This window comes from Ambystoma mexicanum, chromosome 8 (genome assembly GCF_040938575.1).
Source record: "Ambystoma mexicanum isolate Mex_15411 chromosome 8, UKY_AmexF1_1, whole genome shotgun sequence".
Taxonomy (NCBI): Eukaryota; Metazoa; Chordata; class Amphibia; order Caudata; family Ambystomatidae; genus Ambystoma; species Ambystoma mexicanum.
The window spans coordinates 1,523,720,398-1,523,792,486 of record NC_090929.1 but is presented as its reverse complement, the minus strand read 5'-3'; positions in this window follow the sequence as shown (position 1 = coordinate 1,523,792,486).

Genomic DNA, 72,089 nt, shown 5'->3' with positions numbered 1-72,089 from the left:
TGACTGACTGGACTGGCCCGCTCAGCCTAGTTTGTCTGGCTCGCAAGAATATTCTTCTGCAAAGGAGAAGAGGAATTAACCACCCGTGGAATTGAGTGTCAACCCACCTTCCCCACTCCCGTTGTCTTCCCACTGATCACTCTTGATGTCCCCTCCTTAGTCTCACCTGATGGTTTGGAAGGATGAGCTCTCCATCCTGCGTCGACTGCAGGGGCGCGTTGATGACCAGTTACTTCACTGGCGTAGAGGAATTGGTGAGTTCCAGTATTGACTCTAAAGTCCAATTGTTTATGAGAGTTCAAACGTCTGCTCTTCACTCTGTCCGATTCCTTGCAGGTTGCCGATTAATCCACTCGAAGATTTCCAAATGGCACTCGGTAAGATTCAGGTAAGTCTATTGTGTTTTTCCCCTTAGGGGCCGGGGTACGGCAATGAAGCAGAGCTGACTGTGCCGACCCGAGGTGAGGTGAGACCCCCGTGGTAAATCAGGTAAGTTTTGTGGGGGGTAACTGGTATTGTTCTTGCTTTCTCCCCTTAGGGGCCGGGGTACGGCGATGAAGCAGAGTTGACTGCGCCGACCCGAAATGGGGCGAGTACCTCCCATGGTAAATCAGGTAAGTCCTTGGGGGTAGCTTGTATGGCCTTAGAGAGTCCCCTTGCTCACCTTGCTGTCTTTGTCTCCTTAGGTGTCGGAGGGCGGCCGTGAGATGCAGAGAGCGTGATGGAATGCTGAAGTACCACCAAGCAGGTGAGTTCAGCGCGGCGCCGTAGGAATGCGAAGCGATGCTTCAAAGACTTCTGTCTTTCAGTTCTGTGGCGAAATGGATCAGGATTCAGGTAAGGATTAAAGTTAAAACTCCTGTTCTAACCTTTATCCTTTTTGTCTTCTTGTTTCAGGAGTCCCAGGACTGAAGCGGGTGTGGCTGAAGACTGGAGCTGCTGAAAACACGGTGAGCGTTACGCTGCAGCAAGCAGAATAACGCGAAGCACCTGTGGCTGTCCAGGCATGGTTTAAATAGCCTTGGAAGAAGATCCAGGTAAGTATTCTTCCACAGCCCCACCCAAGTAACAAAATAGTCCCTTAAGTAAAATAGTCCCTCCTAAGCCTCATTTGGCTTGAGTCTTCATGCAGCATGGTCTGCCTCAGGTGAGTATGCAGCATGCTCTGCTTCAGGTAAGTTATCAATAATGAGCCTGGCGCCCATGGCGCCAGGACTGAATTTATCTTTATGAGCCTGGCGTCATAGGCGCCAGGACTGTACCCAAACAGCCCCTAACTGGGGCTTTTGGGCATGCTCCAAGTGGCATGATGCCTGCTTCCGGGGCTGCTGGGCCTGGTCTGGTCTTCCGGGGGCAGGCATCATGACACCTCAGCACTAGCCTAATTGGTGAAGTGAACCAATTATTACATAGTTTTTTTGAAAATATAAATGTTTTGGATGAATAAAAACATTCGATAAAAGCTTAAGTTTGCTCTAAATCAATATAAGGATATAAGAAAATTGTTTAACCCAAGGTGGGTATAAAGGGTGTGCAGCCCACACCGAAGGCTAATTAGCCTAGGTCTTTCCTTTTTTCCAGTTAACTTTAGTGCCCTACACGGTGGCACTTAATAGTGGTCTGCACCCTACTAATTATTAGTAAATCAATGCCAAAAACACAATTCCATAGAAGAAAAGAATACAAACAAGCTGTACACTCTCGTCAATTCATTTGTATGGCAAAGCTTACCATTTCTGCACAGTAGTCCAATTCCTGCCTTATTCCTGAGACACTGTAAGTGTTGTCAGGATTATTTGTTGCATTTCTCTGAAGGACGAGCATTTGCAAACACAAATGGTCTGAGTCGTTCAAGTTAATGTTTTAAACAATTGGTGGCAATTGGAACAGAAGATTGATTGCTACATTTGCACAGCAATTTGCACAAGTTGTGTTGGAAAATGTAAATGGACCGGAGAGTTCTGTCTCTGTGTCATTTGCTGGACCTCCAATAGTTTTTTTAGAACACATTTTTATCTTTGTTTCTGCTGTTGGATATGCACTTGCATTTGCACTAGATAGTTTTGTGGTTGTGCTACTTGATGGAGTAGCAGTTGTTTTTAGTTTCTTTGGTGGTACTGGTGGGAGATCTCTTATAAGTTCGGTTTGCATTACTTTTCTTTTAAAAAGTTTAAGTTTACCTTTTTGAAGAACAGGGTACATATCAAAATGGGGTGTGTAGAGTGCATGTAGCCTGTTGTACTCTACGATGCAAGGAAGGTCAGCCCTGACTTTGTTTGCATCAAAATTGACTAGAAATAGCCCTTTGACTTTATGTAGACATGACAGTGCTGCTTAACGCATAACTTCTTTAAAGACTGCTGCCAATGTCAAATAATGCATGATCTAGGGTTAGACCTTGTGATTTGTGAATAGTGACTGCATATGCAAGACACAGAGAAAATTGTTCTCTGTGTACATACATGTCTTTGAAAAGAAGACATTGTGCTGTTGAGTGTCCTATCCTTTTTCCTTCTGAAAGTTTGACAAAGTGGATGTTGACAAACTGAATGTTGTTGTCATGTTGATTCATCCATTAACTGAACCTTGCTCCACGTCAGGGTTATGTTTCAGAATTACTCTGCAGTTTAAACACAACATTAACAGTTTCTCCAAACCAGCTGTGTTGGAGATACATTTTTGTAAGCTATTTAGTCCTGCTGTCGCTTGTTGACACATAGGGAGTGTCGTGCTATGCACTTCCAGTTTGTCTGTGGAGCTAGTATGCATTAGTGGTTGCATTTATTTTTTTAACATTGTCTCATTGAAATGCATACGGCTTGCTAGGGTTGGCATTAATGAGATACATTTAAAATTTTGTGCTAATTGTTCTATGACATTAGGAGCAGATATCTCATGCTCATATAGCTCATGTATTTGTCTACTATTTAAGATAGATTGTGCATCTTTAGAAAGAAGACCAGTCCTAATGCTTTTTAAAAAATGTTGGCATTGGTGAGGTCTACAGACTGACACATGGTTTGAGTTAGTTCTCTGTATTGGAAATGTTGCCAGAGATTTGCATTTCCTATGCTGCCAAGTATGTTGCGGCATTGTTTGTGTCCTAAGGTTTTAAAAATATGTTCACCTTTCACTGATGTTAATTGATGTTAATTGTAGGAGGTCTCCAAAACAATAATGTGTTTTCATCCAAAGAGGTCTTCGTAGTCTGTTTTGAGGACTTCTTGTAATTTGAGGTGTATTAAAGCCAACATTAGGTTGGAGACCATGCTCACCTCATCTATTAGGAGTATTTTCATTTGTTTCAGACTTCTGCTTAGTAAAGTAGCAACTTCTGTTGACAGTTTGTAGTAGTCTAATTTGTTTTGGTGTTCTACTGGAAGAAGTAGTAGTCGGTGTAAAGTAACACCTCCTATGTTGGAGGCAGCTAAACCTGTAGGGGCAGTTACAATAGCTGAAAGCCTGCTGTTTGTTAAGTTTTGGAGGAAATTGCTGATGATTTTTTATTAAGAATACTTTGCCTGAACCAGCTTCACCACTTATATAGAGTAGTACAGTTTTATAATTTTTACAGCTACAAGCTTTACTTTCATGCTGCAAACCATGTTACATTTCTTAACTCACTTCTAGGAACATGTTAAGTTGCTCATCATTGAGTTGTGATCTCAGCAGTGCCAGGTTTTCTTCTGATTGCTCACATTGATACATGGTGTTTTCTACTTCAGTCATGGCTAATTCTGCTTTGTTTACTATGAGTGGCTCTCCAAGTGGTTCTTGGCTTCCAGTAACAGAAGGTTGACTGACCTCAGGAGTGTCTTCATTTAGTGGTGCGTGAACTTCTTCATCTTGTTGGCATTCATTGTCCAACATGTTTTTGTATTGCTTGAAATTGACATTTGTTATACTGCTTTCACTTGCAGCTTCAAATGAGTCATGGGTGCCCAATAAATCGTCTTCTTTTCTCCATGGTTTAAAATGTTGGAGTAGCGACATGTAATAAAGGTCTCTATGTTGATGAGTTTTCAATGATAACTTTATATGATTAATTAGGCTGGGTTTGGTAAGTTTGATGAGGCTGCCTTCACAGGTTTTGACTATGTATTTTGCACTTTTTCATCTGGTTTAACATTATTTTTTTAGGGGAATTTTGGGCTATATGGTATAGGCACATGTTTTACCAAAGCACTACTTCTGTTTGGGTAGTATGTGTCTAATAAATTGTTTTTGAATATGTCCTGGCTGCTGGGATAATTTTTGGCTATTGTTTCTATGTCTTGGTAGAATTTCAGCACTCTTGTTCTGGATGCAGCAGGTCCATGGCTTAGCAAGAGTATGTGTTCAGATGTGCCATATAAGGCTGTGCCTGTTAAACGGTCTGCAGCTTCATACCATCCACATTCTCTACGGGAGAACATTTTCATGCCGAATCTGTATAACAGTGTTTTGTCAGATGATATGTTATCCCAGAGGTCTTTTAGCTCTGTTTTCTCAGCTTGTGTTGGTTGGCTGTGACATATCCTGCAACAGCAGTGGAATTGTCTGCAATGTATTGTACATCTATGTTTGCATTCCACATGAGGTCAATGATTGCATTGTAATCATTTATGTACTTTGAAGCTTTGTTTCTTTCAATGCAGTATTTGTTTTTAGGCGATTTGCCTTTCACACTGTGTCTAACAGAAGACGTGAAGCTGTCTACTTGTCCTTTTGCTGAAACTCATCTAGGAAAACCAAAATGGCATTTGGTATAGTATTTCCCTTTGTTTTTATATCTGCATATTCAATATTTGCCACACTTATATTTTTTTGGAAGCATAACATTTGTGTATGTAGCTCACTATGTGTGCTTTCTGGAGAGATGTTGCAGGTTACATATTTGTGAATAACTGCAAAACAGTGGCATCACTATCTTGACCAAATTTAGGAGCATCTTTTATCCACGAAAGCATGTGGATGTGTGGTGCTCCTCTGGATTGATATTCTTTTCTCCAAAAGAAGTGTTCCACTTCTCCGAGGGGAGGAATGGTTTTATTACAGATGAATTTCAGCACGGTAATAAAGCAGTGGTGAAAGTATCTTGATACATTTACAGAGTCAAGATAGCAGAGTTCTACTGGTGTTTATATGTCTATCCCTACTTTGTTTTGGTGTGCTATGCGCAGGAAGTCGTGCACGTCCTCCCATGCATATTCTGCACAACTCAAAGTGACAAACCATGTGGGTGGGCCAAGGTTCCTTAGCATACACTTTGCATCAGCGTGACTTTCGGAACCAGTATTCTTCTGTACCACGCATGTTTGCCAAGCGATTTGTGATACTTGACTGCAAAACTTCATTTTTGTCTTTTATCTTTTAAAGTAGTTGGGTAGCAAACATGTGTAAATAATTGGAACCTGTTTTCAATGTGTTAGCAACTCCGTAACAGAGTTGCTAGTTAACTTTGAAACAGGAGGTGGGATATGTATTCAACATTTTGTCTGAATCTGGGGTTTCAGAATACATTTGTAAAGAGCGGTATTCTGATGCTGTTATTTGTGTGCATCTTTCATCATATTGTCCCCCGTTTCCTGTAGGAAAGAGTAGAGGAAATGCTTGTGCTTCAAAACTTTTTTCCCATATGATGATTGGAGACCCTTTTGCTTGACAGATTTAATATGTTTCTGGTGCATTGTCTATGGTGTCTTTGGAGTGTAGTGGGTGAATGGTATACTGGTATAAAATATTGGATGCTGTAATGGGATCTACACGTTCAAATAGGACAGTTAGTGATGTATCCTGAATTATTTTGGTGGTTTCCCCTGGATTTTGTTCCATTTTTATTTCTTTGTAGTACTAATTGTTCTCTTTAAGATTGTAGAGCTTTTCTAACTTTATTTAAGTCTACTAGTTGTTGTCAAATTCTTTTGTCTTTCATTGGTACACCATTCACTAGGATAATCAAAGATTGATCTATTAGCCGTTGCACTCCTAGAGTATCTACATTTTCTTTAGGATCTAATGGCAAATAAACGACTTTGCGACAAATGCCTTTTAGCAATTCAGAAGGAGGCAATTTGTCTGTTTTGGGTTGAAGGTGTTTTATAGCTTGCAATGGGTGTACTGTTTGGATTATAATGCTCTTATACAAATTATGCTGTTGAAGAGGTTTTGGACGTGAGTTATTAGTGATAGCCTGTGAAGGCATTTAGTTATTATCAAACTTTGTATTGCAGTATGTGCAAAATATTGAGGGGTTAGTAATTTTTTATTTGTTTTCTGCTATAAGACAGAGCTAATTGTAACCATTAGTATTCCTCATTGGCTTCTATTTTGTAAGTTATATCTACAGTTTGGTGCTCATTTTATAAAATGTTCTGCGACAACACACACATACTCAGTTTGGTACTTCAGCATCACCTCTCAAGCACTGCCTGGTGCAACCCCTTCTCAAGAAACCCTCTTCCGACCCCTCCTGCCCAGCTAACTATCACCCAATCTCTATCACTCCCTTCCTGGGCAAGCTCCTGGAGAAACTGGCCATCTCCCAGCTTAATCACCATGCTGAATCTGTTGGTAGTCTTCATGACCATCAGTCTGGCTTCAGAGCTGCCAGAAGCACGGAAACTGCTCTCCTGAACATCCGTGAGGACCTGCTCTCGAACCTTGACTCTAACACTCCATGTGTTCTCATTTTGCTTGATCTCTCGTCTGCCTTTGATACTGTCAACCATACCATCCTGCTCACCCGTCTCCATGAAAACCTGGGTATCATCGGTCAGGCTCTGGCGTGGCTGACCTCTTTCCTCTCCAATCGACCCTCCCAGGTCCAACTGGGGCCTTTCCTCTCTGACATCTTTTTCTCTACCTGTGGTGTCCCCCAGGGATCTAACCTCTCTCCCTGACTTTTCAACCAGTATCTGGCACTTCTCGCCCACCGCATCGCCGCTCTCTGCCCAAACTTTCAGTGCTATGCGGATGATACCCAGCTCATTTTCAGGCTACCCTCGGCCTCCTCTTCTCCTTCCCTCATCTCTGACTGTCTTTCTGCTATCCAGGACTGGTGTGCCGCCAATGACCTCTGCCTTAACGCCAGTAAGACTGAGATTCTACTCATCGGCACACTCACTCCCTCCTTCCCTGCAGCTCTCTGGCCAGCCTCTCTTGGTCCTCTTCCTGCTCCTACCTGCAAGGCAAAAAACCTCGGGGTCATCTTCGACTCCACACTCTCCTTCTCTCCTCACATAGCCGACGTCTCTAAGAAGTCACACTATCAGCTACACCTCCTTAGAGGTATCCTTCCTTTCCTCTCCTTCCCCCAGAAGCTCACTGTCTCTAGAGCCCTGGTTCTCTCGAAGCTGGACTACTGTAACAGCCTCTATCTAAATCTGCCTGCCTCTACCCTCCGCCCTTTGCAACTCATCCAGAACAGAACTGCGAGACTTGTCCTTGGCCTCAAGCCCAGGGACCGTATCTCTCCAGGACTGAAATCACTACACTGGCTCCCAGTGACTGCGAGGATCAAGTTCAAAACCCTCTGCATTGTCCACAAGGCCTTCTGGGGCCTTGGGACAAAATACCTTCAACTCTCTCTTCCTAAATATCTTCCTTCTCGAGCTCTTCGCTCATCCGCCTCCAACTCCGTCAGGGTCAGCCGCTTCTCCAAACTACGAGTTGGGGGCAGATCTCTCTCCGCTGCAGGGGCCTCCCTCTGGAACAGCCTTCCTGCCTCCCTGAAACTTGAGGAGCACCATCTCCGGTTCCAGAAGCACCTCAACACCTTCCTCTTTGCCGCCGCTTTCTCTCCCCCTCTCCCCTGCTAAAGTCACTGAAACTGCACTGAATCTGCAACTAGGCTACTCACCATTCTCGGTCCTTGGCCCAGCCACTCTCCCCTGCACTGCCTCGCTGGCACCCCCTGCACCGCGGGACTGTGTCTGTATCCCTACAGCCCCCCTTCCCAGCACTTGTCTGCACTTACCTTGCACTTGCCACTAGCTGGCCCTTGTTATTTATCCTGTTTGCTATTAACCCTGTACTGCACTTTCCCTCTCCCTTTCCCCCTTTGCACTTTTCCCTTCCCTTCTACCCTTGCACTTGCACAATCTGGATGACACCTGGCCTAGTAGGATCGTTGTCTGTCTCCCCGTGTTCCCCTCCTGCCTCGTCGCGCCTCGAAACACTTGTGTATAGGCGCGTTACAAATGCCATATCATATCATATCATAACCAATTGCAAACACCAAAACACAGACATCCTGCATGCCATGCTCTTACGATTAGTAGAAATTCAAGCTAGGAGTCGTTTTCTTGGAAACAGAGAAGGACTGCAGATATCATGGCTGATTTTACAATTGTGTGGCTGATTGGAGACAGTTGCACTCCAAATGTATTGACATTCTGTGCTCAATGCACCCCAAAACAGTCATTTTAAGGACTAGGTATTATGCAAATGCACACATCCAAAAACATGCAAAACCTTTTCTTTTACCATCATTTCATAGCCGTGACGCTATGGAAAAGGCTCACGGGCCCTAGACATCCATTTTAGCTGCAGCTATAAACAAGCCCCTTCCTGTAGCCGCGGGTACAAGCACATTTTTTACATACTTAAAAACACATATTGCCAATGTTTCAAAGTTCAAAAACGACACAAGGGTCGAAGTGAGGGCATGGAATCAGAAAGACATGTACAATTGTGTGGTCTAACATCCACTAAATAATATGATTATTGCAAAGAAATGTGTGGCTTAATACCCACAGCTATCCTAAATAGCTGTGTGCACAATAACAACCAATCAGGTGGCCTGTTATGTTAACAGGGCTAGGCCTAGGCATGATGCTGAATACCTGCGGGTATACCAACAACCAATTAAACCTGTTATTTCGATTCTATCATAACCGCAGGCTTTTGGGAAAAACAGCAAAGAAAATAGTTTGCTTGCCATCCCAAGCCCTCACCATGTGCCCCCACATCTGTGACAGCTCCCCGTGCTCCCCTCATGGCCTCCTCACCTCCCCTGCCCTCTCCCATTCCCCCTCAACACTCGTCTTTTCTGTGACACAGTTTCAGTTGAGATGTCAAGAAGCCGTTTGTAGCCGCAGCGATAGTGGAGGGTATAGGACAAATGTTTGGGCCAATGTTCACCAATGACAAAGAAAACATTACCAGTTTAATCATTAGAAATAAAATACACCTTAATGAAAATGACCTCAAAACATGCAACTATACTAACTAAAATTACTGCCTCACAACAACATTTATTCTTGCTACCATCTTCATGCCACATGTCATAGTAAAAAACAAGTAACATTCATATGTGAAGTACATACAAGCACACATACAACAACAGTGTGCAAACAAAACATACAACTCTATTTATTTATCAAATTGACAATATTCAAAAACAAGTGTGTGAGTTAAGGTTTCAGTGATGCTGTGTTTTTTAAATTATGGGGATCATGCCGATTTGGGCTGTAGTTCGGTGGAATTACCACCAAACTACTGCTAAATAGAATTACTGTTACTGCCACTTTGTCCGCTGAGTTTACCATAGGACTCTATGCAGATATTTTCTAAATTATTGCTGCTGGTAATTACCCTGATTTTGCTGATTTTTCGGTGGAAATTGGAGGATTTATTTCTAGCATGTTGCTGGAGGTAAATCTTCCACTTCATGGCCAAACTCAGAGTTTGGCGGTGTGGTAAAAGTTACGGTAACAGAATTACCATGCAATACAAAGAGTTAATGGCTGGAAGGTTAAGACTTATACTTAAACCTCTGGTGTGGGACTAAGCCTGATTTGCATAAGGTCTTTTCCCTTCTGTAATGGCTTGGCAGGCTAAAACATGATGGTCTGAAGGGTTGGTCAGAGCAGTGCCAGTGGTTGTAATTGATTCAAATTCTTACACCTAAACGTTGGTATTCCACACATTCATAGATTTTGCCCTTTTCTAGGCATATGAAGTCTGAAAATCTTGTATAGGTCAATCTTAAAGTTATAACCACCAATTCAAAACAACAAAAAAGTCAAGTTTTCGAACTTGGCAATGATCATAGTTATGATTACTAAAAATACTTGGTGGAAATTAATTATTTTTCAAACATAACCATGCTTCCTTATCCTATAAATTGAACCTTAAATCATTCTTGCGTATTTGATTGTGTATCTGTATGACTGGGAGTTTGCAGCACCCTAGGGAGAGGGCATGAGCCCTTCTCTCCCCCTCATCAGGAGCAGCAAGCCAGCCAGCAGCCAGCAACCGATGCGTGCCGTGCAGCAGTCAGCGTCCCCGTGCGGCACACGTGCTTCCCACCTGAACGCACCTCCTACGGTAAGGCTTTTGCCCTTGAGGACACCCCACCTTCCTGCATTTTGAATTTGTTGGGGTTTATGTCCAACTGAGCTTTGCCGAACGTGCTCAATCTGCATTTTGTTCCGCCTGATCCTGATCCGTCTGACCTTCTAATGGTGTGCGCAACGCGACACTATAGCGAGGCTCTAGCCTTGTTGCCTAGCAACTGTCCACTATAATCATCTACGACATCCACCGGCAGGCGGAAGCGCTGGTGGCCTACAACAAAGGCCAAAACTAAAGCCCATTTTGCCCCCTGTTCGCCACCGGGCGACACGGCCAACTCGTCCTAATACCAGCTCTGCATAACAAGGTTTTCAACACGTTCTTGCGGCGTGCCATTTACTAAGGCGCGTGAGTACATTGCAATTTACTGGTTGTCCTGCACATCCTTCCTACGTCCTGCCTGTATAATTTGTGCTTGAAACCTGTCTCTGTTTACCAGAACAAACGTTCTACCCGAACCCTGCCTGCAAGCCAGAGAGACTATGTCCACTGTACAATCAAGCTCAACGCCCATCCACACTGTGTCTAAGCAAGAAGCCTGGGAGACTCTAACGTAACTTCTCCCAACTAGAACCTGATCTAAGAGGGCTTTGTGGAGGCTTTCCCAAAGCTTTACCTTCATATGCTTTCCATGACGTTATTGCCAACCCGGACCACTAAAACTCAAAGCGCCTGTTATTACCACTGTGCATGTTGACCTCACTGCCTTTGCTCTATACATTCTGAGTACCTGCTCTGCTCTCCTGTGTGTTTTATACTATGTACCTTCACCGTTCGCTGCCCAGACCCACATTGTTTTGTATTGTATGCACCTATTGCTATAATAAACCCGGTACACTTCTCTGCTCTTCCTGCTACTAACAGCAGAAAACCCTCTGCCATGTATATGGAGCACTGTACACACTAGCCATTTATAGTTTACACTGTGCATTGCATACTCCCCATATTGAGTACTGAATAGCATCTCGTCATCACTCTGCATGTCACTGCATGTATTTTGAAATTACTTTGACTACTTTCAACTGCTATACGCCTACTGTTGTTTACATACTGGTATCAACAGCCAACCACATCAACTTGGAAATAGCCTATTGTTGATAACTACCGATGCTACTCTCCCACTGATTGAACTCGAATCAGCCTGCTGCTTTGAAAATCTGTTAACTCTAGTTTTCCCTGCCTAAGCTAGCGTGTTGATCAATTGCCGCCGCTAGTCGCCCATTGCCCCACTCCTTTTTTAATTTCTTACTGCTGATAAACTACCTGCCTTCAGTTGCATATTGCTTAATGTCAAAATAGCCTGGCACGTTTCCATGTCGCTGGCCTGCGTTTCCCTGCATTAAGCCCACCTGTTAATATACTGCTGGCATTAGTCAGCCATTGCTCTAATCCTCACCTAGCCCACTGTTGATAAACTCTCTGCCTCTAGCTGTCTACTGCACCAACTTGAAATCACATGTTGTACTGACAATATGTTAACAATAGCTGCCCCTCTATTCTGCTAGCCTGCTGATAAACTGTTGATGATAAACTGTTGCCTTTAGTCACCTATTGCACTAATCCTGAACTAGCCTACTTTGTTAAACGGTTATCCTTAGCTGCCTACCGTAGTAATGCTGCTACCTGCTCACAAACTAGCCCACTACCAACCCATCGCTGCCATCCCACCTACCACCATGTCTTCATTCCACAGAGTTATATTGGCCATGGCTTCTCTTCTACCGCTAGTCTATACAGTCACCCCAACACACATTCTACCATCTCTCCAACCCACCTTCTCCCATAACCCATCCAGCAAAGCACCCTTGAACACAGCAACTAGTAACTCGCTGAGCCCATTGGAATGGCTAAAACGATATGCTTCACCACCAACACCACTTATTCTATTATCAGTTAACACTAGGAACCTGAGACTAGGCTCTCAATTCCCAAACCACAAAGTCACCTTAAGGTCTCAAAGCCCACACACTCAACATGATTGAAGTAGTGTCACCACACTTCCAGCACCCAGCTTAAGCTCAAACGTACCTAGCCCCATGCCACCATCAACCAATATTTTAGCCCACACCTCTGAGGTTGCCGATCTCATTATCCCCAACAGCCTGGACTTCTTGGCTATTACAGAAAACCTGCACTCTCCCTGGCCCTTCCAGAAGTTTTCACCATTATTAGGGCCAACAGAAACTCGGGCAAAGGTGGAGGAGTGGCCTTCATTGCCAAAACCCACTTAGCCCTACCCACCACTAGTCTCCCCTCTGCGGAGCTCCTATCAGTGAAACTTACACTCTCACCCACACAAACAATTCTCCTACATCTTATCTACTGGCCCCCCGACCCCTCTCCCTCCTTCGAGGAAGACATCACGAACCTCCTATCCAACACCAAACTTGGCTCACAAACCATCCTCCTAGGAGACCTTAACCTTGGTTTCCAGGCCCCTAATAACCCTCAAGCCCTAGCTCTGGCTAACGCTATCACAAACCTGGGCTCTACGCACAGAATCACATCTCCAACTCACTCCAAAGGTTGAACGCTGGATTGGGTGACAGACCTCAACTGTTCCATTACCATTCTCCAAAACAACCCAGTAGCCTGGTCGGATCACCACCTCATCCTATTCTCCATCCATGGATCCTCACCATCCAAACCACCTCAGTCCCCCCTACCCTCTCCAGAAACTGTTGCAACATCACCATAGACAGCCTCCAGCCCCTCATTAGCAACATCCTCAATGAGTCCAAGTTCAGTAACCTTGACCCTACCAAACTGGTAGACCTCTACAACAACATTTTGAAGTCAGCGCTAGATATTGCGGCTCCCATTAAACTCAGGAAAGCCAAACCTATCGCACACCTCAATAAGTTGTTCACCCCCAAATTAAAATGCCTCAGAAACACCAATAGATCAGCAGAATCCACTTGGCGGAATTCGCCCACCAACACCTACAAAACTGCATTTACGTCTGCCTCTGCAATCTATAAAGCAGCTATCATCTCTCCAAAAAAAGGAGCCTATAATTCCAGAATCTATAACGCCAAATCTAACACTAAGGAGCTATTCAGCATCCTTAAAGAGCTTGAATCCCCAGCCCCCCTCACAAGACTGCATCAAAGATACAAAATATTCCCCAAAAATTCAGCAAGCCCTCTCAGATAAAATCACTCTTCTCCAAAATAAGATTGAATCTAAAAAAGCCAGCCTTAGTAACAACTCCCAGCCCACCTCGGATCCGACAAAAAGCCCACAATCCTGTACCCCCTTCACTTTCTCGCATGTAGTTGAAGACATCATAAAAAGAATAAAAGCCTCCCACTGCCAGGGAGATACCTGCCCAGCCCCTATCATCAAAGAGGGAGCAAAACACTCCCCTTTATCACCACTCTGATAAACTCCTTCTTCTACTCTAACAAGGTACCTAACAATCTCAAGGAAACCTGGGCCATGCCTCTTTTAAAAAAAACAACCTTGATCCAAATATCCCCACAAAACTACAGGCCCATCAACACTGTTCCGTTCCTCCTAAAAATCCTGGACCGTGTGGCCTTTTTGCAAATTCAGAAGCACCTAGAGGAGAATTAACTCCTAGGCCTTAGACAATCAGGCTTCAGACCTAGACATGGAACTGAGACAGCTCTCCTTGACCTCAAGATCCAAATGGATGAGTCGAAGGACAAAGGCAAGCTAGCAATCCTCTTACCCCTTGACTTATCTGCGGCCTTCGACCTCGTCGACCATCGAATTCTCACCAAACACCTCACCACTGCTGCAGCATTCTCCACTAATATTTCTGCCTGGGTCAAATCCTTCCTCTCTAATCGGTCCACCAGAGTTTTCTCCCCATCAGCCTCAGCAGACCCAACGCCCATACACCCATACTCTGTGGAGTCCCTCAAGGCTCATGTGTGTCACCCACTCTATACAATATATTTACAAAGTTACTATTCGACCACCTGGACATTTTGGTGTCATCTACATCAACTGTGCTTCCACTCTACTTCCCAAACACATGAGCATATTATCTTTTTGCCTTCACATTACAGATGGCTGTATCTACCACTCAACAGTAATCTTCACCTGCATATCCTTAAGTGACCCAGCAAGTTACCCTAGGAACTGCTTACAATAAGGTAATACACCAACCTGCTTGCTCCCTCACTGTAAGCATTTTGCCTTCAGGCAGCTCAGCCATATACATCTACATGGCTCTACAATAACTATACCCCTGTCTCCCACATTAGGGATCTCTTCTTTAGGCACTTGCCCGAGTCAGCCCAGCCAGTCCATATTAACTCTGTGATTCCGGACACAAGGTCACGCGCTCCACGTTCTCCTGTCTGAGATACAGGGTGAATATTAAGTGAACCTTTTTAAATATGCTATTTAGCAGCTGTTTAGACTGTTCTGATAGGAAAAGTGACTTTTGTTGTGTTGCCCACGTCCTATTGCTACATATATGTTTCCCCTTTTTTTTCTGCATCCCCCTTTGCTCTAGAACCCTGAGGTTCTTTCGCCCCGAGGAAGGCTGAACATTGATGCCGCCAATTCTGCCAATTCTGGCAAGCCGAAACGTGATACAGTGCTCATTAGGACCATTTCCTTTCCTTTTTTGTACAAACTGTTGTTTATTAGTTCATGAAGCACTGTATACATCAGTACTTAGACATACTAGCACACACGTTGGCAGATTGGCAGTTTTACTATACATGATCAGGTCCTCATCAAGAATATAAATGAGCCCATTTCACCTTTACAACCAACTAGTCAGGATTCACAAAAGTAGGACTCTGACACTCTAGCAAAAATTAGGTTCACTGCTGGGGTATACACACGATGATTTAATTCTATTTAATGTGCATTTATGTTGACTAATACTACCTTGGATGTTAATGCTCAACCGTTTAATTGATCTTTTTTATTATCTGTTCATCTATTTCTATTGTTATTACAAGAACTCTTCTTTGTAAAAAATCTTTCATGAGTAAATATTTTCCTTCAATCACTTATTGGTTTATTTTTTTTCACATTAACTACCTCAAAACTTTTTTTTTCTCTTTAATAAATATTGACAAATTGTAGACACATTTGTGTTCCCCTTTTTCCTTTGGTGACTCTTTGAGCACAAGGGCAAGTCTATCCAAATTGCAAAAATATTCATCTCCAAATTACATTGACCTGTATATGTGGATTCCCTTTGCTTTTGTTTAAAATTTAAATCTAACCAACTATGCAGATGACACCCAAGTCCTCATCCCTCTCACTGGCCACTATGACCAAGACACTGCTGAACGATATCTACCTGGAAATTCAAGCCTGGATGGCCACCAACAGTCTATGGGGGTCATTACGAGGTTGGAGGTAGCCATAGCGCTACTAGCGCCATGGCTACCCCATACCACATACCGGGTCCGGTTTCCTGAATGGGGAAATACCGAGCCATTCCAACCTTGGAGGACCCGGTATTTCCCCATTCAGGGAACCCATCCCCATTCCAGCGCCCATAGGGCACAATGGGAATGGGGACCATGCTAACAACGGGCCCGTTTATAACACATGTTAATAACGGGCCCGTTGTTAGCATGCTGGTCCTTTAGCGGGTCCCTCTAAGGGCGCCTGGTATTACCAGGCGACCTTAGCGGGACCCGCTAAAAGACCTCGTAATGCGGCGGTAAGGGGTCGATGGCTCCGACACCTTTACTGGTGCCGTTAACCCCTTACCGCCGCACTCGTAATAATCCCCAATATCTTAATGATGACAAGACTGAGTTAATGATTGTGGGCACCCAGGCACGTTTGAATAAACTCGACACCAGGTAGTCACCCTTCAGTATTGATGGCAACTCAATCAATGTGTCGAAAGAGATAAAAACTCTTGGGGTCTACCTTGACTCAACACTATCTCTCAAAAAATAAGTCAGCAGTGTGGCGTCCTCTACAGCCTCCACTAATAATTTAATTTACAGCTGTAAATCGTATTTATATACAAGTAGTTGCCTAGCCTTATCCAGAGCTCTTGCATTGTCCAAACTAGACTACTGCAACACAATATTTCAGGCTCCTCAGAACACAACCTAAACAGACTCCACGTGCTTCAGAACAATTCATTGAGAGCAGCTCTCAGTCTACCCAGATCCTGCCACATCTCCACGCCGAGACACAATGCCAACTGGCTGCCCATCCGTGACAGAATCACACTACGCACCCTTGCCATCATGCACAAATGCCTCATAAACACAGCCCCTAAATACCTATCCGACAAAATCTGCAAGCGCCAACCCTCACGTACCACCAGATATTCTCAATCTCACAACCTTGTGGTACCAAGATTCAACCTAAAAACAGCTGGAGGAACCAGCTTCCCAGTCCAAGATGCCAAACGTTGCAACTCCATTCCCAGCCCTCTTAGACAAGAACCCGCCTTCCTCACCTTCAAAGCCAGTATAAAAAAAACTGGCTGAGGAACAGCCCCCTACATTAAGATGTTACCTTCTTGTTTATCTGACCACTGTTTATTTATGCTATTGTATAATGTCTCCTGCTGTCTGACCCATCTGTAACCAAGGTCTCAATCTCTGTATATATGTTTGCCCGTAATGTACAATTCCCTATCATGTTTGTAACCACTAAGGGGTCGATTCATGGAATTAATGTGCGCCGAAAATTCCCGCGCAGAGGTGCCAAAACGTGCGAATCACAGGAAAAGTGCGAAAATCGCAGTGCAAGTGCGAAAATCGCAGGAAAACCAGCGCACAGCGATTCATGGAAGTCCGTGCGCGAGAAAAATATTGAATGTGCGCTAAAAATGTGCGCTGCGCACGCCGGCGCACAGGTCATCCAACAGCGTGCGCCACGGCCACTGCGAAATCGCACATAGCGCGGCGCACATCACAAAAGTAGGCGGAACACGGGGCGTAACACTCGGAATGGGGAACAACGTGTGAAAATATGGGCGTCACGGGGGAAGTACAGGAGGCAAGTGCGCGGAACGCCCACACGCTCGCCTATAACCCGTATTCATGGAATCGAATAGGGCAAACCAGCGCACGTTCAAAGACGCGCACAGGGCCAAAGAAGTATGCCACAAGAAAGCAGGCGGTAGCGCCCCTGCGACTGAAAAAAATGTGCGCCAAAATGTGCGCTAACAAAAAGCACCCATATACAGCCATGATGAATGGCCCATACAGTGGCCCTCTAGGACAAATGAGGTGCAAAGGGGCACCGACAAACACGGACACCCGCTGTGTGAAAAATAGCGTGTGCGCGTGTTCCTGGGTGCGCGGGAAGTTCCACACGCGATTAGCCTGGGTACATGTACTTCGGGGTGCGCGGGAAGTTCCACACGCGATTAGCCTGGGTACGTGTACTACGGGGTGCGCAGGAAGTTCCACACGCGATTGGCCTGGGTAGGTGGGGGTGCGTGGGAAGTTCCACACGCGATTGGCCTGGGTACGTGTACTACGGGGTGCGCTGGAAGTTCCACACGCGATTGGCCTGGGTACGTGTATTCCGAGGTCCGTGGAAGATTCACACACGATTTCTACAGGGTACGTGTATTTCGGTGGTGCTACATGTGATTTGGCCATGTGGGTCCCCCCAGGTGTTCCCTCTACACCCTCCACAGGCAGCCCACACCACAGGGTACTACCCTGCACCCCTGCTCATGTCCCACAGGCAACCCATCCACCATGGCCATGCCCACCAGCTAACCCACATGTCACCATGCACTACTGATCACCAACACATGTCTCCCACCACCCCCACCCCCCAGCCACCAGGGGCAGCCTCCACCAGGCCCCCACTCATGTCTCCCACCACCCCCACGCCAAGCCACCAGGGGCAGCCTCCACCAGGCCCCCACTCATGTCTCCCACAACCCCCACCCCCCGGCAGTGCAGGGGCAGCCTCCACCAGGCCCCCACTCATGTCTCCCACCACCCCCACCCCCCAGCCACCAGGGGCAGCCTCCACCAGGCCCCCACTCATGTCTCCCACCACCCCCAGCCACCAGGGCCAGCCTCCACCAGGCCCCCACTCATGTCCCCATGCACCCCCACCCCCCAGCAGTGCAGGGGCAGCCTCCACCAGGCCCCCACTCATGTCTCCCACCACCTCCACCCCCCAGCCACCAGGGGCAGCCTCCACCAGGCCCCCACTCATGTCTCCCACCACCCCCACCCCCCAGCAGTGCAGGGGCAGCCTCCACCAGGCCCCCACCCATGTCTACCACCACCCCCACCCCCCAGCCTCCAGGGGCAGCCTCCACCAGGCCCCCACTCATGTCTACAACCACCCCCACCCCCCAGCAGTGCAGGGGCAGCCTCCACCAGGCCCCCATTCATGTCCCCTATTACCCCCACCCCCCAGCAGTGCAGGGCAGCCTCCACCAGGCCCCCACTCTTGTCTACCACCACCCCACACCCCAGCCACCAGGGGCAGCCTCCATCAGGCCCCCACTCATGTTTCCCACCACCCCCACCCCCAGCCACCAGGGGCAGCCTCCACCAGGCCCCCACTCATGTCTCCAACCACCCCCACCCCACAGCCACCAGGGGCAGCCTCCACCAGGCCCCCGCTCATGTCTCCCACCACCCCCACCCCCCAGCCACCACGGGCAGCCTCCACCAGGCCCCCACTCATGTCTCCCACCACCCCCACCCCCCAGCAGTGCAGGGGCAGCCTCCACCAGGCCCCCACTCATGTCTCCCACCACCCCCACACCCCAGCCACCAGGGGCAGCCTCCGCCAGGCCCCCACTCATGTCTCCCACCACCCCCACCCCCCAGCCACCAGGGGCAGCCTCCACCAGGCCCCCACTCATGTCCCCATGCACCCCCACCCCCCAGCAGTGCAGGGGCAGCCTCCACCAGCCCCCACTCATGTCTCCCACCACCCCCACCCCCCAGCCACCAGAGGCAGCCTCCACCAGGCCCCCACTCATGTCTCCCACCACCCCCACCCCCCAGCAGTGCAGGGGCAGCCTCCACCAGGCCCCCACCCATGTCTACCACCACCCCCACCCCCCAGACACCAGGGGCAGCCTCCACAAGGCCCCCACTCATGTCTACCACCACCCCCACCCCCCAGCAGTGCAGGGGCAGCCTCCACCAGGCCCCCACTCATGTCCCCATGCACCCTCACCCCCAGCAGTGCAGGGGCAGCCTCCACCAGGCCCCCACCCATGTCTACCACCACCCCCACCCCCCAGCCACCAGGGGCAGCCTCCACCAGGCCCTCACTCATGTCCCCATGCACCCCCACCCCCCATCAGTGCAGGGGCAGCCTCCACCAGGCCCCCACTCATGTCTCCCACCACCCCCACCCCCTAGCCACCAGGGGCAGCCTCCACCAGGCCCCCACTCATGTCTCCCACCACCCCCACCCCCGAGCCACCAGGGCAGCCTCCACCAGGCCCCCACTCATGTCTCCCACCACCCCCACCCCCCAGCAGTGCAGGGGCAGCCTCCACCAGGCCCCCACTCATGTCTCCCACCACCCCCACCCCCCAGCCACCAGGGGCAGCCTCCACCAGGCCCCCACTCATGTCTCCCACCACCCCCACCCCCCAGCCACCAGGGGCAGTCTCCACCAGGCCCCCACTCATGTCTCCCACCACCCCCACCCCCCAGCAGTGCAGGGGCAGCCTCCACCAGGCCCCCACTCATGTCTCCCACCACCCCACACCCCCAGCCACCAGGGGCAGCCTCCACCAGGCCCCCACTCATGTCTCCCACCACCCCCATCCCCCAGCCACCAGGGGCAGCCTCCACCAGGCACCCACTCATGTCTCCCACCACCCCCACCCCCCAGCAGTGCAGGGGCAGCCTCCACCAGGCCCCCACTCATGTCTCCCACCACCCCCACCCCCCAGCCACCAGGGGCAGCCTCCACCAGGCCCCCACTCATGTCTCCCACCACCCCCACCCCCCAGCCACCAGGGGCAGCCTCCACCAGGCCCCCACTCATGTCTCCCACCACCCCCACCCCCCAGCAGTGCAAGGGTTGCCTCCACCAGGCTCCCACTCATGTCTCCCACCACCCCCACCCCCCCAGCCACCAGGGGCAGCCTCCACCAGGCCCCCACTCATGTCTCCCACCACCCCCACCCCCCAGCCACCAGGGGCAGCCTCCACCAGGCCCCCACTCATGTCTCCCACCACCCCCACCCCCCAGCAGTGCAGGGGCAGCCTCCATGAGGCCCCCACTCATGTCTACCACCACCCCCACCCCCCAGCCACCAGGGGCAGCCTCCACCAGGCCCCCTCTCATGTCCCCATGCACCCCCACCCCCCATCAGTGCAGGGGCAGCCTCCACCAGGCCCCCACACATGTCTCCCCCCACCCCCAGCCACCAGGGGCAGCCTCCACAAGGCCCCCACTCATGTCTCCCACCACCCCCACCCCCCACAGTGCAGGGGCAGCCCCCACCAGGCCCCCACCCATGTCTACCACCACCCCCACCCCCAGCCACCAGGGGCAGCCTCCACCAGGCCCCCACTCATGTCTACCACCACCCCCACCCCCCAGCAGTGCAGGGGCAGCCTCCACCAGGTCCCCACTCATGTCTCCAACCACCCCCAGCCACAAGGGGCAGCCTCCACCAGGCCCCCACTCATGTCTCCCACCACCCCCACCCCCCCGCAGTGCAGGGGCAGCCCCCACCAGGCCCCCACCCATGTCTACCACCACCCCCACCCCCCAGCCACCTGGGGCAGCCTCCACCAGGCCCCCACTCATGTCTACCACCACCCCCACCCCCCAGCAGTGCAGGGGCAGCCTCCACCAGGCCCCCACTCATGTCCCCTATTACCCCCACCCCCCAGCAGTGCAGGGGCAGCCTCCACCCGGCCCCCACCCATGTCTACCACCACCCCCACCCCCCAGCAGTGCAGGGGCAGCCTCCACCAGGCCCCCACTCATGTCTACGACCACCAACACCCCCCAGCAGTGCAGGGGCAGCCTCCACCAGGCCCCCACTCATGTCCCCATGCAGACCCCACCCCCCAGCAGTGCAGGGGCAGCCTCCACCAGGCCCCCACTCATGTCTCCCACCACCCCCACCCCCCAGCCACCAGGGGCAGCCTCCACCAGGCCCCCACCCATGTCTACCACCACCCCCACCCCCCAGCCACCAGGAGCAGCCTCCACCAGGCCCCCACTCATGTCTACCACCACCCCCCCCAGAGTGCAGGGGCAGCCTCCACCAGGCCCCCACTCATGTCCCCTATTAACCCCACCCCCCAGCAGTGCAAGGGCAGCCTCCACCAGGCCCCCACTCATGTCTCCCAACACCCCGACCCCCCAGCAGTGCAGGGGCAGCCTCCACCAGGCCCCCACTCATGTCTCCCACCACCCCCACCCCCCAGCAGTGCAGGGGCAGCCTCCACCAGGCCCCCACCCATGTCTAACACCACCCCCACCCCCCAGCCACCAGGGGCAGCCTCCACCAGGCCCCCACTCATGTCCCATGCACCCCCACCCCCCATCTGTGTGATTTGCCTGGGTACGTGTACTTTGGGGTGCGCAGGAAGTTCCACACGCGATTGGCCTGGGTACGTGTACCTTGGGGTGCGCGGGAAGTTCCACACGTGATTAGCCTGGGTCCGTGTACTTCGGGGTGCGCGGGAAGTTCCACACGCGATCGGCCTGGGTACGTGTACTTCGGGGTGCGCGTGAACTTCCACACGCGATTAGCCTGGGTACGTGTACATCGGGGTGCGTGTCAACTTCCACACGCGATTGGGCCTGTGAGAGTGGAGTACATGTATTCCAGGGGTGGGCGGAATATTTACCCACGACTGTGCCTGTGAGAGCGTGCTACGTGTATTCCTGGGGTGGATGGGAAGATTCACACATTCGCCTACGACGTGCCGAAAAATAAATGGTCCAATCCTGAGACATGTACGCCAGCATGAAGCAGGCGTACGTCGACCCGCGCAGCATAAAAGTGCGCGCAAACAATAAATAAGCTCATACGCCAGGATGAATATACCATTCCCAGAAGCAGTGGCCGTGGGTTACCAAAGGAGGAGGAGGAGGATAGTGAGGGCCCGAATTTTCACTCCCAGAACCAGCCTTTTTGGGATGCCAGGTTTCCCCCATACATAATACTGGACCTGGTCAGTGAGTGGGAGGATGACCTCACATCACCCACCCTGTGCTCCCAAGCACTCAGCCCCCTGGAGAAGGTCCTCAATGTACTGCACTTCTTGGCCACAGGATCATTTCAGCGGACAAGTGCCATAGTGGGTGGGGTGTCACAGGCCACGCAGTCACGCTGCCTACACCAGGTCTTGAACATCATCACTGCACACCCATCAGTCCGTAGGCACATATACCTGCCCAGGACACCTGCAGAAAGGCAGGCTGCCACCCTCTATTTCTACGGGGTGGCACAATTCCCAAAAGTGCTAGGTGCCATTGACTGCACCCATGTGGCACTACGTCCCCCCAGGGCATCTGAGCACATCTATAGGAACCGCAAGCACTGGCATTCCATCAACGTCCAGGTAGTATGTAATGCTAAAGGAATCATCACCTCAGTATATGCCAACTATCCAGGGTCCACCCATGACAGCTTAATTTACCGAATGTCTACCCTAAGCCAGGACCTAGAAGCTGGGCGGCATAGCGATACATGGCTGCTTGGTGAGTATGAATGCCACTGCACATGCATGAATGTCAGATGCAGAGTTATGTCACTACCCCACTAATGATACCCATCACCTCCTCACCAGGGGACAGTGCCTACCCTCTGAGCACCCACATGATGACGCCAATTCGGAAGCCCATCACGCCTCCAGAGGTAAGATCCAACACAGCCCATATTGCAACCCGGGGCATAGTGGAGCGCACATTCGGAGTGCTCAAGTCACGCTTTCGCTCCCTTGACCGTTCTGGCGGGCAGCTGTTATATGCACCCCCAGTAGTGTGCAGGATCATAGTGGCAGCATGTGTCCTGCACAATGTTGCAACATGCCGGGGCCTGGCTGTGGATATGGTGGTGCCCCCACATCCCCAACCACATGCACAGCCGCTGCGCATGGGAGGGGAGAGGGCACGGGGTGAGGCAGCCCGTACGCAGCTGGTGGCTAATTAATTCACATAGAAATCACACCCCAGTGGAGTGCACACAGGCCTGGCACATACCATCTGATAAGCAATGATGACTCGACCTGACAATTAAGACGAACAAAAGGACTGTCAACTGTCAGAACCATAGCAGCCTGAAATTGTTCATGTGGAAGTGTCACAATGTGTGCATCCCTACCTACACAAACACCACCAATGCAGTGTCATGAAAAGACACTTCCATGCTGCAGAAATGAATACCCACTTGCAAAATACTACATGAAAACAGTGCCATGTCACCCACCCCCTCCCCGGCACGGCCACACAACACACCATGGCATGTCATGCAATGTGAGAGGAAAGAAATTAATCCCCACAACATGCCCCAAGTGTCAGCAGCTACAGTGTCCCTAATGGAAACATGTCCACACATGAAATGCTCACAGTAATGCAGGACCTACAACCCACGTTACCAAATACTTACCAAGAATACCAATCACCTACACAACCTCCAACCTACCTTAAACATGACATTACAGACTTAAAAATTAGCTAGCCTCACCACCTGATGATGACAGCCCTCCGAACACTTCCAAGTATACAGTGTTAGCGCCATGCAAGAGTGTAGGTGCACTGCTTACAACATGGACTCCTGTTCCAAGGTGGACCGCATTGTGAAGACATGAGGAATGGACCTGCAAATATGGAGGATGAGATGGATGCAGAGGCACATATCAATACACCACGCAGCGTACAATACAACAACAATATGCACTATGAATGTATACACAGTATTGACTACAGACTGCCCACACAGCTCATGGGAGTCCAATGTCACCATGTACGTCAATGTCACTTGGGCACACCCTCTGCAAGCCCATGGAAACGGGAAGCAGGAGGGGTGTGTGTGACAAAAACCCAAGCATCTGGACCAAATCCATGACAAGCCTGCATGTGCCCAGCCACAATGCAGCGTATGCCCACGGGAGCCACACAGCCAACACACTGTCCAAAAATAAAACAAAAAAAAAAAAAAAAAATGTAATGGGCCCGGGGGGGTGGGGGAGGCCACCCAGGAGGTCCGAGGACAGGGTGCACACCAAAACCCACCTGTGTGGATCTTGCGAAAAAAAAAAACCTCCATGGGCTCATGGCCTACACGGCTACACTATTGTGGGAGTATCACTGCTGTCGCTATCCTCACCCTCTGCAGCTGCATCAGGAGGTGGTGGCACTATGGGAGGCAGCCCACGCAAAGCCCTAGTCTGTTCCTCCATGGCTGCAAGCATGCCGGTGTGGTAGGTCTCGTTCTGGAGGATAAGTGTGCGGAGGTCCCCATGCAACAACTCACGGGATGCCCGGACCTCCGCCCTAGTTGCCTGCATCTCAGCTGAGAGCGTACGGGTGAGACGCTCCAGCTGCTGTTCTGTCCTTCGGTTTGTTGAAGCCTCAAGCTCAACAAGAGTCGTCCTGAGGTGAAGGAGTTCCAGCCTCAGGGCTTCCCTGTGGCCCTGGGACTCTATGGAGATGGCTTCCTGCAGAGTCGCCAGTGCCGCCCGCCTGTCCCTGTCGGACGCCAACATGTCCTCCCTGTGTGACTGGCAGATGGAGTTGGTTGCCTGCTGTAGTCGCTCCATCAGCCTTTCGGGGGGGACAATGGAAGTAGCCACCCTATCCATGGCCTGAGCCATCATTTCTGATGATGCTGCCTGTTGTGTTGCCATACCGTAAATGGATTGCTCCCATGTGGTATTGCCAGGTGGCATACGGCCACCACGTCGGCGGGCACCACACCTGTCTGGGGCAAGGCGAGCTGCGCCTTGCTGTGCCGGCACTGCCTGAGGCTGTAGGACTGCATTCCCCCTCTGGCCCAGGAACAGGATCAGATGTCGCGGAGTGTGACTCTGCATCCGTAACTACCAAAGGCGTACCTGCCAACACTGACATCCCCATTGAGGGTTCTAACCCTGGTGCAGGTGAGTCGGACAGAACAGAATCCCTCCCCGGAACACTCACCTGTGACGGCACGTAGGTCTCATCATCCGAATCGACACCTGAGTACAGCTCGGGGGAGGTGCAGCCAGAGACACCCCTTGAGAGCATGACCTGCAGCAGTTGTGGGTTCTCACCCACCACCACACCACGTCCCACACTGGTGGTCGGTCGGCCCTCAGACCCCTCCTGGGTCTGCACCATCTACACAACCCCAGCAGTATCAAGTGCGTCTTCCCCTGCAACGACATAAAAGAAAACAAATGGAAACAGGCATTAGCACTATGGCACACAATTAGGGCTGAGAGGCTACAGAAACAGTACTTGATTGACACATGTCCCCCATGACTAAAACACTCCCATGCATGCACCGTCACTGCGTGTGATGGGGAGGCAGATGGCACACATTGATGACACCAAGATGGAAGATGAACACATTTGCTGCATGCTGCCTAGCAGTGGCATCACACATTGGCCAGTTATTGGCAGGTCAAATACACATGCCATCACACAGATGGCATGTACCCTAGCCATGAATTGAAGAGGGAGAGGAGGTCACCAATTTTTCATTCAGTCCAGTTTGTTCATATAATTGATTATTTTCATTGTAATGGTTCAAATGTTTAACCTGCAGCTGCCAGTCAAAAATGGTCCTATAGCACAGGGACATGTCCAAACTAATCATGTCCACGAAACTGAGCCAGTCCACTGTACCATAGCCATGTCAGGCATGTGACAATAGGACTTAGAAATCCAGAGTAAAAGTGGTGGTATGCAAACAATCTGCCTGAATAAACAGATGTAAATAAGCAACAGTGTTGTGGCAAGATGACACTCCAAGGGCAACTGGCGTGGTGTTGGGCTGGATGTCTAATGTTGGCCGAAGGGATGCTGCTATACCCAAATGCTGTTGCCAAGAATGTATAGGAAGAGGCACATGGGTGAGCTGAACCACTCAGGCACACACACCCTCCCCTGGCACCCAAAGAGAAGCCCTCCCACACACACCATGCACATGGATGACACACACATGAATGTGCACTCACCGGACAATGCCTCGTAATCTGCCAGTTCTCCCACGCCTTGGATCTGTTCCTCCGTGACGTAGGTCTCAGCAACCTGCTCATGTGGAGTGAGTTCTATGTCGTCTGCTGGAGACCCACCTCCAGTCACTAGAGTTGCGCCATGACTTGAGGCCAGCTTATTCTTTGCCCTGCGCTTCAGGTCATTTCAGCGCTTGTAGCATTCATTAGCTGTGCGCCTCACGATTCCAAGGGCACTTAAGATGTCCGCAATGGTCTGCCAGTGTGCCTGACGTTGTGCAGGTGTGGTCTTGGATCCTGGAACAATCACCATTTTGCGGTCAGGTGCGGACACATACTCTACAAGTGCATTCAGTTCGGCCTCATTGAAGCTGGGCTTCCTTGATGGGCCGGACTGTGTAGCCGTGTCTGGGGCATCAGCCTCTACTGGATGAGCACTCTTCCTCTTCCGCTTGGAAGGTGGAGGGGATCCTGAATGTCCTACGCCGCTCTGGACACTAGGGGCAGGAGCGTGGGATTGCACACTCAGCATGGGAGTTGGTGCAGGCATTATCTCAAGTGTGATGGTGTCAGGGGGTATGTCAGCATGATGGACTTGGACCGACACTGTCCTGGATGGGTGTGTGAGAGGTGGGGTGGATGGAGCCGCAGCTGCCCCTGCAGCCTCCCCAGCCTGCCTATGCGGGGCAGCAGATGACCTAGCTGCCTCCGATCCACGTGGCCTAATGATACCAACGTTCACCGGCGCACGTGGCCTAGACCTGCTGACCTGGAAGTCAGCCATGGAGTCACCCTGTGCCAGGTCTGGTTGCCCAGTGGGCTGGTCCAACAAGGACTGAGCATGGATGGTGTCAGCCACGGTAACCTCAACCAGGGGGCGGGCATGGGTGTCCCTGACTGCTCCTCCACACATGGGGGGCTAGGGGCACCCTGCAAGTCACGGCCACGTCCCCTACTGGATCCACCACGGCCACCACTTGGGGCTCGGCCACCTTTGCCACCCTTACGGCTTGGTCGCCTCCCAGCCATGGCACTGATGTTATTGTGCGTATGGGAGTCGATGTGAACTATTGTCCTGGGCAATTGGGGGTCAAAGTGGTTGGGTACCAGATGGTAATCGTACCCTAGTGCTCTAGCAAGGCTGTGTGTATCCCCTGGGGAAAGATGACGGGTCACGCAACGCACAGGCACCCCAAAAAAGCGAAGTAAGGTGCACGCAACCCCTCCTAGACCACGTGCGTGGAAAAATAAACCTGCACTACGCTGTGGCACCCAGGAACACAAGAATGAACGTATGCGTGTCACACACAGCCTAGAATGACCTTTGAAGGGGTATGCGACACACGGGGCAAGCACAGATGTTAAATACGTGCGCGACTCACCGTCTGCCAGGAACAAAAGCATGAAAAATATGCGCGTGTGCGCGTTGGCAACACCCCTACCAAAAGAAGAATTGTACGCTGTCTGAGGAGACAGGACAACAGTAGTAGGGAACGCTGTTTGAGGAAACAGGTCCAGGGAAAAGAGGAAAAGAGAAAAAGCTGTCAGAGGTAACAGGCAGTACGAACTGGAAACGCTGTGAAGTAAATCGCGTGTGAACCGACAAGAAGTACAGATTTCACCCACACGCTCTCCACGAAAAGCACGTACAAGGAAATGGCGTTCTACACGTACCTTTTATACACACGTCACAGACGCGCATACACGATGAGGCCATTTCCATCAATTACGCGCTTTGACACTCGGACCTGTATCTCTTCATTTTTACACGCGCCATTCTCTACGGCCATGCGCGTGACGTCACAGCTGCGCATGGTGGCCTTTGGGCCAATGAAATCACATATGCGAGCACACGTGGTAAAACTGCACGTCTGAGTGTCATCGCGTGTAATCGGAGGGAAGTGAGCGTACACGCGATTGGCCTGGGTACGTGTATTTCTGGGGTGCGCAGGAAGTTCCACATGCGATTGGTGGAAATCCACGTGTGCTCTGTTATCACGTGTAATGAGGGAAACACCTGCACGCCTCATGTCACAGACGCGCTCACGCGCTAAGGGCCTTTGGTCCAATGAAATCGCATATGCGTGCTGACGTGCATACGCTCTAAGGGCCTTTCCTCGATTTACACGCAGACATGCAGGATTTTCACGTGCCAAATCACTCCGTATCAAGCTGGCCATGCGTAAGCACACGGAAGACCACGCTCCTGCCCAAAAGGCTGAATTACTGCCCCCCAGAGCCCCGAGCAGCCTCCCACGAGCCATCTGCTGCTGCCTGCCTGCCTGCCTGCCTGCTGCCACCGTGCCCTGCCATTTGGTGCCTGCACATCAGCCATCTGCAGGGGTCCATTTGCTGTGTCCACCCCTGCTGGAACAGAAGACTCCTGACTGGGATACCATCGCTCTACAGCCCAGCCCCAGGACCCAATTTCCCACCCACTCCTGCCTCTGGGGTTGCCATGTCGGGCAATGCAACATCTGGCACCACTGGCAACCCCCGGCCAGAGAGGCAGAGGGGCACCAGCTTCACTGCCACCGAAGTTGGTGTCCTGGTGGTACAAGTCCTGGGGCAGTATGATGCCCTCTTCGGAAGTAAGCGCACCAACAAGGAAGGACGGACTCGGATCTGGACGGACATCGTGACTGCCATCAACGCGGAGGGGGTGGCAGTCCGCGACTACCAACATGTCAAGAAGCGCTGGGATGACTGCAGGTCCAGGACCCTCTTGAAGGCCCGGCGCCTCGTGGAGGGGGGCCGGGGCTGCATGAGTACCATCCAGATGAGGGTCCTGGAACGCGTAGGCCCAGCGCTCCACGCCCATATCCTTGAGAGGCAGACCCATCTGGAGTTGAGCGGTAAGTGGCCAAGCATTGCTGTGTGAGACAAGGCATGTCGCAGTGTGCTGGTTGTCTGATACTTGCCTGTATGTGTGACATAGGCCATGTATGCATGTGTGTGTGCAGGGACGTCATGCATGTGAGACCAGTAATGTGTGAACCACACGGTTGGTGCATGTGTTCAAATGCAACATGGGTTGCCATATGCGGAATGGCCACATGAAATCATGCCAGTCTCTGTTCCTGGACATGGGTGAGGGATGGGTGCTGATGCCATGTACATGTATGCTGTCCATGTCTGTGTGTGTGACCTGCGTGTCTGTGACTTGTGAATGCCAGGGATGCATGACACATGTTTGTCGCAATGTTCAGGTTCACTGATGCAGCCTAGTCATCCTTGTATCCACTGTGTCTGTGGTGTACGAGGCCAGATGGATGAAACTAGGGTGAAGTGTGTTCATGTGATAGGCATGGCCCATGATGCATGTGAGTTCCAAAACAACAGTGTATGTTTCAAGAATCACTTGGACATGTATGCTAATGTCCATAGCATGCGCCATGCCTGTTACCGCATGTGTTTTACCTGCACTGAGCCATGTGTTGTGGAGGGACATGATGGAAGTGATCTTTGACAGTGCCACTCATCTGCTATTGCGTCCTGTCTAGGGGACCATTGTACAGTACCCTGATGCTTGTGTTCTATGTCTCCCTCTACACAGCGCCACGTGAAGAAGAGGGCGGAGACGGCTCTGTGGAGCAAAGCGGCGGGGATGCCCCCACGGCTGCAGCGGAAGGGGTGGGTGAGCCCCCACAGGGGCTTGCAACGGCAGAAGACGGGGTGGAGCCATCCAGGTTGGTGCTTTCCACAGAGGAGGAGGAGGCTGCTACTGAGGCGCACATGGGGCCTGGTGGGGGCATCCCTGCTGGTGCAAGTGTTGCAGTCCAGGGGCAGGGGCAGGAGGCAGCACAGGTCACCGTGGAGGGGCCTGTCCATGTCACTGTCCCTCACACTGTGACTGCACCACCATGCACCAGCAGGGATGCCCCATCCCAGGCCCGTCCGCAGGTAGGGGGGATGTCCATGTCATCTGACTCCCCTCCACCTGCGGACGAGGGGACCCCTGGCCGTATGGAGAAGGTCCTGATTGGTGTCGCGTTGCGCACAGTTGCAATTCGTGATGAGGTGCGTGCTTCCCAGGAGGAGCATGCACGTCATCACGGAGAGCACCGTGCCAACGTGGCCCAGTTGGGATCGGCCATGGTCGGCGGTTTCCTACATGTGTCGGCCAATCTGGCGACCCTTTCCTCCTCTGTGGAGACTATGCACCAGTCGTTCTCCATGCCGTCTTCCGGTCCAGATGCCACCAGGGCCCCCTGTGGACCTGCCCCGACCAATGCAGCCGGCTCGGTGGGGATCCCATCCCTGCCACAGTCGGGAGTCTGAGGTCCAGCAGGGGTGGACACACCAGCAACTGGACCCCAGCAGATGGAGGATGTGACGGCATCATCGGGCAGGGCACGTGCACGACGGTGTCAGTGGATTCCATCAGCCTGGATGCCGTCGTGCTGGCACAGGCAGTTGCGTCGGAGGCAGCGGCAGGCTCGACGTGGGAGGCATCATGGCTCGGGGCCATCAACATCAGGGGTGCAGGCATCGGCCGGAGGGCAGGAGAACCCTGGAATGGGAGTGGCTTCCGTGTGGGAGCGGTTGGGCCAGCCGATAGGGGCAGAGCGGCAGCGGGCAGAGGAGGAACAGCTCACAATGGTCAGGGCGGAGAACTCCATGTGGAGGGCGCTGAGGCGGGCTGAGTGCCTCGAGGGTCTTTGCAGGGAGTTGGAGCTGGACACTGCTCTATCCCTGCGAGACCTCGGGGCCAGGGAACATGCCCGCCTCCAAGCCATTGAACAGGAGTTCGATGATGCCCTGGCCCATGACGACATCCAGTGAGCCGTTGGACTAGCCCGCTGCCCATGTAAATAGTTATGTAGTTAGTGTTAGGTTTCCTTTGTTTTTGCATTTTCTTTGGACCTTTTGGACAATGGGCCACATTTTTGTATATAGTTATTTTTTATTAGGTAGTGTTGTTAGATAGGATTCATTTCTTTTGTTGGGATCATGGACCCTGGCTTGTTCACCTGTACATAGTTCACTGTTGGATTTTCTTTTCTTTTTACAATTTACCCATGGAGCAATGGCTTTCAATTATAATTTCCCATTGGATTTTCTTTTGTGGACTGTGACTTTGGACACCATTCCTTTGGATTCTGATTTTTGGTTTTGAATCTTTTCACGGACATGGTTCTTTTTACTTTTTTTATATTCCAATTTCTGTTAGTTTATTTTTGATTCAATTCATGTTTCCTTTAATAAATACTTTTTGATCAAACTTCAATGTGTAGTATCATCTCATTGGTTTCATGCATATCATGATATGGGTTTTGAGATTCACTGACATCCATTGGGTGTATGTGAGGGACATGTGTTTGTTTCCAAACTTGCAATTGCTGTTCTATCATGTTATTGCCATTTCTGAGTGGGTGGATGCAATACTCGGGTGGGTGTTTTGCATTTGGATGCTGACCATAGGGACCAGGGATCTGTTTGTGATGACATGTTGGCTGGGGAACATGAGTTGGACATGAGTGGGGGCCTGCTGGCAGGTGCCCCACAGTGCTGGGGGGTGGGGGTGCAGGGGAACATGAGTTGGACATGAGTGGGGGCTGGTGGAGGCTGCCCCTGTACTGCTGGGGGGTGGGGGTGGTGGTAGACATGGGTGGGGCCCTGGTGGAGGCTGCCCCTGCACTGCTGGGGGGTGGAGGTGGTGGGAGACATGAGTGGGGGCCTGGTGGAGACTGCCCCTGGTGGCTGGGGGGTGGGGGTGGTGGGAGACATGGGTGGGGGCCTGGTGGAGGCTGCCCCTGCAGTGCTGGGGGGTGGGGGTGATAGTGGACATGAGTGGGGGCCTGGTGGAGGCTGCCCCTGGTGGCTGGGGGTGGTGGTAGACATGAGTGGGGGCCTGGTGGAGGCTGCCCCTGCACTGCTGGGGGGTTGGGGTGGTGGGAGACATGAGTGGGGGCCTGGTGGAGGCTGCCCCTGGTGGCTGGGGGGTGAGGGGGGTGGTAGACATGAGTGGGGGCCTGGTGGAGGCTGCAGGGAGACAGGAGTGGGGGCCTGGCGGAGGCTGCCCCTGCACTGCTGGGGGGTGGGGGTGGTGGTAGACATGGGTGGGGCCCTGGTGGAGGCTGCCCCTGCACTGCTGGGGGTGGGGGTGGTGGTAGACATGAGTGGGGGCCTGGTGGAGGCTGCCCCTGCACTGCTGGGGGGTGGGGTGATGGGAGACATGAGTGGGGCCCTGGTGGAGGCTGCCCCTGCACTGCTGGGGGGTGGGGGTAATAGGGGACATGAGTGTGGGCCTGGTGGAGGCTGCCCCTGGTGGCTGGGGGTTGAGGGTGGTGGTAGACATGAGTGGGGGCCTGGTGGAGGCTGCCCCTGCACTGCTGGGGGGTGGGGGTGGTGGGAGACAGGAGTGGGAGCCTGGTGGAGGGTGCCCCTGACTGCTGGGGGGTAGGGGGTGCAGGGAGACATGAGTGGGGGCCTGGTGGAGGCTGCCCCTGGTGGCTGGGGGGTGGGGGTGGTGGGAGACATGGGTGGGGGCCTGGTGGAGGCTGCCCCTGCACTGCTGGGGGTGGGGGTAATAGGGGACATGAGTGGGGGCCTGGTGGAGGCTGCCCCTGGTGGCTGGGAGGGTGGGGGTGGTGGTAGACATGAGTGAGGGCCTGGTGGAGGCTGCCCCTGCACTGCTGGGGGGTGGTGGGAGACATGAGTGGGGGCCTGGTGGAGGCTGCCCCTGGTGGCTGGGGGGTGGGGGTGGTGGTAGACATGAGTGGGGGCCTGGTGGAGGCTGCCCCTGCACTGCTGGGAGGTGGGGGTGGTGGGAGACATGAGTGGGGGCCTGGTGGAGGCTGCCCCTGCACTGCTGGGGGGTGGCGGTGGTGGGAGACAGGAGTGGGAGCCTGGTGGAGGGTGCCCCTGACTGCTGGGGGGTAGGGGGTGCAGGTAGACATGAGTGGGGGCCTGGTGGAGGCTGCCCCTGGTGGCTGGGGGGTGGGGGTGGTGGGAGACATGGGTGGGGGCCTGGTGGAGGCTGCCCTTGCACTGCTGGGGGGTGGGGGTAATAAGGGACATGAGTGGGGGCCTGGTGGAGGCTGTCCCTGGTGGCTGGGGGATGGGGGTGGTGGGAGACATGGGTGGGGGCCTGGTGAAGGCTGCCCCTGCACTGCTGGGGGGTGGGGGTGGTCGGAGACAGGAGTGGGAGCCTGGTGGAGGGTGCCCCTGACTGCTGGGGGGTAGGGGATGCAGGGAGACATGAGTGGGGGCCTGGTGGAGGCTGCCCCTGGTGGCTGGGGGGTGGGGGTGGTGAGAGACATGGGTGGGGGCCTTGTGGAAGCTGCCCCTGCACTGCTGGGGGGTGGGGGTAATAGGGGACATGAGTGGGGGCCTGGTGGAGGCTGCCCCTGGTGGCTGGGGGGTGGGGGTGGTGGTAGACATGAGTGGGGGCCTGGTGGAGGCTGCCCCTGCACTGCTGGGGGGTAATAGGGGACATGAGTGGGGGCGGGCCTGGTGGAGGCTGCCCCTGGTGGCTGGGGGGTGGGGGTGCTGGGAGACAGGGGTGGGAGCCTGGTGGAGGGTACCCCTGACTGCTGGGGGGTAGGGGCTGCAGGGAGACAGGAGTGGGGGCCTGGTGGAGGGTGCCCCTGACTGCTGGGGGGTGGGGGTGCAGGGGGACAGGAGTGGGGGCCTGGTGGAGGCTGCCCCTGCACTGCTGGGGGGTGGGGGTGGTGGTAGACATGAGTGGGGGCCTGGTGGAGGCTGCCCCTGCACTGCTGGGGGGTTGGGGTGATGGGAGACATGAGTGGAGGCCTGGTGGAGGCTGCCCCTGCACTGCTGGGGGGTGGGGGTGGTGGTAGACATGGGTGGGGCCCTGGTGGAGGCTGCCCCTGCACTGCTGGGGGTGTGGGTAATAGGGGACATGAGTGGGGGCCTGGTGGAGGCTGCCCCTGGTGGCTGGGGGTGGTGGTAGACATGAGTGGGGGCCTGGTGGAGGCTGCCCCTGCACTGCTGGGGGTGGGGGTAATGGGGGACATGAGTGGGGGCCTGGTGGAGGCTGCCCCTGGTGGCTGGGGGGTGGGGGTGGTAGTAGACATGAGTGGGGGCCTGGTGGAGGCTGCCCCTGCACTGCTGGGGGGTGGGGGTAATAGGGGACATGAGTGGGGGCCTGGTGGAGGCTGCCCCTGGTGGCTGGGGGGTGGGGGTGGTGGTAGACATGAGTGGGGGCCTGGTGGAGGCTGCCCCTGCACTGCTGGGGGGTGGGTGTAATAGGGGACATGAGTGGGGGCCTGGTGGAGGCTGCCCCTGGTGGCTGGGGGGTGGGGGTGGTGGTAGACATGAGTGGGGGCCTGGTGGAGGCTGCCCCTGCACTGCTGGGGGGTGGGGGTGGTGGGAGACATGAGTGGGGGCCTGGTGGAGGCTGCCCCTGGTGGCTGGGGGTGGGGGTGGTGGGAGACAATGGTGGGGGCCTGGTGGAGGCTGCCCTTGCACTGCTGGGGGGTGGGGGTAATAAGGGACATGAGTGGGGGCCTGGTGGAGGCTGTCCCTGGTGGCTGGGGGGTGGGGGTGGTGGGAGACATGGGTGGGGGCCTGGTGGAGGCTGCCCCTGCACTGCTGGGGGGTGGGGGTGGTGGGAGACAGGAGTGGGAGCCTGGTGGAGGATGCCCCTGACCGCTGGGGGGTAGGGGGTGCAGGGAGACATGAGTGGGGGCCTGGTGGAGGCTGCCCCTGGTGGCTGGGGGGTGGGGGTGGTGGGAGACATGGGTGGGGGCCTTGTGGAGGCTGCCCCTGCACTGCTGGGTGGTGGGGGTAATAGGGGACATGAGTGGGGGCCTGGTGGAGGCTGCCCCTGGTGGCTGGAGGGTGGGGGTGCTGGGAGACAGGGATGGGAGCCTGGTGGAGGGTACCCCTGACTGCTGGGGGGTAGGGGGTGCAGGGAGACAGGAGTGGGGGCCTGGTGGAGGGTGCCCCTGACTGCTGGGGGGTGGGGGTGCAGGGGGACAGGAGTAGGGCCTGGTGGAGGCTGCCCCTGCACTGCTGGGGGTGGGGGTGGTGGTAGACATGAGTGGGGGCCTGGTGGAGGCTGCCCCTGCACTGCTGGGGGGTGGGGGTGATGGGAGACATGAGTGGGGGCCTGGTGGAGGCTGCCCCTGCACTGCTGGGGGGTGGGGGTGGTGGTAGACATGAGTGGGGGCCTGGTGGAGGCTGCCCCTGGTGGCTGGGGTTGGTGGTAGACATGAGTGGGGGCCTGGTGGAGGCTGCCCCTGCACTGCTGGGGGTGGGGGTAATGGGGGACATGAGTGGGGGCCTGGTGGAGGCTACCCTGGTGGCTGGGGGGTGAGGGTGGTGGTAGACATGAGTGGGGGCCTGGTGGAGGCGGCCCCTGCACTGCTGGGGGGTGGGGGTAATAGGGGACATGAGAGGGGGCCTGGTGGAGGCTGCCCCTGGTGGCTGGGGGGTGGGGGTGGTGGTAGACATGAGTGGGGGCCTGGTGGAGGCTGCCCCTGCACTGCTGGGGTGTGGGGGTAATAGGGGACATGAGTGGGGGCCTGGTGGAGGCTGCCCCTGGTGGCTGGGGGTGGTGGTAGACATGAGTGGGGGCCTGGTGGAGGCTGCCCCTGCACTGCTGGGGGTGGGGGTAATGGGGGACATGAGTGGGGCCTGGTGGAGGCTGCTCCTGGTGGCTGGGGGGTGGGGGTGGTGGTAGACATGAGTGGGGGCCTGGTGGAGGCGGCCCCTGCACTGCTGGGGGGTGGGGGTAATAGGGGACATGAGTGGGGGCCTGGTGGAGGCTGCCCCTGGTTGCTGGGAGGTGGGGGTGGTGGTAGACATGAGTGGGGGCCTGGTGGAGGCTGCCCCTGCACTGCTGGGGGGTGGGGGTGATAGGGGACATGAGTGGGGGCCTGGTGGAGGCTGCCCCTGGTGGCTGGGGGTGGTGGTAGACATGAGTGGGGGCCTGGTGGAGGCTGCCCCTGCACTGCTGGGGGGTTGGGGTGGTGGGAGACATGAGTGGGGGCCTGGTGGAGGCTGCCCCTGGTGGCTGGGGGGTGAAGGGGGTGGTAGACATGAGTGGGGGCCTGGTGGAGGCTGCCCCTGCACTGCTGGGGGGTGGGGTTGGTGGGAGACATGAGTGGGGGCCTGGTGGAGGCTGCAGGGAGACAGGAGTGGGGGCCTGGCGGAGGCTGCCCCTGCACTGCTGGGGGGTGGGGGTGGTGGTAGACATGGGTGGGGCCCTGGTGGAGGCTGCCCCTGCACTGCTGGGGGTGGGGGTGGTGGTAGACATGAGTGGGGGCCTGGTGGAGGCTGCCCCTGCACTGCTGGGGGGTGGGGGTGATGGGAGACATGAGTGGGGCCCTGGTGGAGGCTGCCCCTGCACTGCTGGGGGGTGGGGGTAATAGGGGACATGAGTGTGGGCCTGGTGGAGGCTGCCCCTGGTGGCTGGGGGTTGAGGGTGGTGGTAGACATGAGTGGGGGCCTGGTGGAGGCTGCCCCTGCACTGCTGGGGGGTGGGGTGGTGGGAGACAGGAGTGGGAGCCTGGTGGAGGGTGCCCCTGACTGCTGGGGGGTAGGGGGTGCAGGGAGACATGAGTGGGGGCCTGGTGGAGGCTGCCCCTGGTGGCTGGGGGCTGGGGGTGGTGGGAGACATGGGTGGGGGCCTGGTGGAGGCTGCCCCTGCACTGCTGGGGGTGGGGGTAATAGGGGACATGAGTGGGGGCCTGGTGGAGGCTGCCCCTGGTGGCTGGGAGAGTGGGGGTGGTGGTAGACATGAGTGAGGGCCTGGTGGAGGCTGCCCCTGCACTGCTGGGGGGTGGTGGGAGACATGAGTGGGGGCCTGGTGGAGGCTGCCCCTGGTGGCTGGGGTGTGGGGGTGGTGGTAGACATGAGTGGGGGCCTGGTGGAGGCTGCCCCTGCACTGCTGGGGGTGGGGGTGGTGGGAGACATGAGTGGGGGCCTGGTGGAGGCTGCCCCTGGTGGCTGGGGGGTGGGGGTGGTGGTAGACATGAGTGGGGGCCTGGTGGAGGCTGCCCCTGCACTGCTGGGAGGTGGGGGTGGTGGTAGACATGAGTGGGGGCCTGGTGGAGGCTGCCCCTGGTGGCTGGGGGGTGGGGGTGGTGGTAGACATGAGTGGGGGCCTGGTGGAGGCTGCCCCTGCACTGCTGGGGGGTGGGGGTAATAGGGGACATGAGTGGGGGCCTGGTGGAGGCTGCCCCTGGTGGCTGGGGGGTGGGGGTGGTGGTAGACATGAGTGGGGGCCTGGTGGAGGCTGCCCCTGCACTGCTGGGGGGTGTGGGTAATAGGGGACATGAGTGGGGGCCTGGTGGAGGCTGCCCCTGGTGGCTGGGGGTGGGGGTGGTGGTAGACATGAGTGGGGGCCTGGTGGAGGCTGCCCCTGCACTGCTGGGGGGTGGGGGTGGTGGGAGACATGAGTGGGGGCCTGGTGGAGGCTGCCCCTGGTGGCTGGGGGTGGGGGTGGTGGGAGACAATGGTGGGGGCCTGGTGGAGGCTGCCCTTGCACTGCTGGGGGGTGGGGGTAATAAGGGACATGAGTGGGGGCCTGGTGGAGGCTGTCCCTGGTGGGTGGGGGGGTGGGGGTGGTGGGAGACATGGGTGGGGGCCTGGTGGAGGCTGCCCCTGCACTGCTGGGGGGTGGGGGTGGTGGGAGACAGGAGTGGGAGCCTGGTGGAGGATGCCCCTGACTGCTGGGGGGTAGGGGGTGCAGGGAGACATGAGTGGGGGCCTGGTGGAGGCTGCCCCTGGTGGCTGGGGGGTGGGGGTGGTGGGAGACATGGGTGGGGGCCTTGTGGAGGCTGCCCCTGCACTGCTGGGGGGTGGGGGTAATAGGGGACATGAGTGGGGGCCTGGTGGAGGCTGCCCCTGCACTGCTGGGAGGGTTATAGGGGACATGAGTGGGGGCCTGGTGGAGGCTGCCCCTGGTGGCTGGGGGGTGGGGGTGCTGGGAGACAGGGATGGGAGCCTGGTGGAGGGTACCCCTGACTGCTGGGGGGTAGGGGGTGCAGGGAGACAGGAGTGGGGGCCTGGTGGAGGGTGCCCCTGACTGCTGGGGGGTGGGGGTGCCGGGGGACAGGAGTGGGGCCTGGTGGAGGCTGCCCCTGCACTGCTGGGGGGTGGGGGTGGTGGTAGACATGAGTGGGGGCCTGGTGGAGGCGGCCCCTGCACTGCTGGGGGGTGGGGGTGATGGGAGACATGAGTGGGGGCCTGGTGGAGGCTGCCCCTGCACTGCTGGGGGGTGGGGGTGGTGGTAGACATGAGTGGGGGCCTGGTGGAGGCTGCCCCTGGTGGCTGGGGGTGGTGGTAGACATGAGTGGGGGCCTGGTGGAGGCTGCCCCTGCACTGCTGGGGGTGGGGGTAATGGGGGACATGAGTGGGGGCCTGGTGGAGGCTGCCCCTGGTGGCTGGGGGGTGGGGGTGGTGGTAGACATGAGTGGGGGCCTGGTGGAGGCGGCCCCTGCACTGCTGGGGGGTGGGGGTAATAGGGGACATGAGAGGGGGCCTGGTGGAGGCTGCCCCTGGTGGCTGGGGGGTGGGGGTGGTGGTAGACATGAGTGGGGGCCTGGTGGAGGCTGCCCCTGCACTGCTGGGGTGTGGGGGTAATAGGGGACATGAGTGGGGGCCTGGTGGAGGCTGCCCCTGGTGGCTGGGGGTGGTGGTAGACATGAGTGGGGGCCTGGTGGAGGCTGCCCCTGCACTGCTGGGGGTGGGGGTAATGGGGGACATGAGTGGGGGCCTGGTGGAGGCTGCTCCTGGTGGCTGGGGGGTGGGGGTGGTGGTAGACATGAGTGGGGGCCTGGTGGAGGCGGCCCCTGCACTGCTGGGGGGTGGGCGTAATAGGGGACATGAGTGGGGGCCTGGTGGAGGCTGCCCCTGGTGGCTGGGGGGTGGGGGTGGTGGTAGACATGAGTGGGGGCCTGGTGGAGGCTGCCCCTGCACTGCTGGGGTGTGGGGGTAATAGGGGACATGAGTGGGGGCCTGGTGGAGGCTGCCCCTAGTGGCTGGGGGGGTGGGGGTGGTGGTAGACATGAGTGGGGGCCTGGTGGAGGCTGCCCCTGGTAGCTGGGGGGTGGGAGTGCTGGGAGACAGGAGTGGGAGCCTGGTGGAGGGTGCCCCTGACTGCTGGGGGGTAGAGGGTGCAGGGAGACAGGAGTGGGGGCCTGGTGGAGGGCGCCCCTGACTGCTGGGGGGGTGGGGGTGCAGGGAGACAGGAGTGGGGGCCTGGTGGAGGGTGCCCCTGACTGCTGGGGGGTGGCGGTGCTGGGAGACATGCATTGTTGATCAGTAGTGCAAGGTGACATGTGGGTTGGCTGAGGGGCATGCCCATGGTGGATGGGCTGCCTGCGGGACATGAGCAGGGGTGCAGGGTAGTCCCCCGTGGTGTGGGCTGCCTGCAGGTGCCGTGGAGGTTGTAGAGCGAACACCTGGGAGGACCCACACGGCCAATTCACGTGTAGTACTCCCCAGAACCCCTGAAATACACGTACCCTGCTGAAATCGCGTGTGGAACTTCCCGCGCACCCCTGAAATATACGTACCCTGCTGAAATTGCGTGTGGAACTTCCCGCGCACCCCTGGAATACACGTACCCTGCTCGCACGGGGCCAATCGCATGTGGAACTTCCCGGGCACCCCTGAAATACATGTGCCCTGCTGAAATCGCGTGTGGAACTTCCCGCACACCCCTGGAATACACGTACCTTGCTCGCATGGGGCCAATCGCGTGTGGAACTTCCCACGCACCCCTGAAATACACGTATCCTGATGGAATCGCATGTGGAACTTCCCGTGCACCCCTGAAATACACGTACCCTGCTGAAATCGCGTGTGGAACTTCCCGCGCACCCCTGAAATACACGTACCTTGCTTGCATGGGGCCAATCGCGTGTGGAACTTCCCACGCACCCCTGAAATACACGTATCCTGATGGAATCGCGTGTGGAACTTCCCGTGCACCCCTGAAATACACGTACCCTGCTGAAATCGCGTGTGGAACTTCCCGCGCACCCCTGAAATTCACGTACCCTGCTGAAATCGCGTGTGGAACTTCCTGCGCACCCCTGAAATACATGTACCCCACTCGCATGGGGCCAATCGCGTGTGGAACTTCCCGCGCACCCCTGAAATACACGTACCCTGCTCGCACGGGGCCAATCGTGTGTGGAACTTCCCGCGCACCCCTGAAATATACGTACCCTGTTGAAATCGTGTGTGGAACTTCACACGCACCCCTGTAATACACGTACTCTGCTGGAATCGCGTGTGATACTTCCCGCGCACCCCTGAAATACACATACCCTGCTGGAATCGCATGTGGAACTTCCCGCGAACCACTGAAATACACGGTCCAGGGTTAGCGCAGCCCTTTGCGATTATTTGGGGATTTTGAAGGCTTTCCCTTGCGCGAGGGCGTTCTTGGGGGCGTAACTGGCGCTGCTGCAGGGTTGCTGCGCCACCCTGCGCCACGGCTGGTTTTGGATGCGAAAATCCATGAATACCCTGTGCGCGGAAATCGATTTTAGCGCACGCGGCTGGCGCAGACATTCGCACGGGCACGCTGTGCGCCAATCGCGTGCGACACTTTTGTGCGAATTTCTATGAATTACCCCGTAAGTTTCTCAAGTGCCCAGTTACCCCAGGGTTCGGCACGCGATATAAAAATAATGAACAAATACAAAGTATGTCTGTGTGTGTTTTGTGTGCATATTGTACTAAATTATATCCTGATCATTTTGCATGTGTATTGTACATGCACTTTTGTATATTCCAAAGGTATTATCTGTGCTCACTTATGTTCCGGGCATGTTGTGTATGTCTATTGTATTCATGTATTGAGTAATGAGCTCACTTTTGATCCATGTATACTTTATGTGAGTTTTCACCTCAGTCATATTCCATGATTAATTAAGGCAAGTTCATATTGTGGTCACTTGTCTGTGTGTGCTCTTTTTACTTTTATTCTGACTGGATTGTATGTGAACATGTGTACATTCAAATTGTTTGAAGTTGTCAATGTGTGTCGTATGTGTGTGTATACCCAGTCCAAGGGATATATGTGTGTGTGTGTGTGTGTGTGTGTGTGTGTGTGTGTGTGTGTGTGTGTGTGTGTGTGTGTGTGTGTGTGTGTGTGTGTGTGTGTGTGTGTGTGTGTGTGTGTGTGTGTGTGTGTGTGTGTGTGTATACATTCATTCTGAGCATATTGTTGATTCACATAGGTTTTTATTAGTGCAAATTAAACATAACGTCCCTTTAACAATGTTTTGTCAGTGAATTTCATGGGTTTTTACCAGTGCATGCTATTTTCCTACAACTTACCAATATCATACGTACCCCAACATAGCAACATTTCTGTCCAATTGACAAAGTTTCACCTTAAAACATTGCCCTTTCCCAACTTCTAGCATAATTTATAACACTTACATACACTTTTTTCAACTTTTTCCACTGTTCTTCTGTCTGTTGACATCTGCGAACATCTGACATAATCGTGGACCTTTTGGACAGTGTCACGTGACCATGCACTCACGCCCGGCTTGATGACATGTCCGCAAACGCGTCTGCACTTCGCGACCTTGTCTGTGCTTCGAGGACAGTTCGGAACTGCATTTTCTACCGATCTAGGAACTTTCAAGCTCAAAATTTACCCTTGCACAGCTCCTACACCTAAATTTACTCATCATCTATTAACATTTTAGTACAACGCACATACTTGGAAGAATATTAGCAAGACTGCTATTTATCTTAAAAATGGCATTAGCTATTGCCATCCCTCCTCCCCAAGAGCCACCACCAGCTGGAGAACCTACACAACAAAAATAGCGCAGTACTTCCAAAGACTATGAAGACTGCCAAGAACATGAGTTAGAGCAACTGACGACCTCTAGCACCCAGAGAGAATCATGGGTGTGGCAGTTCTTTACCACTGTTGGGAATGCACCAAAGGCTAAAGCTACCAAAGTGAAATGCACTGAGTGCAACTTTGTACTCAGTTGCGGACTACCTGGACAGTACTCCTATGGGATCACGTCCATGCACCGCCACACCAAATCAAATGACTGCAATGCGTTCATAAAGGTTGTTCCTTTCTTAGCAAGTAGTAGGCTGTCTTCCTCCACCTCATCTTCCTCAACCAATACTGTAACCACACAGCATACATACACTCAATACGATTTTCCAACATTTCCATTAGCATTTTGTGCTATGCTCATGGGAATAATGTGGCGTTCATCCCCAGTTCCAGGGACTGGAATGGGGGATAACGGCCCCGACAGCCCAAATTATCAGCCCAAGCAAAGCGAGGGCGGATAATGAGGGCTCCGGACCATTATACCCTGTTCCAGCCCCTGCATTGGGGGATGAAGACCATTAGTACCCCGGGTACCCAAAGCGGTAACCCAGGGTGCTAAAAAAATAAAGGATTTTGCTTCCTAATGCGGGACGCCTCCGGCATCTGCTGTAGGAAGGAAAATCCTTTTCCAAGATGGCCACCATGGAAAGGGAAGGCGGGGCTCTGTACAGAGCCCATCTTCCCTTTCTATGGCAGCCTGCAGAAGGTGAAGAGAGAACCCCATGACCAGATTACCACAAGCACCATTTTCTTCCCTTTCAAACCTATCCCACTTTCGAATAACTTTACCACATAGCCAGTCCCAGGTTGACATGGCCCCTTTAACCTCATTTCTCATACCTCGTGGTCATGGTCTTGAAAATCGAAACAGTCAAAGATGAGATATGCATCCTGAAAAACTGTTTGTGTCTTCCAAGGAAAACTCAATAAAAAAACATTGTTTTTGACATGACAACACTAGTTAGTGTAAGTTTAACAAATTTGGACTGTAAACGTACATGAATTTGATGAACAGAGGGGATATAATTTGTGTAAGATGTATAGTCGAATGTATGAAAAATAGCATTAACTACTCAGAGCTGGCACAAAACCACATACGTTATCCGATCCCTGCCATAACCATCCTCTGCCGTCTCAGGATATTTAATTGACGGCATGGTAAACATTTCACTCAACTATTATCTTAATGGTTTCTAAAGCATAATGGGTTTTTGAACATCTCTGCAACCACAAGGTTTCAGTGTGGGCTTGTGTGCACATCCCACTTAGAAATGGGGGGTGAGTAAAGTGGTTTAGTTTCACTTGGGCAAATAACAGCATTCCAGCCTGCCCTCTGTCCTCATCCTCATTGACCTTTCCTCTGCTTTTGACACAGTGAATCAAACCATCCTGATCAACCAAATCCATCTGAACCTGGGAATCACAGATCAGGCCCTGGAGTGGTTGACCTCCTGGACTGACCCTCCAAGGTCCAACTTGGATCCTTTCTCTCCACCACCTCTCTCTCCACATGTGGTGTTCCCCGGGGCTCTATCATCTCACCCTGGCTCTTCAATTTGACTTGGCCTCTTTGGCCCACCAGATCACTACCTTCTCCTCTATCTTTCAGTGTTATGCGGATGACACTGAGCCCTTTTGCAGGCTTCTCTCAGCATCCCCTTCTCTCTCGCTCATTCCTGACTGTCTATCCACGATTCAAGATTGGTGTGCCTCCAACCAGCTCTGCCTTAATGCCAGCAAGACTGATATCCTTCTCATTGGAACCCCTGCTCCCGCTTTCCCTCTCTCACTCTGCCCACCCTCCTTGGGCCCTCTTCCTTTGCCTTCATATGAAGCAAAAAACCTTGGTGTGAACTTTGACTCCACGCTCTCTTTCTATCCTCACATCACAAACTTTGCCAAGAAGGCCCACTACCAGCTGCCACTCCTGAGAGGCATTCTTCCTTTTCTCACTTTCCCCAAGAAGCTCACTCCAGAGCCCTGGTTCTCTCTAGGCTAAACTATTGCAACAGCCTCTTTCTCAATCTGTCTTCCTCTACTCTCCACCCCCTGCAACTAATCCAGACCAGGACTGCAAGACTTGTCCTTGGCCTCAATCCCAGGCACTGTATTTCTCCAGGCCTGAAATCTCTCCACTGGATCCCAGTGGCTGCAAGGATCAATGTCAAGACCCTCTGCATTATCCAAAAGGCTTTCCGGGCCGAGGCCTGCACTGCATCCAACTCTCTCTTCTGAAATACCTTCTTTCTCAAGCCTGTCACTCAGCATTCTCTTGCTCTCTGCGGGTCAGACGCTTCCAAAGGCAGAGAGTGGGGGATAGAGCTTTCTCCTCTGCAGGTGCCTCTCTGGAATGGTCTCCCTGCCCCTCTCAAACTTGAACTCAACCACCTTAAGTTCCGGAAGCAGCTCAAGACCGTTCTGTTCTCCTCTTCTTTCTCTCTCTCTCTCTCCCCTGCTGACCCACTTGTTTTGCTGCATTGACTGGTTGGTTCCGCCATGATCAGTCTCCCCTGCACTGCCTCTGGACGTACCACGCACTTAGAGGCTGTAACTGTAACCCAACAGTCCCCTGCCTCCTTGCACTTACCCAGAGCTGCGCTGCCATGGATGCATTCACTCAGAACATTTGCTGCCCTGACTGCACTTTTTCCTTTGCTCTCCCTGGCACTTTCCCTTTTCCTCTCCCTGGCACTTTCACTTTCTCCGTTACCCCTGCTCGTTGCATTGTCACACTTGAATGACCTGAATGACACAAGGCCTAGTAAGATCGTTTGACTTGTCCTCTCTCTGTCTTCCCTCCCTTGTCTTGTATCGCCTAGAAACACGTGTGTACAGGCGCATTATAAATGATATATCATATCATATCCGCAGGTGCATGAACATAGGTTCACAAAATCAAGCAAAATTAAAAGCTGAACAGCAGAGCTGCAGGAAAGAAAGATTCAGAGTGCACAGAGCAATGAAACAGAGATGAGATGGACCTTGAAAGGAACACTCATTGTTCATGTACAAACCGGAGGGAAGGGTGGAAGCGAAGCGCACAATTATTAGTAGATTGTGCTAAATGGAAGGCTGATCAAAGGTCACAAAGGGGTGAGGCAGGTGCTGGAAGGTTCTGGCACTTGGCGTGGGCAGAAGTGAGATCATGACAAGTTTGGGAAATGTTAAAGAAAACCTACAGAAGCATATAGAGTGGGCAGAGATGAATGAAGAGGTTTGAAATAGGGGTGTAATGGACAAAAAAGAGGAAAAAGGCAATCTCTATCATGAGGCAAACTTGTTGGAAAGGCTCTCAGTCTATCCCTGACTGAAGGACCTTCTGGCTGGAACACGGGCCAGACTGGTAGCTGCGTGGTAGTCAGTGCTAGTTGGCAGCTGTGCAAGGAGTTCTGTAGAGACCATAGCTGGGGAAGATCAGGGTCCTAATAAGAATGCTGAGGCAGGCTTAGCTGCAGGAAAAGAAATCATCCGGATGGTGAGGATAAAAAGAAAAATAAATAAGTAGACTCCCTCTTACAGGATAATTGGAAAGGTTTCATATTTGACACGAAGCAATACTTCCTTAGCCTTTACGGTACCAAAAGGTTAATGATGTAAGCTGAATTCAACATTTTCGAGTGGGTGTTTGTCCCTTTGGTGCAGGGGGATTCTTGTTATAACTAGCCATCCAATCATAAGTGAGAAAGAAGGATGACAGAAGGATAACATTCACATGTTTGTATATCGCTGTGATAACAAATGAATGCAGGGGAGGGTTGCTTACTGTTCTAACAAATCATATGTGCTTTGAATACTGTTGCCAAGTAAATGTTGATTTGTACGTGTGCTTTATATCTGTTGTTTTCATGTGTTAGTGTCTATATACAAGAAGTGAGGTAACAAGATTGCCTAATACAAGCTGGTGATTACCTAAATAAAGTGCATAACTGGAAGTGTGCCGCAGTTTTAATTGTGTCTGGAGCCTGTTCCTTCTGCACCCAGGATTAAATGCAGTACTAAGTCTACCTGTGTGTAGCTGAAGACCGAAGGTGAAATAATAGCACAAAGCAAGAGAAAAGATACTTCTTCCTACAGAAGGCATGGGGTGCTCTATAAGGGGGACGCAAGCAGGGCGTTACAAATACCGAGCAGGAGAAGCAGAGGCGGAGAGATGGGTAGGGCCAGTATGGGAGGAGGGTCTCCAGAGACAGAGAAATAGGGTTGAGTGGAGCCATGGGTGCTGCTAGGTCTGGAAAAGACCCGGGGCTACGCTGATGTCGGGACTGTCGAGACTTGGGGCTAGCTAGCCTTTTGGTTGTAGCTCCTGAGATTCTATCCGGGGCTACAACCAAAAGATCAGGGGCTATAGCCCCTTTAGCCCCCCCCCCCCCAGCGAGGCCTCCGAGTGGAGCAATCAGTGAATGGCTTTATTCCCGTATTGCTCAATCGGCTAGTCTAAGTCTGGCACTCGTATTGACACTTTTGGCCATTGAGGGGGTAATTCATAGAATTCAGCGCACAAGTGGCGCACGCGGCTGGCGCACAGTGTGCGTGTGCGAATCCCTGCACCAGCTCCGTGCGCTAAAATACATTTCCGCGCACAGTGTATTCATGGATTCCAGCCACCAGCCACCAAAACCAGCCGTGGCGCACAGTGGCGCAGCGAGCCTGCAGCAGCGCCAGTTACACCCCCAAGAACGCCCCTTGTGCAGGGAAAAGCCATCAAAATACCCAATCCAGCGCAAAGGGCTGCGCTAACCCTGTGCCAGCACGGCAAGCGGGGTACGTTTATCACTGGGGTGCGTGGGAAGTTTCTCACGTGATTTCAGCTGGGTACGTGTATTACTGGGGTGCGTGGGCAGTTTCACACGCGATTGGCCCTGTGCGAGCAGGGTACGTGTATTACTGGGGTGCGCGGAAAGTTTCACATGCAAATTCAGCAGGGTACATGTATTTCAGGGGTGCGTGGGAAGTTCCACACGCGATTCCATCAGGGTACGTGTATATCAGGGGTGCGCGGGAAGTTTCACACGTGATTTCAGCTGGGTACGTGTATTCCAGGGGTGCACGAGAAGTTCCACATGCGAATGTCTTGGGTACGTGTATTTCGGGGTGCGCGGGAAGTTACACACACAAATTCAGCAGGGTACGTGTATTTCAGGGGTGCGCGGGAAGTTCCACACGCGATTCCATCAGGGTACGTGTATATCAGGGGTGCGCGGGAAGTTCCACACGCAATTCCATCAGGGTACGTGTATTTCAGGGGTGCGTGGGAAGTTCCACACGCGATTGGCCCCGTGCGAGCGGGGTACGTGTATTACTGGGGCGCGGGAAGTTTCACACGCGATTCCATCAGGATAAGTGTATTTCAGGGGTGCGCAGGAAGTTCCACACGCACACGTCCTGGGTATGTGTATTTCGGGGTGCACGGGAAGTTCCACACGCGATTCCATCAGGGTACGTGTATATCAGAGGTGAGCGGGACGTTTCACACGCGATTTCAGCTGGGTACATGTATTCCAGGGGTGCGCGGGAAGTTCCACACGCAAATGTCCTGGGTACGTGTATTTCGGGGTGTGCGGGAAGTTACACACACAAATTCAGCAGGGTACGTGTATTTCAGGGGTGCGTGGGAAGTTCCACACGTGATTCCATCAGGGTACGTGTATATCAGGGGTGCGCGGGAAGTTACACACGCGAATGACCTGTGTACGTGTATTTCGGGGTCCGCGGGAAGTTTCACATGCGATTTCAGCAGGGTACGTGTATTTCAGGGGTTCCGTGGAGTACTACACGTGAATTGGCCGTGTGGGTCCTCCCAGGTGTTTGCTCTACAACCTCCACGGCCCCTGCAGGCAGCCCACACCACGGGGGACTACCCTGCACCCCTGCTCATGCCCCGCAGGCAGCCCATCCACCATGGGCATGCCCCCCAGCCAAGCCACATGTCACCTTGCACTACTGATCAACAATGCATGTCTCCCAGCACCCCCACCCCCCAGCAGTGCAGGGCACCCTCCACCAGGCCCTCACACATGTCTCCCAGCACCCCCACCCCCCAGCAGTGCAGGGCACCCTCCACCAGGCCCCCACTCCTGTCTCCCAGCACCCCCACCCCCCACCATTCAAGGGCACCCTCCACCAGGCCCCCACTCCTGTCTCCCTGCACCCCCACCCCCCACTAGTCAGGGGCACCCTCCACCAGGCGCCCACACATGTCTCCCAGCACCCCCACCCCCCAGCATTGCGAGGCACCTGCCAGCAGGCCCCCACTCCTTTCTCCCTGCACCCCCACCCCCCACCAGTCAGGGGCACCCTCCAACAGGCCCCACTCCTGTCTCCCTGCACCCCCATCCCCCACCAGTCAGGGGCACCCTCCACCAGGCCCCCACTCATGTCTCCCAGCACCTCCACCCCCCAGCATTGCGAGGCATCCCTGCTTTTGTACTTGGGTGGAGGGGTGCTTGGCTTCTAGATATGGTACACATTGAATGCACAATGCACGTGATGCCTGAATTTGACCTTGCACTGCCTTCACATTTCCTGACACACACCATGGAGTCCTTGTACATGTAGGTAGTGAGTGGCGTACACATTTTCTGCACTCCATAGACCCACTTCCATGGAAACTGCCACCTTTCAACAGGTCTGATCACAGAAGCAATTCAAAGTTGACCCAGCATGCATGCCAGGTTATATGTTGTGTGTCACATGTCTGCCTGATGCGTTTGTTGTTGGTGTGTGTGTGTGTGTTGTGTGCTTCTGACATGTGTAGTGACCTTTTTCTCTCTATTTTTCAAGTGATGACGCAATGCAGGCGGAGGATGGTGTTGTCATGCCAGACACAGGGTTGTTACCACTACATCAACCCGGCACAAGTGGGGGTAGTGGGGTGGTAGGCCACGAAAACCTCCAAGTGCTACAGTCCATCTTGTCTCTGGCTGCCTATGAGTCCAGCCTTTATGACGACTCTGACGTCCATGTTGAGTTGGATGAGCATCAAGTCCATGTGTCAGGGGTGAGTGATTCTGATGTGGACACTCCTCTGTCCACGACACCTGCACTGAGGGATCAGACAGTCTTGGTTCCTCCGCCCGTGGTGGATCGGGATGCAGGGTCACCCTCCACACCAGTCACTGATGTGCCTGAGACATCACGTCGACGGGGGCATGTAGTCGTGCAGCCGCGGGTGGTGCCAACACAGCGAGGACCCCCGGTCCTTGGGTCCCGCAGGGGTCAAGCCCGGCAACGCGGTCGCCGCACGCTACCGCAGTATACTGAGTGGGAGCAAGGCATGACTGCCAATTCAGAATGGCAGGGGGCAGCAATGGAGAACATCGCTGAGAGCATGGAGCGTGTGGCCCGATCTGTGCTCCCCCCTGCTAGGCAGGTGCTTCTCCAGCAGCAGGCGGCACAGTCCGCGGCCCACTCGCTCAGGCTGGGTATGGCGGCACCAGACAGATCACGCCAGGCTGAAATGTTGTCTCTGCGTCAAGCAATTGCTGCTCACGGAGAGGCGCACATGGATGCCCTGAGGGAGGAGTATGCTTCCCTCAAATACACTCTGGGTGTCCTTATGATGTCCCAGAGGCAGCGGACAGAGGAGGAGTTTGCACAGCTTGAGCGTACCATCTCGGCTAAGCTACAGGCTTGCCGGGAGGTGCAGCGGTTGTCCAGCCAGGCCTTGCAGGAGGAACTCCGTGTTACACGTGCTACCTTGCAAGAGTAAGCACATGTATCACGTGAGGTTCTGCATGCAGACCTACGTCACATCGCCACACAGAACCAGGCTCACCCGTCTGGCAGACTTGCTGCCGACGAGGGGCAAGCTGCGGCTAGGCGTGGCCAGGCTACTGTGCCACATCCTCCTTTCCAGGATGAGCCAGACTCGGACTGTCAGGGGCAGACCTGGGGTGGCACGCAAAAAGCATGCAGCGAAACCTAAGGTGAAGAAGCTGGTAGGTGTCCTGCACTATGGGCCACGTGTTGTGGATGTGTGTAGTGTTCAGGTAGGATGGGGAAGGGTGCTGCCATACAGGAGCCTGCTTTGTCCTCCCTGTAGGCTGCAGGCACTGCAAGTGCATCGAAACTACACTACCCAGCATGCCTCGCGCACAGACAGCCAATCAGGGATCGGATCGGGCGTGGTACGCCCCAACGCGCATGCGCGAAAACATCAGCACGGGGCTTGTGCTCGAGATCGCCGGGGAGAAGGACGTGAGACACGGAGCTCCGCAGGAAAACTCGTGCGAGGGGCCCCGCCCCGCCTGATTGAGATTCCGGCCCCTCGCCTATACTCAGATAAGTTGGGGACGCATACCCAGGGGATCGAAGCCGTGCAATACTCAGTCCTGAGAAAGCCCGTAGAGGGAGTTTTGGGAAGCGCAGGGGGCACAGACTCCCAGCCCATATCGCTCGCCCCTGCGCCGGCATACGAGATAAGTACTAGCCCCTGGGGATAAAAAGTGTTTAGCAGCGCGAGTCATGCAGATATGAGGAACGCAACATTGGCATTGTAAAACGGAGAATACCTGCGCCCCAAGACACGCGCGGCGAAGCTCGCGCTGGCATTTTTACTGACAACTTGTTTTGCTAAAAAGACAAGTACGGCGAAACGGCATAGTCCGTGGGGAGTCGTATCGTTAAGCCTGGGAAGAAAGTATGAATGCGGCATGGAGTGAATGACCGTGTGTATGTGTGACCAAGAATAACACATATTCTTTCTTTGTAGCGGAAGACGTGACCAGTCTACACCGTTTCTGAGACGCAGCACAGACTGACAGCTTATCAAGGACCGAGCACTTGGACCGGACAATGAACCTAAGCTAAGTGTTGCATGCTAGACTAACTGTGACAGTGGTTGCCCACTGCCAATTGAACTGCTCAAAGGGGTCAAATGTTTGTTTATGTGATTCATAATTCAGAAAGTGTACTGTTTGGCCCAGCCTGTAGGCACTGCATGAATTACCATTTGGTGTGTTATGAAGATGACAATGAAGGTGTGCAGCAGTTGAGCCTCACCCAATCTCCCCCTACCTACCCATTACCTCGCCCTATTCCTTTTCCCGGTTTTCCCACAACCGCCCAACCTATCCAATCAACGAGACCCTAACCCTCTTTCCCTGCCCTGGTCTCGAAGGCCTGTGTAAGCTTCGTCTTGCAGGTATGAAGACCAGTGTGGGGGTAGTTGGTACATCCACTCCTGCGCCAGGTACCGGTGTGCAACCCTGACAGAAGCACAAGCCCACGAATAATTACGGCGCATGAGTGGGTTTGATACCCTCCCCCGTTTCTCGCAATATGGAGGAGATTGCTAAAGTCCTGCAGGATCTGCAAAACGAATTGGCAGCATCTCGACAGGAATACACTACCTTATCGGTTCAAGTCCGAAGTCTGGCAGCGCAGACCTCTCCCTTACCTGGTTCAGCTCCGGTCCCCGTCCAAGTGCAAGTGTCACCAGAACCCACAATTCCTCTTGCACCCCCAGAGCGTTATGCTGGGGACCCTCAGAAGTTTACTACTTTCATCACTCAGTGCCGCATCCAGTTTCTTACTAAACCCACGGCCTTCCGGTCCACCCAGTCTAGGACGGCCTTTGTTATTTCTTATCTCACGGGGGATGCCGCTGCATGGGCCAATCCTTTGGTGCATAAGGACGACCCACTACTCTATGACTGGAATAGGTTTCTGGGTGAGTTTGAGAAGGTATTCAATCGACAGGCAGCCACCCAGTATAAGGATAGAGAGCTTTTGATGCTCAGGCAGGGCAACAAGGAACTGGTAACTTACGTTACACACTTCAACCGCTTAGTAGCGGAAGCTGAGTGGCCTGCCGACAAGCGGATGTCTCTATTCTATCAAGGTCTGCGGGACGATCTGAAAGATTTAATTGCCCAGGTTGATCCACAGCCGGTGGAATGCTCCGACATGATCGATCTTGCCTTAACGTTGGATCATCGCCAGGCTGAGAGACGGGGTGATAAAAGAAAAGGTGAATCTCGCCCGATGGTCCGGTTAGACCAGTCTCGAGGACCTCGTGGGCCGGTAGAAAGGTCTAGTGGGGATGAACCCATGCAAATAGGCTCTGTCCGAGGACCCTTATCCAAGGAAGAGAAGGAGCGACGGAGGAAAGAAGGTGTTTGCATTTATTGTGGTTTAGCCGGGCATTTCATGCGAGAGTGCCCCACGCAGCCTAAGAGTCAGGGAAACGTATTCACTCGGCGGTAGTGGGGGTCACCCGACCAAGCTTTACGGAGATTAGGGCCCCAGTCACGGACAATCCCAATTATGCTCCCCATGTTAAGATATCGGGTCAATTGAGCTATTCAGGGCACCAGAGGATGGTATCCATGCCGGTGGACTCGGGAGCAACGGGAAATTTTATTGATACCAAGTGTGTTGTAGCATTAGGGATCTCCGTTTACCCGAAAGAAACACCAGAGCCAGTTCAGGCGGTTGATGGCACCCCTCTCAGTTCAGGTCCTATTACTCATTGTACCCAAAAATTGACCCTACAATGTGGGGAATCACATTGGGAAGAGATCATCTTTGACGTGATTGCCGCCCCACAGTTCGGGATTATTCTTGGACTACCTTGGTTATGTAAACATGATCCAGATATTCAGTGGCTTACTGGTCGGGTCGCATTGAACTCCATTTATTGCCAAACACATTGTAAACCAAAACCCCTCATAGCTTCGTGCACCATTGGTACTGTAGAGGACCAGCCGGCCAAGACATGTTTCACAGATCTACCCAAAGAATACTCCGACTTTGCGGATGTGTTCAGTAAAAAGGCTGCAGAGACTCTGCCTCCGCACAGATCGTTCGACTGCAGAATAGATCTCGAACCGGGAGCTGTTCTCCCATGCAGTCGTATCTATGCACTGACAGAGGCAGAAAATGAGCATCTTCGCGAGTATATTGCTACAAACTTGCAGAGCGGTTTTATTCACCATTCCAACTCGCCAGTCTCTTACCCCTTATTCTTCATTGCCAAGAAGTCCGGGGAGCTCCGGACTTGTATCGATTACCGTGGGGTAAACCGGTTTACCATCAAAAACCGTTACCCCCTTCCTCTCATACCAGTTCTGTTAGACCAGGTACGAGATGCGGTCATCTACACTAAGTTGGACCTTAGAGGCGCTTACCATCTAGTGCGGGTGCGTGAGGGGGACGAATGGAAAACCGCCTTCCGTACAAAATTCGGATTGTATGAATACCAGGTTATGCCATTCGGCCTCTGTAATGCATCCGCAGCCTTCCAACACTTCTTGGACGAAGTCCTCCGAAGGTTTCTAGACAGCTGTGCAGTTGTCTATATAGATGACATTTTAATTTACTCTCATAGTCCTCAGGAACACGTCCAGCACATTTGTGCCGTATTATCTAAATTGCGGGACCACCAACTCTACGCTAAGTTAGAGAAGTGCGAGTTTCATCGTACCACCGTTGAATTTTTGGGGTATTTCCTGACACCCACCGGGGTACAAATGGACCAGAAAAAGGTGCAAGCGATACTAAGTTGGCCATCCCCTACTAACATGAAAGAGGTACAATCCTTTCTGGGATTTGCCAACTTCTATCGGCGCTTTGTAAAAAAAAATTCGGAATTGGTAACACCAATCACCAAATTACTACGTAAAGGATGTACCTTTGTGTGGGATCAAGCCGCTGAACAAGGTTTCCAACTACTTAAGAGCGCTTTTACTAATGCACCTGTCCTGAGGCACCCTGACCTAGCTCAACCATTTATAGTGGAGACCGACGCCTCCAGCTATGCACTAGGGGCCATATTGTCTCAAAGGAATCCAGAATCAGGCCTACTCCATCCAGTGGCCTATTATTCGCGAAAACTGTTACCAGCTGAGGCAAACTACACCATTGTGGACCGTGAATTACTTGCCATCAAAGCCGCCTTTGATGAGTGGTGACATTATCTGATGGGGGCTCGGCACACAGTGACTGTAATAACAGATCACCGGAACTTGCAATTTATCCGGACTGCTAAAAACTTGAGCCCGCGGCAATTGTGTTGGGCCCTGTTCTTCGCGGAATTTGATTTTATAATTACATATAGGCCAGGCACTAATAACCGAAAGGCTGACATTTTGTCACGGTATCCTGATCCTGTCAGTAAGACAGAAAGTGTTCCACAGACCATAGTTCCACTGGCACGCATTGTCGGTGCTACGGCTGGACTATTTGAGATGATTCAGCAAGAATTATCCATGCAGGATTTGCACAAGTGGTGTGCAGAAGACCCACAACATCAAGTAGTTGCTGGACTCCCGTATCACGGCTAGCGACTCTTCTTACCCACTACTAAACTCCAGAAAAAAGCCATGTCTTGGTGCCACGATTCCCCTCTAGAGGGCCATCCAGGTAGGACAAAGACCCAAAAACTGGTATCACGGTATTTCTGGTGGCCTAATTGGCGGCGAGACGTACAACAGTATGTGAGTGCCTCGATACGTGTGCACATAATAAATCCGACCACAGTAAACCAGCAGGGTTGTTGTGCCCATTACCAACACCTTCTGCACCCTGGCGCTCCATTACTATGGATCTCATAGTTGATCTACCTGCAGTCCAGGGGTTTACCTCCATCATGGTGGTGGTTGATACGTTTTCTAAAATGGCACATTTTATCCCTTATATGGGGGTACCAACCGCAGGTCAAGTCGCAGAGTTATTTCTTCAGCATGTAGTGCGCCTCCATGGACTGCCCTCCCACATAATAACGGATAGGGGACCACAATTCACCTCTCGCTTCTGGCGTGAATTCTGCAAAATCATAGGAATGGATGTGGGCCTGACATTGGGCTACCATCCAGAAACAAACAAACGGCCAAACAGAGAGAGTCAATCAGGGGCTAGAACAGTACCTACGCTATTTTATTGCCAGTCGGGAAGCAACTTGGTTGCAACATGTGTGGTTGGCGGAGCTAGCGTATAACAACGCAAACCATACTTCCACACAGCAATCACCCTTTTACTGCCTTTATGGCTACCATCCCAGGGTACTCCCTGTTGCATTGGCAGAATCCAAGCCGACTCTTTCAACCATAACAGGACGGAGGAAGTGCATGGAACAAGTGTGGAAAGAGGCACAGGATAATCTTGTACAATCCAAGACCATCTACAAAAAGTACGCTGACAAACATCGTCGAGCCTGCCCTCAATATCAAGTGGGAGACATGGTTTGGCTCTCCACTCGAAATATAACTTTACATGGACCACGTAAATTACAACCACGATATCTGGGCCCATTCCCCATAGAACGAATCATCAATCCAGTAGCCGTGCGTTTGAAATTGCCCCCTCAAATGAGAATACATCCAACGTTCCATACCTCATTATTGAAGCCAGCCCCCAAGACCACCAAGACCCAAAAACCGCCACCCGTCTTAGTACAAGGAGAACCCGAATATGAGGTCCAAGCAATCCTAAACTCTAAACGGGATAGGGCAGGACGGGTTTTGTATCTGGTAGATTGGGTCGGGTATGGGCATGAAGACCGCTCCTGGGAGCCATCCGCTCATATACATGCCCCAAGACTGCTGCGCACTTTCCATCGCAACTTCCCAGATAAACCCCGGCCTCCACTGGCCTTCCGTGGGGGGGGGTGATGTCATGGGCAGACCTGGGGTGGCACGCAAAAAGCATGCAGCGAAACCTAAGGTGAAGAAGCTGGTAGGCGTCCTGCACTATGGGCCACGTGTTGTGGATGTGTGTAGTGTTCAGGTAGGATGGGGAAGGGTGCTGCCATACAGGAGACTGCTTTGTCCTCCCTGTAGGCTGCAGGCACTGCAAGTGCATCGAGACTACACTACCCAGCATGCCTCGCGCACAGACAGCCAATCAGGGATAGGATCGGGCGTGGTACGCCCCAACGCGCATGCGCGAAAACATCAGCACGGGGCTTGTGCTCGAGATCGCTGGGGAGAAGGACGTGAGACACTGAGCTCAGCAGGAAAACTTGTGCGAGGGGCCCCGCCCCGCCTGATTGAGATTCCGGCCCCTCGCCTATACTCAGATAAGTTGGGGACGCATACCCAGGGGATCGAAGCCGTGCAATACTCAGTCCTGAGAAAGCCCGTAGAGGGAGTTTTGGGAAGCGCAGGGGGCACAGACTCCCAGCCCATATCACTCGCCCCTGCGCCGGCATACGAGATAGGTACTAGCCCCTGGGGATAAAAAGAGTTTAGCAGCGCGAGTCATGCAGATATGAGGAACGCAACATTGGCATTGTAAAACGGAGAATACCCGCGCCGCAAGCCACGCGCGGCGAAGCTCGCGCTGGCATTTTTACTGACAACTTGTTTTGCTAAAAAGACAAGTACGGCGAATGGCATAGTCCGTGGGGAGTCATATCGTTAAGCCTGGGAAGAAAGTATGAATGCTGCATGGAGTGAATGACCGTGTGTATGTGTGACCAAGAATAAAACATATTCTTTCTTTGTAGCGGAAGACGTGACCAGTCTACACCGTTTCTGAGACGCAGCACAGACTGACAGCTTATCAAGGACCGAGCACTTGGACCGGACAATGAACCTAAGCTAAGTGTTGCATGCTAGACTAACTGTGACAGTGGTTGCCCACTGCCAATTGAACTGCTCAAAGGGGTCAAATGTTTGTTTATGTGATTCATAATTCAGAAAGCGTACTGTTTGGCCCAGCCTGTAGGCACTGCAGGAATTACCATTTGGTGTGTTATGAAGATGACGATGAAGGTGTGCAGCAGTTGAGCCTCACCCAATCTCCCCCTACCTACCCATTACCTCGCCCTATTCCTTTTCCCGGTTTTCCCACCACCCCCCAACCTATCCAATCAACGAGACCGTAACCCTCTTTCCCTGCCCTGGTCGCGAAGGCCTGCGTAAGCTTCGTCTTGAAGGTATCAAGACCAGTGTGGGGGTAGTTGGTACATCCACTCCTGCGCCAGGTGCCGGTGTGAAACCCTGACACGGACGACCATCTATCTCCCACATAGGTCGGGCTGTGCAGGCGTTGAGCCCATGGAGGTTGTTTTTTTGGCTCAGCATCATCGCATGTGGGTGTTGAGCAGCACCCTGTACCTCCCCCCTCCTGGGTGCCTCCCCTCACCCCCGGGTCATATGTGGCCATTTTTGATTTTTCTTTTAGTTTAGTTAGTTAAGTTTCTGTTTGATAGTTAGTTTAATTAGGTAATGTAGGTTTTTCATAGTTAGTGTAATTAGCTAATATAGTTTAAAATTGCTTGTCTATTGTGCTTTCATGTGACGGTACGGTGCTTTGTGGCTTTTGAAGGCATCCACTGTCTGTTCCAGCTGGGCCCTTCAGGCTTGTCTTCTGTATGGTATGTGTTTGCTGCTTGGGGTCCTTGACTCACATATGCCACTCCTGCCTCCCTTATCTATGGGCTCGCAAGGATGGTTCGGTGTGACAGCCTATTACACAAGGGCTTTGGACTGTCATATCTGTGGCATGTCTGGTGCAGTGTGACTTGTGTTGACACCCCTAGTGGGGATGATTGTGGTGTTATTGTCCACTGTTCAGCTTTTGCTAGATGGGGTGTTTCATGATTAATGTGTACATTCATTGCTATGCATTGTGTAGTATGTGTCTTATCTTTACTGTACACATGCTTGTTGCAATTCATGCCGTAGATAGTGTGTTCCACACTTTGGATGTGAAAGACGGACTGATGGTGTGATTTCTGATGTAAGTCTCTGACATGGTCCAGTAATGAGATGCCTGAAGAGACACACACAGATGACTTTAAAGCATTAATCATGTGTTTCATGCCCTTTCTGCAGGGGGATGAGCCTCCAGACCACCTTTGCCAGCAGACATGGCCCATTGGACATCTGAATTCTGGACACGTTTGTTGGTGCCCACATGCACGTGTGTGCACAAGCAGAGGCACAGTGATTGCAGACCTACATCCTAGAACTGCTGACTTGTTCCAAGGAACTCCAGGCAAGGTGAGCAGCACAGGGGGGCCACAACACAGCAAAGCTTGCACCGGGCGAGTTGCACATGCAGGCTTAGTTACAGCACTGAGGGTGAGCTTGGACAAATATTGGTGTTGAAGCACACAATGCAGCTCAGATGTGTTGGTGGACCGATGGCTGTTGATTGTAAGGTTGTCTCGGACACCTGCAGGGGCAGTGGCACGTACCCTCCGGTACACCAAGGTCCATTGAGGCACTTGTATCAACCATGTAGCCTTCCGAGACATGGAAAGGGGCAGCTCACAGGGACATACAGCAAGGGACATACTCGGGTGCAGTGCATTTCATTTCCATGTACATTTTGATACATGCACTGCCTACTTTGTTTCGGTCATGGTGGAACACGACTTGTTCCGAAGTCATGCCTTGCTATATGGGTCTGTCTGCTTACCCAGGGAACATTGCATGTTGTGTGAATTGTGACACATTGGTGTTCCATTTGCCACGCACCCACCGGCAGCTGACTTACTGGATTGACTGTGTATGACCCATCACAGGGGTAATGTTACATATGGGTACAAAGCATCTACACCAGATTGTCTGTTTGTAGAATAGTTTGTTGCTATGGGGCATGTTTGGTGGTGTGTTCTTGTGTTATGGGCACGGACAGATTATTAACTGTGGCTCTCTTTGCAGCATTGCAGTGCTCCTGTAACCGGACCTGAGAGTGCGCAGGCAGGAGGCCAGCACTCAAAACCAGAGCTAAGTGTCTTGTTGTTTTTCTTTCAAACTGCTCTGCATAGGCTTGCTGGGGGGTGCACTAATGCATGGATGAATGTGTAATTCAATTTGGTATGTTTGTTTTCCCCTAATCACCTGGAGTCCTATCCAATTTTAAAACCTGTATCCTCTACCCGGTGTTCCTGTTTCCCATACCTATCCAAGCAACGTTCCCTAACCCTCTTTCCCTGCTGGGGTTGCGGATGCCTGTGTAGGCCCCAAACTTGCAGGTGCCAAAACCCTAGAGGGGTGGTTGGTTCATGCCACTCCTAAGCCTGGACTACAGAAGGCCATGACAATGATGTCCAAGTTTGTTCGGATTGTGTATGTGTTCATGCAGGTAGTACATTTTCGTGCATTCCCTACTTTCATGAGTCATTCCTCCTCCCCTCTCCTGCCACTCATTCCAGTTATCCAGTGTGCCAACACCTATCCCGACTGCATATCCCTGACCCTCCTTCCCCACCAGGGTCTCAGAGGCCTGTGTGAGTTTGACCTTGCAGGCACCCGGGACACGGTGGGGGTGGTTGTTTCGTGCCACTCCTGCGCCTGTACATGGGACCTGTGACAGTACACATCCGTTCATGGTGCATCATTCTATGTTATGTACCACACATGGTTCACATCCTGTTGTGACATTGTTTTACTGTGCTACCTTGGTGGTTACATCATTGTGGTAGTACTTGGCCTTTGTGAGGTACTGCTATGTCAAGTCATCTACTGGAGGGTGTTCTGGTTCATTTTTCTGGCTTGGATTTTGTGATTTTGCAAATGAGGGTTGACTCTGAGGGTGCAGGCACCTTTTTACACACAAGGTGGGAGATGGTGACGAAGGGGAAGGGTGATCCTGTGGCCAGGTGAAATTGAGGGTTGAAGACGACATGACCCAGGTGCAGATGTTCAGTGCGTCATGGTCATTTGTGAGGGAGGGGTGGGGTTTGTTTGTTGATAGTTGCCTTGCCCTGCAGTGTGATGGGAACCCTGACATTGTAATTGTGGTATCCTATGTACATGTTGTGTTCTGCTGATCAATGCCTGTTCATGTGTTGTGTTTAACTTTCAGGTGTGAGGGGATAGTTGTGGTTTGACATGCTGGGGTGCACACATGGTGAATGTTCCCATGTGATGTGTAGAGGACACTGATGGTCACTTGATTGCACATGCATATGTTGAGTGCATGTCCTTACTGACCCACACACTTGCACTATGATGCATTACATGTACAACCACCCTTGGATATCCATGTGTACACTCTGTTTGCCTTCTGGTGCCAACTTTGTCCCTGCAGCACATGTTCTGTGACCAATTATGGATCCTGTACATGCCTAATTTGGTTTTTGATGTGGTTTGTCGCTTAGATGTGATGCTCAGGGTGTGAATCACACACAATGGCTATTCACTGTGCTGTGCACTGAGCTGTGTGTTGCAGGAGTTGGGCACATCACACAGAAGCTACAGTGTTGATTTTGCAATGCACAATGTGCATGTAGACAGGCATTCATTGTTATGTTACGTCTACAACTTTTGTAATGCATTTGGGAATTACTTATTTTGGGTGGGAGGTTGTTGGTCAGTCATTTCATCTGATTCCATGTCAGGCATCATTGTCTGATGCCACTGTACATTTTTGACATGGCAATGTGTACCTTATTGGTACTGTGTTGGTGTATGGGTATTGCTTGCCATGTCATGTTGTGGTTTGGGAGGGTTTGAGTGACATAACAGTGATGGTCATGGCCTATTTTGCAGGTGTGTGTGATTCACACCTTGCATGTCAGGGTAATCTGCTTCTCAAAGCATCTAGCTGGGGGTAGATCTCTCTCCGCGGCAGGGACCTCCCTCTGGAACAGCCTTCCTTCCTCACTGGAACTTGAGGAGAACCATCTCTGGTTCCGCAAGCACCTCAAGACCTTCCTCTTTGCTTCTGCTTTCTCTCTCCATCTCCCTTGCAAAATTCTTCACTGGAACTGCACTGGATCTGCAACTGGGCCACTCTCACCAACCTCGGTCCCTGGCCCAGCCACTCTCCACTTGCACTGCCTCCCTGGCAACCCCTGCACTGCGGGACTGTCTCTCTATCCCTACAGCCCCCCCTTCCCAGCACTTGTCTGCACTTACCTTTGCAGTTGCCACCAGCTGGCCTATTTATTTGTTTTTTAGTCTACTGACCCTGTACTGCACTCCCCCCCCTCCCTTTCCCCTTGCACTTTTCCCTTCCCCCTACCCCTGCACTTGTGCAATCTAAATGACACCTGGACTAGTGGTATTGTTGTCTGTCTTCCCTTGTTCCCGCCTCCCTGCCTCGTCGCTCCTTGAAATACTTGTGTATAGGCCTGTTACAAATGCCATATCATCTCATGCAATATGTGTGCCTTTTGGTCACACAGGATAGCTTGTGTTTAAGTAGCTAGGGATGCAGACAATGTGGCACTTCCATGGCAACTATCTCAGGGTGGTAGAGTTGTGACAGTTGACTGTATCTTTGTCATCATCGATTGCCACCTGGTATGTGCCAGGCCTGTGTGCACTCCGCAGGGGTGGGAGTTTAGGTGAAAAATGTGGCCACAAGCTGGGTCCGGGCTTCCTCGCCACATGCCCTGTCCCCTCCCATGGGCAGCTCCTGTGCCTGTGGTTGAGGATGTGGGGACACCACCATGTCCACCGGTACGCCCTGCCGTCTTGCAACATTTTGCAGGACACATGCTGCCACAATGATCCTGCACACTACTGGGGGTGCATAGAGTAGCTGCCCGCCAGAGCGGTAAAGGGAGCGGAAACGTGACTTGAGCACTCTGAATGTGCGCTCCACTATGGCCCTGGTTGCAATATGGGCGGCGTTGTATCTTACCTGGGGTGGTGTGGTGGGGTTCCGGATTGGCGTCATCATGTGGTTGCTCAGAGGGTAGGCACTGTCCCCTGGGGAGGTTTAAATGGTTGTGATTATTGGGGTTTGTGTATTTGTGTGTGTGTGTGTCACATGCATGCATGTATAAGGGCATTTGTACTCACCTAGGAGCCAGGTGTCGCCATGCTGCCCAGCTTCCAGGGCCCGGCTCAGGGCAGACATTCTGTATATGAAACTGTCATGGGTGGAGCCAGGGTAGTTTGCATAGACAGAGGTGATGATTCCCTTTGCATTGCATACCACCTGTACGTTGATGGAATGCCAGTGCTTGCGGTTTCGGTAGATGTGCTCAGTGGCCCTAGGTGGACGTAGGGCCACATGGGTGCAATCTATGGCACCAAGCACTTTGGGGAAGTGTGCCACCCTGAAATAATCCAGGACAACGGCCTGCCTTTCTGCGGGTGTTCTGGGCATGTATATGTGCCTGCGGACTGAGGGGCACGCTGTCATGATTGCCAGTACCTGGTGTAGGCAGCGTGACTGCGTGGCCTGTGAGACCCCCCCCCCACTATGGCAGTAGTCTGCTGAAATGACCCAGTGGGCAAGAAATGCAGGACATTGAGCACCTTCTCCAAGGGGCTCAATGCTTGGGAGCAAAGGGTGGGGGATATAAGGTCATCTTCCCACTCCCTGACCAGGTCTAGGATGATATGGGGTGGAAACCTATACCTGCCGTAGACCTGGTCGTCAGGCATCCCAAAAAGGCTTGTCTGTGGTGCAAAAATGCGTGCCCTGGCTATTCTCCTCCTCATGCGGTGTCCCACGATCAGTGCTGCGACAAATGGGGCATTCATCGTAGCTGTATATACGTGTTTGTTGTTTGCGCGCACTTTTATACTGTGCGCGGGGACGCTTCCGCCTGCCTTCGTGTGGCGGACGCGTTGACGCCTGTGTGCGTCTTTTGCCGTGCACGGGGTTCCCGTATTCGAATCCATGAATACGGGTTTTTCGTGTGCGTGTGGGCATTCCGTGTAGTTCCCTGCAGTACTTCCCCAGTTACGCCTTCTTTTTCACACGTTATTCCCCATTCCGCGTGTTGTGCCCACTGTTCCGCCCACTTTGGTTGTGTGCCCCGCGCTACGTGCGCTTTTGCTGTGCGCGTAGCGCACGCCGTGTGTGCCCGCGTGCGCCATGGCAGGATTTGGCGCACGGACAGCGGGAAACACGCGCAGCGTCTTCCTTGAATCGCACGCGTGCGCATGTGCTGGGTTTCTCACGCTTGCGCCACCTTGCGCCTGCTTGCACTGTGATTTTCGGCGCACGTTTGCTCCATGAATCGACCCCTGAATATTTACACTTGATCGGAGATATTTCGATTACTTAGGAAAACAATTCTCATTGCTAACTTATTGTTCTGCTTACCATACATTTCGAAAGTTTACTGTATTTTGGTAACTTTCCACAATATATGAATGTGCTTTGCTAGATATAGCCACAGAAGCAGATGTCCTTTAACTTAAACTATCCATAAACGTCCAGAGATATTTTCTGTCACTTACTGGTTGAAAGGGGGTTACCCTAGGAAGAAGGGGCTGGAAGTAACAACAAAACAACAGGCATACATATGCCTTAATTGTGTCCATATGTCAAGACTTTTTGAGCCATTTTACAAAAAATCTAAATTGCATGCAAGAGACAACCAACGAAAGCACTTACTTGTGGTTGGGTACCCTGCCTACCATTGTATTGGACAAGGAGAGAATAAAAGCGAGATACGATATTTTTGTATCTTTGCCATTTTCCATTCTGTCTCGTGGAAATGTAAATGCTGCCTGAAAATACACTTTGAGGTGGTGTTTACTAATGGATTGGTTTAGCACCAACCTGATTTTGACCAGGTGAAAAACGTAAGTGGATTCCACAGGAAAATCTCATGCAGGAGTACAAGGAGACGCACGGAGGAGACGGATGAGGACTACATGGTGGTGCTCTTAGCTTTGCTCTGTGCCCCTCCTCCCTCTTGTCACGTCTCCAAAATGGGTCAGTGCTTTAAAAGGAGGAGTAAAATCCTCACTTTGCAACATCCATTTAACACACCACCCCATTTAAAATCAGACTGTTGGTATTCTTTCCATAGCACATCTGTTCTACAACGTCACCTGAGAACGGCACGCGTTTTGCTAGATGAATCATGTTGCCAAGTGGATAGCTCAACCGTTAAGCTCCCCTCCCTTTGACTTGGCGAAAGCCTGCCCTTCGCAAGTTCAAATTCTTATCCCTTTGTCCTTCTGAAGCAGAAAAATTGAATACCTTTAAATTGGGTAAAAACAACGGTTGTTACAGCGCTTAGAAGCATAGAGCATCTATCATGAAATCTATATAAAAGTATGGTATTATAATTTCTGGAATCTGGTACAGCACAGCGCATTGAAGCACCGTACAAGCGTGATTACATCATTTTGTGGCACAGGAATTTATTTGGATGGCGGTAATTTATACCATATGTATTTTCTGATGCCTGTAATTTCATTTTTCACATGACAAGGCAGAGAATAAAATACATCTGTGTAAAAAATATAAAATAAAACCAGTGATGCTTAGCTGCGCACCGCAAATTGCAACTAGGCAAACATGTTGTGCATGAAAAACTGAAGTAACCAAACCACAGTGCAAGAGAATGACTCAACTTTTCTACAATGATCCCATCTGTGTGGAGATAATTGCATTTTGCACTGGACAGTGAACTTATAACCCCCATCAGCCAGCGTCTTGCAAGAGTTCTGCGAGTTACACGAAGTGCACTCAAACTCCGAGCCCTTGGGACGACACAAGGGTCGGACATGATGTGGATGTTTCCAAACCTGCACGCGCTTCCCATTGTGGATGAAGCGACTGAGGTGGTGAACGGAGCAGCTGCAGCGCTCGAGCCTTGCCGCCGTGGGCACATCTGGGCATTCATTATAATTCCTCTAACAATGCCCGCTAATAGCTCATTACGCTCGTGGCAGCCCGAGTTTATGAACTCTGCCTTTCACAAGTGAGCTCTGCATTGGAAATGTTGTATACTTTTTTCGGAAATCCCCACTGGCAAAGTGACCCTCTTGTTCCAACTTGCCGAGCGCTAAGGTTTACGAGGAGGGACGCCATTTTCTACTGTGTAGTAATTAGGTTTTATGGCTCTATTATTGTCTTAGGGCACAATCTGCAATATCAGAAGTTAATGAAGGTATGGAGGTGCCTAGCCTGTGCACAGTCCCCCTTGTATCCTATAGGCATCGCTTAGTCTAACAGAACGTGACACGGATGACAGCGTTACATATGCTCCAGGATATGTATATATCTGTGGTTTCTAAAAAGCTTGATGTTTTCCAATCTAAGGAACGTTCTGACAGAAAGTAGGTGCAGGGTAGAGCAAATTAAATGTCTTGTTTGTCTTTTTATTTGATGCCATCTTTTTCCATGGGTGTTACTTGAGGTTATAGCGGTCAGAGTACATCCGGGCCCTGCTTAGAACAGGGTAGTAAGCAGGCCTGTGCACAAAAGGGTTAAGTTGAAAACGGAGGGTTTCCGCAGAGAGTGGCAAAACAGGCACTGACCCTCATAAGTTCGCACTTTCAGAACCTGCTTTTTGGACACTGTTCCATGCTCCTCCCTTTCCCTAACTCAATTGCAAATGGAATTATATATGTGTATTACTATTAAAAACAATTACATTATTTTTACATAAATGTGTACTTTACATGTGAGCCCTATCCAGCGTCTTGACAACCCACAAATGAAAAATCAAAGGGTCTGGTAGTGGCTAGCCCTGGCACGATATATTATGCAGCACAAGCAAATCAGAGATCTCTTTCCCTTGCAATGAATGTGGCGCACAATGAGACCGCTTTTTAGTTTTACAATCCCAAATCATTTTTTAAGGAGTCCTCCAACCTGTTTCGCACCCAACCCCCACAAGCAGCCCGTGTCGCAGTAGACCAAGAACCAGGCTGGTGTGTTATCATTAAATATTTTATTAATTTTTGATTTAATGGGGAAATTGAAAAAACGGTTACAATGGCCACCAAGGTGTGGCAACACAAATGTAAAGTCCTTTTAGTCAAAGTGGCACACTGAGAAAACTCAAACATGGATAGCACAAGGATTTACTTTACTGATTTCACCACTGCAACAGTTCAAAACAGCCTGAAAATGAATGCAACCCACAGGAAAGTGCATGCGCACCCAAAGGATTCTTGTGTACCAGCAACCCTTGACCCCTCCCCCCCATAGCTCCACTAGGTTTGTCAGCTTTGAATGGAAGGAAGTGGCAAGGAATGGGAATACCAGGTTAAAATCAGATTTTTAGTGGGGTTTTCAGAAACAATAGGGGAACCAGCAATGAATGGGACAATTTGCTTTTCTGCACCAGATAAAATAGGTTTTTACTTAGTTCAGACAATTGCAATGGGACAGCACAAAAGGGTGCTTCATGCTGCTTAGACTAGAAGACAAATTAATGTGGAAATTAATTGATTTACTGAAAAAATATACTAGGGATCTACACAAACAACTGGATATTCTTCAACGGCAAATGACTGAAATGCACAGACAAACACGGGATTTGTCAATCTGAGAATTACTACTATGCACAGACAAGTAAAATGTTTTCAATAGGAAAATGACTAAATTACACAAACAAAGTAGGTAGGGGATTTTACCATGGAGAAATCTCTATGGCAATGCTGAAGAAGATAGGGCGTATTTAATCTATTGCTGGGGATGTCTATACTTACAAGAGAGGGCTGAATGGTGCACCAAGAAGCATCAGGACCTCAGTGCTGGGCCAACCATGGGTCAGTCAAGGATTATCTCTGTCCCATCTCAACTACTCCAGCTCCTGGCTTCACCCCATGATGTAGGCCCCACTCTGCAATCATGGTTCCAGATTTGGTCACCTGCACACCTCGAGAGTTGGTAGGGAGACCCCTTCTTCGAGGGGGAGTGACTTATTTATGAGGCAAATGACATCAATGATGTGTCATAGTTCTCTCCGAACGGAAAGGGCAGTGTTCAAGGGTTCCCTCCCATCTGTACACCTATAGGTTCAGAGAATGTTGGTGTGTTTTGGGAAGCCAAGGGGGGATACCCCATCCATCATCTAACTTAGACAAAGGGCTGGGTCTGGTTTTTGCACATGGAAAGCTCCATGTATTACAAATGCCCTTTCTAATCATATTATAATACATATGCCAGCATTTTTTAATATTTTTTTTTATGACTCACATGGACTTTGTTTGATGTCTGTGCAACCTACGGGTGCAACGCCACAGTATTTTCTCCTTTCTCCTGAACTATATCAATGAGAAACATGGCACCCGGTGGGCGAAATAAGGATAACATTTTACAACTTTTCTCACATTGTTATGGTCCTTACACGTATGCAGAGCTCACAATCAAGTTTTTTCTCATAACTTTTGGGATGTCGCTGTCACCAAAATTGTTTTGGGCTCACCGGAAGCAGCTCGCTAACAGCTTTTCAGAAATCCAAACATGAATCGTGTGTGATCAATATTTCCTAATGTATCCCATAAACAGCATATCTCCCATTCTGTGCAATGGGTGTGAAATCACTCCTTAACTCTGCACCCACCTTGGGAAGGGATCTGGTTTGGCTCTGACATCAAGAGGGATGCTTTAGTTTAGATTAGCCCACAGCTTCAAAGGCTGATAGCCAGCTTTATGATGGCCTAAGTGGTTTTAGTCATAAAACCTGGGGAGCGGGAAAATGTACGTATCTCATCCCCCGCACAAAGGATCTCTCCCAGCCTTAGGTTTGCATATTTAACAGAATGGGCTCATACTTGAAGAAGGAACAGACTTCCATTCCCATGACAACAGGCCTTTGAAATCTAGTTTCACACTTGAAACCTACAGCACAGAATTGAAACCAGAATTCCGGCATGCCTCTGCTGAACATTTTACATTTAAATCAACTCTGAGAATTGCACCATTTCAACATGTAAAACCCTTGCACCGTGGTTACCTGCAAACAGTGCTCACAGAAGGGCAACATAATGTATATATAGAGACTTTTAGCTGTACATGTGAATGCTTTAAGTGTTCCTTGAAAGACACAAATAACATTTCCATTGTCAATTCCAGCCATGAATGGCTTTCACTTGGCTGCAATTCAACATCTCCATGTAAATTCTGTACATTATTTTTTCCTCTTGTGAAGGGCCCATGATGGATAAAACGTACAAATCATTTATTATACATTGTGCACCCATTTTTATTAGCTTGTCTTTAATATAAAGGGAAAAACTGATTTTTCCACAATTATTTCTGTAACAGTAAATAGCTCCATTCTGCTGTGCAGGCTTGCACACAATGTTGGCATTTACCTTTTTACATGCTGGAAACTGTTGTTTCTGACAACAGGACTTCTGCCATTTGAGACTTTTTGCAAACGTGGTCTCATGCCGCCCTCTTCTAAAAAAGCCATCGCTCGATCCCACCTCCCCCAACAACTACAGACCCATCACCACTGTCCCCTTCCTCCTTAAAATACTGGACAAAGCAGCCTGCTTGCAGGTCCAACACTTCATTGAAGAGAACAAACTCCTTGGACACCGCCAATCTGGCTTCCACCCCAGACATGGAACCGAAACAGCCCTACTTGACCTGAAAAACCAGATGGACGATGCGAGAGACTTGGGTAAACCAGCACTTCTCCGACTCCTCGACCTCTCAGCGGCATTCGAGATGCGAGAGACTTGGGTAAACCAGCACTTCTCCGACTCCTCGACCTCTCAGCGGCATTCAACCTCGTTGATCATGGCATCCTATGCTACCATCTCTCCACCGCCGCCAAATTCTCCCCAGAAGCCACAGGGTGGATCACCTCCTTCTTACAAGACAGAACCATGCAAGTATTCTCTGACCTAGGCGCCGCTTCACCTACCATTATACTCTGCGGGGTGCCCGAGGCTCCTGCCTCTCCCCCATGCTATACAACATCTTTACATGCCCCCTCTTCCTCATCCTCGACGTCATGGGCATCTTCTACACCAATTACGCCGACGACACACAGATCCTCCTCACTCTCACAGGTAACTACACCACTGACTCCCTGACCCTCAACAACCACTACAACACCATCCAAGCCTGGATGGCAGACAACGGCCTATGGCTCAACTCCGACAAGACGGAACTCCTCCTGGTAGGTTCTCCCGACACCCTAAAAAATCTAGAAGCCCAATTCAGCCACTTCACCATTGACTCCATTAAAATTGCAGTTTCCGACTCTGTCAAAACTCTGGGAGTTTACCTGGATTCTAGCCTATCCATGGACAGACAAATCAACGCAATAGCCTCTGCAGCTGTATATCATGCCAAACTTATCAATGCAGTCAGACCCTTTCTCTCCAAAGAGAATTGCACCAACATAGCCAGAGCCATCACCGGCTCTAGGCTAGACTACTGCAACATGCTCTTTCTAGGAACCTCCAATAAAAACTTAGAGAGATTACAAGTAATACAGAACAATGTGCTCCGGGCAGCCCAAGGCATTGCAAAAATAGAACACATCTCTGAGGCCAGAAAACTAGCCCACTGGCTCCCAATAAAAGAAATGATCTTATTCAAAGCCCTAACACAGACCCACAAGTGCATCCACCTCACTGCTCCTGCATACCTCTCACAAAGGATACACTCCGTCTCCTCCACCAGGCCAACCAGATCACTGTATACCAACATGCTCTTGGTGCCACGAGTAAAAAAAGCAAAAGCGGGCGGATCCAGCTTCCCTTATCTCGCGCCCTCTCACTGGAATGCTCTACCACCCACTATCCGTGGCGAGGCCTCCCTCACCACCTTCCGCAAAATGTTGAAGACCACCCTCTTCTCATAAGGCCACACACACCAGCATGAATACTTTCATGTATAAAGTATTATATGACCAAAAGCAATATCTGTAACAAAATTATGTTTTCCTGCTTCATTCATAATGTGTCAACAACCACTACCATGCCTGTACCATGTAACTAAGTTTATTGCAAGTAACAGCGCCTCAATGCCCCTGGGCTGCTTGCGCGCTATATACATGTAAATAAATAAATAAATAAATGCATTTCCCTTCTGTAACACAATGAGCATTTATTACGCATCTCCAAGTTTTGATGCCTAATGTTGCTGCTTTTTGTTTGGCCAGGGTCTCAATTTGCACATTACTCCAGTGTATTTGGCCCTTAGTTATGGCATTCAGTGCTATTTCAACCCAGAGCCTGTATTTGGCCCTTAGTTATGGCATTCAGTGCTATTTCAACCCAGAGTCAGACAGGACTTTCAATAAAGAAAATGGCTGAACAAGCAAACTGGCTTACCATTCCAGCAGCCCATTCAATTAACCAACTCCTCTTTCCCCTGCCATTGCACCAGCGCACTAGGCCCAGTCTTCCTTGCCCACCCGCCTCTGCTTCCCCATTTGTGCTGGGTCTGAAGTCCACTGTGCACTTACAAACAAACGTACAATGAAAAGACAAGGTTGAATTGAGGCAACATTATTGTGGACTTTACTCCCACCAGTCATTCATTGCCTCTAAAAAAAGATTTCAAAACGTTTAAGCAGTTCACAAACAATGGACTAATTCGTTTTCAGTGTGTAATTAGTATTACATGTGTTTTGGTATGAGAGGAATACACAGCAGACCAAAGGAGGAATTCTGATTCTTCCAGTCTCAATAATGTTGTCAATCATGACTCTGAGGCAGCCACAACAGATAAACAGGAAGTGCAAGGTGTGCACTCTGGCCTGCAATTCCCTGCACTGCAGGGCATGCTCACCGCTATCAACCTTTTCACCTGGAAGTATTTGGCTTGTGGGAATTCATTTCATCAAACATTATCCCTACTTCCCTTTTTCTGTGAGTATTAACTTATGATAACTGATTTTTCAGTTGTAGCTGTATACAGAGGGGAAAAACAGAGTACCTACAGACACCATGTGTTGCATTAATAATAGCACATACATAGTTAAATATCAACAAAACCTGATTTACAGGTATTTAATGGACGGTGCCTGCAAACACTTTGCATCTTGCAGTTAATTTCACAAAAAGTGCTAAGGGGAAGACAAGCAACTTAATTATAACACCCAGAGTGTACAGTTCAGACATCGCTCACCTGCCTCTGTGTACTTGCCCTACTGGGGTGACTTTTTAGTCTTTTATTTTAAGCTGCCTCTGCCTAAGCAAAATACATATTTGTATAGGTTTAGCTTGGGCATTTCTGCTAATGTTGTTTGGATGCTTCAACTGATAACTCATATCTCTGGAGAGTAAAGCCTGCCCACCAAATTAACCAAATAGAGGTAAAGAGCAACACAATTCACTTTCTGCAGAAGTGTTGGAAGCATGGAGAGGATAACTCCCTCAGCACTGTTCCGCCACATGGCTGTATATAAAATGGATGACATGAGTACAGGGCCACAAGGAGGAAATGCTCACAGCATATCCCAAAGATTCCTATTCACATCCGCAAATTGGTTCTGCTGCTGCAGGATGTCCACTGGCAAATGCTGAACATGTTTGTCTGTTTGCTATTTTGATATATTCAACTCAATCAGCATGATGCCCCCCTTAATATCGGCTAACACACAATATACTCCTTGATACAATTAGACATCATGTTTCTCCATTAGCTGCCTCTCATATTTATTTATTTTTTACCATTACCGAGCACAAAAAAATGTTAACTGAACCTCTCCATTCCCTCCATGGTGTGATGTTAATGGCACTGTGTAGAGCCAAGCTTTTAGCCATACTCAACATCTTGAATGAACTACTGTCTTGCAGTACGGTCATGGAATGCCGTACCCAAGATAGATAGATTGCTGTCCCTAGTTTTATTATTGCTTGTATGCACTTTATATCCACACCATTGTTAGTGTGGGGCTATCATTCATCTTTGAAAAATGGGAGACATTGTGCGCACTGGTTTTGAACCTCTTGTCTACTGATTTTATTGTAATGTAAACTATAATCATCTAAAATGGCCTTCAAATGACCTTCAATAAAAAAATCATTACCATTAACAATTACACAAACTATAATTGTACAGCTTTACCTAGTAACGGGGAATCTGATATCAAAGTGTGCAGACCTATGCACCAGTACTATACTCTCTTTTTGTGTTTCTTAAATGCAAATTAACAAACTGTCAAGTGGCGGTGAGTAGGATTGAATATCCATCATGAGCTGTCATTGAACCATCAATGCACCAATGGCATGCCGCCGAGTTCAAAACACTCCTCCCCGCGACGACTC